This window comes from Limanda limanda, chromosome 11, assembly GCF_963576545.1.
Source record: "Limanda limanda chromosome 11, fLimLim1.1, whole genome shotgun sequence".
NCBI classification, from domain to species: Eukaryota; Metazoa; Chordata; class Actinopteri; order Pleuronectiformes; family Pleuronectidae; genus Limanda; species Limanda limanda.
The window spans coordinates 6219883-6279319 of NC_083646.1; the positions used below are offsets into that span (position 1 = coordinate 6219883).

Here is a 59437-nt window from a genome sequence, read left to right on the forward strand (position 1 = left end):
AGTTTGTTCTGGATATACTGGTGTTACAGTGTTTCATCGGTGACAACCCTTTTTTAATGAAGTAGCTCATCTAGAGTCTGGTGAATATTGGTACAGATAATACACATTGACTGTTTTATTTAAACATTTCCAGAGATCAGTTCAAAAGACTGAGAAATCATTCAAAAAAAAACATTGTTTATCTCCAATATTCAGCAGGAAACTTTAAATTTGAAGAATCCTAAACAGGATTTGGTGGATTTGTTACAGCAGCGGCTTCTCCTGGTTCAGGAAGCAGAGGATCATGGGTAATATCCACCGTTCCGTTGTGTTTCGGTTCAATGAGTGGGACAACACAGTCAGAGATTAATGACTTTGCTTTATCTCTACATGAAAACCACTTAATTTCACGGACACAGAGCCCAACATAATTAATCACTACATGTGGCTGCAGGGGTTGCTGTTGCTCAGTAAAAGCGGCCACTTACAGAGCAGTTTTATGCTACTTTAGCAGTAGGAATTATAAAAATAAAAATAGTGTGCGTGTATTCATGGGACCCAGAGGATTAATTCTGATAGCTTTAGTGATACCTTGAGTTTTCATCTGTCATAAACCATGATTTGGACATTTCTGGGTTTGATATTGAGCTGAAATGTAATATAATGCACTTGGAGGGAGGAAATGCTTAAAGCAAAGAGTTTCTGTTCAGTTTTAAAGATATGTTTCATTCAGTATTTAAAACACAGTCACAGAATATACCACATGATGAAAAAAGTACATGCACTGGTTTGTTGGTTCCTCAAGAAGATAAGTCAACACATTTCCCTTTTTGTAAAGTGTCACATTTTATTAAGTTATTCAGAGATACCGGTGGAAATTGGGTAAGTATGTAAAAGCCTGTCTATGCGGAAAGGAAAAACGTTTCTCGGCAGATACTTCCTTAAACTGTTGAGTTTCCTAATTTGGGGTGGAGACAGAAAAGCAACGAGAGCAGAAGTCACTTCAGAGCAGAAACAGAGAGAGAGCGAGACAGAAAGGTAAAACACAACATTTAACTAATGCTTGACTTATATATATGATATATGATTTGAACTGTAAAGATTTATGTAACCGTCTTTTCCACATTCCTGGCTTTGCTGGTGAAGTGAAGGTGTGAGACTGTGCTGGAGAAAGAGTGAGGATGTAGTGTTAAATATAAACTGTACAGATAATGGTTCATAGTTGGACAGGGGTCGTGAAACATGGCAAAAAAGTTGAGAGATTTACAAATGTAAATCGATTCAGAGCTGCTGCTTGTTCTCGTAAAAGACCGACTCAATCTCGCAACCAAGGAAAATCCAAACGTGTAACATCCTTTTTTAAGATGATTATTTCCATGGTAGACTTTCCTCTGGTATTTTCTGTGTCAGGTTCGTTGGAGGAAGAAGAAGAAGAAGAGAAGAACTTTCATCAAATCAGGATGCTTGTTCTCATCTGGGCGATTCTGCTTTTCTCTGTGACAGGTATTCACTTTTTATTTTACTCAAGTGCCAACTTTAGTGATGAAGAAAATAGGTGGAAATAGTTTGCCATTAAAAATGATTTGCTACTGACAAGGTTTTCATTTGGGATTAAGATTTCAACTATACATTTGTTCTCCAAAGTATTTTACGTTGAATATTGGAATTCCACTGTGTTGTGTTTGTTGACATAATTTTATATATATTTAAAACTGTGTAAAACTGACAGATTCACATGTTCTATTTTTTTCGAAGTAGCCTTTCTCCTTATTTTGGTATACTTTAAAAGTTTAAATAATCTCTCTCCCTGTTTTTCTCTTAATGTTTACATTAACAGGTTCTTCAGTGTGGGGGAAAACAAGTTGTTGGAAGGATTACTGTAACACTCTAGTTGAAGGAGAAATATCAGCGGAGGCCGGACTCTGTGTCGTGATACCATGCTCCTTCACTGTTCCTCGTGGTGTCCAAATCTCACATATAGTTTGGTTTAAATGTGAATCGACTAAAGAGAGATGTGATGATGGAGACATGATTTTCAACAGTGACACCTCCAGCGATCAGGTTCAGTTGGAGTTTAAAGGACGAGTGTCACTGCTGGAGTCTGATGTGAAACAGAAAAACTGCAGCATCATCGTCAATGACCTGAAGAAGTCGGACTCTGGAAGATATCAACACAGAGTTATCGCTCTAGAGAGTAAAGCTTCATTAACATTCTCTCAAACAGCAACTGTCTCTGTTAAAGGTATGAACCATTCTGCTGTATGACGTGTTTGGTGTATTTGGGCCATAGGCTGCAAATAAACATGAACAACACTTCTCCCTTTCCTTCCGTTGTACAAAATACGTGTGATGCCACGTTGCGCTTTTGGTGTCAAAGTTTGCCCAGTAGAGATGTTGTGATGTAGAGTGGTGTCAAAGTCCCGTCAGTACATGGGCTCAACCGATTGTAAGACCAATTAAGATGTTTCATCCCATTACAGAGGCTAACATCAAAAAACTTATTAAAACCAAACTTTCTGAAGAATTTGCACTTTGACAAACATCAGTGTGATAAGAACTCCTTGAAATGACAAAAACAATTGTTGTGAAAAGTTCATTTGAGGTGAAGTTTGAGTTCTTGATCCATGTCCCATTTACTAACATGGAGGTGGCAGGGTTAATGGCCTGTACTGCAGCCAATCACCAGAGGGCGATCAAGAGAATTTTTCTTCACTTTAGTGGAGCTGTCATGTCGTCCATCTTTATTCACAGTCTATGTGTGGGACCTAAAGTAATTTTGGCCGTTGTTTAGCTGATGCAGATTCCTATTGTTGCCCCATTTTAAAAAAAAGTGAATGAAGTGAATGACGACGTTCTCATCTGACTCCATTCATGAACTGGTCTCCCATCAGGTCTGAGTCAGAGGCCCACAGTGATGATTCCCACTCTGAAAGAAGGACAGCAGACCACACTGACCTGCACTGCTCCTGGTCTCTGCTCTGGATCTGAACCTACATTCACCTGGAGATGGCGAGGAAGAGGAGAGAGCGACGCCTACCTCACAGGAAACATCACGGCCATCGAAACTGAGAACGTGGCTGCGTTCGCCAAGAGAAGCAGCTCGACTCTGTTCTTTTCCCCTTCAGCTGAACATCACGGAACCAACATCACCTGCACGGTCCTCTTCCAAGGAAACGTGGACACAGAGAAGACGGCGACTCTGAGTGTGACCTGTGAGTAGAAACTGCTTCATTTCTGAAGGGCTGTTTTTACAAATGGAAACTTTGTGCTTTAACCACATGACAGTGCAACATGTGTTTTTATATCGTAGATGTGAAGGAAGTCCGAATAACCCAGAATGCAAGTGTTAGTGAGGGCGAGACGCTGAATCTGACGTGTGAGGTTGACAGTTTCCCTCCATCGCTGATCACGTGGACTAAAGTTTCTGATCAAAGCAGCAGAAATGGAACAGGAACAACTCTGCAGAAAAACACCTTCAGTGACTCAGCTCAGCTCACAGAAGAAAGAGGAACTGCCACTCTCTCTCTCTTTAATGTCACAGCAGGGGATGCTGGACAGTACGTTTGCACAGTGACACACATGGACAGAACCTGGAAGAAAAATGTCAACGTAGCAGTAATATGTAAGTACAACAATAACAGAATATAATAATAATATTAATAATAACCGTATCAATAAAGCACCTTTCAAAACAGCCGTTACAATGTTATTAATGCAAAAACATCCGAGACAAGAAGCAAATCAAAACATTGCCGTTTGAAATCAAAGACAACGAATGAAATAATTAAAAATCTACAATTTATTAACAGCAGATACAATTTTAGAAAATTATTAAAATTGCAGTGTGTAGAATGCAGTGACATCTAATGGTGAAGTTGCATGTTGCAGCTGAACACCCCTCACCTCATCCTCTCCCTTTCAAACATGAAAGAGAACCTGTGTTAACCTTCTGTTTTCTTTTAACTTTCACTTCACTTTATCAGTATAAAATTTGGCATAGATAATGATCAGATATATTCTGAGCTAGTAACATTTATACTGATGCTAACACCCCTGAAATCAGAAATCTCTTTATATAGATACTAAGAATATTCATATAGAACCTGTAGTTTCAGAGATATACTTTATCCATTTAGGGCATGTACTCTTTGAGCAGGTGCTTGGGCAAAGAGATAGAGGGATGAAAGAAACATAAGAAAGAAAACTGAGTAAAATAAAGTGTTTTTTAAGTTTGTTAGATAATAAAGTAATAAGTTTAGTGCAGAGAACATTTTTTAATACGTTGACAAATCCCCCCTGAATAACTTCCACTGCTTTATGAAATTCCTCAGGCACTAGCATCCCCCAGTGGTAGTATTTAAAAGTACACTGAGTCAAACTACATGCATTCTCTCTCTCTCTCTCTCTCTCTCTCTCTCTCTCTCTCTCTCTCTCTCTCTCTCTCTCTCTCTCTCTCTCTCTCTCTCTCTCTCTCTCTCTCTCTCCTCTCTCCCTCTCTCTCTCTCTCTCCTTTACTCTTCACCAACTCCTCCCCTCTCTTCCTCTCTCACCATCTCCTCCCTCCCTCCATTCCTTTCTCTCTCTCTCTCTCTCTCTCTCTCTCTCTCTCTCTCTCTCTCTCTCTCTCTCTCTCTCTCTCTCTCTCTCTCTCTCTCTCTCTCTCTCTCTCGTATCTAATGTATCTACCGTATCTGTCTGTCTGTCTATCCATATTTTATTTTGCATATTTCCAAATCTGTGTTCTGCCTCTTTTTCTCATCTTTATTTAAATTGTTAAAACAAAATTTGAAATTTTCCTCACAGACATGAGAGATCCAGTGATCACTGGAGACTTGGTAGTAAAGGAGGGAGATTTTCTGAATCTGACCTGCATGGCCAACAGTTTCCCTCCATCTCATGTAGCGTGGACTCAAGTTTTTGTCCAAAGCAGCAGAAATGGAACAGGAACAACTCTGCAGAAAAACACATTCAGTGACTCAGCTCAGCTCACAGAAGAAAGAGGAACTGCCACTCTCTCTCTCTTTAATGTCAAAGCAGAGGATTCTGGACAATACGTTTGCACAGTGACACACATGAACAGCACCTGGAAGCAAAATGTCAACGTAACAGTAATCTGTAAGTACAACAACATATAATAATAATATTAATAATCACCGTATCAAAATAGCACCTTTCGAAACAACTGTTACGAGGTCAATAATGCGAAAACATCCAAGACAAGAAGCAAATTAAAACAATGGAAAATCTACAATTAAATAACAGCAGATACAATTTTACAAAATTATATAAATTGCAGTGTGTAGAATGCAGTGATAACTAGTGGCGAAGTTGCATGTTTCAGCTGAACACCCCTTACCTCATCCCCCCTTTCAAACATGAAAGAGAACCTGTGTGTGGTAACCTTCGGTTGTCATAAAAACTCAAAGAGTGTATTTTTTTAACACGCTGACAAATTCCCCCTGAATAACCCCCACAGCTTTATGAAATTCCCCAGACGCTAGCATATCTCTCTCTCTCTCTCTCTCTCTCTCTCTCTCTCTCTCTCTCTCTCTCTCTCTCTCTCTCTCTCTCTCTCTCTCTCTCTCTCTTTCTCTCTCTGTCTCTCGTATCTACTGTATCTGTCTGTCTGTCTGTCTATCCATATTTTGTTTTGTCATATTTCCGTATCTGTGTTCTGCCTCTTTTTCTCATCATTATTTAAATTGTTTATTTTCCTTACAGACATGGGAGATCCAGTGATCACTGGAGACTTGGTAGTAAAGGAGGGAGCTGATCTGAATCTGACTTGCAGGGGCAACAGTTTCCCTCCATCTCATGTAGCGTGGACTGAATTTGACTCCAGCACAAACCCGCCCAAAGGAACCGACCTGAAGAACGACTCTGGCTCGTCCACACTCATCATCCCTAATGTGACTGCAGAACATTCAGGACATTACATCTGCACAGCAAAACATGGAGACAGGACCGCGACTAGAACTGCTGACGTAGTGGTGACTTGTAAGTAGGCTGCCCTGGTGTTTCTGACGATGAAGATAAGGTTCATCAGTGTTTTGTTCTCACGTTGCTTGTGTGCTCACAGGGGGTCCCAAGATCTTAACCAGCTCTGAATGTGTGGTCCAGTCGGGGGTCCTGACCTGTGTGTGCATCAGTGACGGGTTTCCTCTACCCGCCATCAGATGGCCGCTGCTGGAGGACCAGACTGTGTACTCAGTCATTACCACCGTGTCAAACTACACTGTGAACAGTACCGTCATCGTGAAAGGCCAAAATGACAGCTCTGTCCAGTGTGTCAGCGACAACACAAATGGGAAAGCAAGAGAGAACATCAACACCCGAATAAAGTCATCTGTGCCATCACATGGCGGTAAATTCTGCTTCTGCTGCTTTAGACCGCTGCCTGAGCACACAACTTCTGTTCAAACTATTTACTATCGTTCAGAAACACATCAACATGTTTTTCTTTGTTTCCTTCTGATTGCAGATCTACCCACAGAATTAGTTGAAAGATGGGCGCAAACCATCGGTGCCTTTTTGATCGGTGTTCTTCTCTCAGCCGTCGTTTTCTGTTTGGCAAAAAGATGCAACCGGTATTCATCCCATTCATTTATTTACACATTTTGTTTGTGGATAATATTCATACATACACATCTAAATTTGTAAAACTTTTCTCTTCCAGAAAGAAACAGAAGAGCCCTGGGAATCGGCATGAGACAATTGACATGACTAATCATGAGGATCCACTGGTATTTATATTCTTTTATCTAATCTAGTATAAAAGGTACATTCATTTAACATGAGTTTCCTTCAGAAGTGTTCCAGGCAGAGGCGGATCTAGGATTTCTCTGAATTAGGGACCATGAAGGGGCCACAATTTACACAGAGGGGCCAATTATATGTCCAACATACGTGCACAAATACACGACATGTGATAGATAATAGCATGTTCCAGATCTTGCTTCAAGACTCGCAAGTGCTCTCATGAACACAAATTTAATCTTACTAGATCCAGATTTTTATTTGTATCTGCACCAAACTGCAGACACTCAGATGTGAATCCTGAATAAATAAAAATAAAAAGCCTTATCTCTGTGACTATGTTAGAGAAAGTGAAAAAAGGACTGGATCCGCCTCCTGATCCGTATCAAACCTTAATGCAGTTCTTCCCTAACCAAAGTTTTGTGGTAAACTGTGCAGTAGTTTTCGTCTAATCCACTGAACTGAAACCTCTTTGACGAAGGTAATGAAAGAACTCAAGTTGTAGCAAAGAAGAATAGAGGATGGTTGTGACCCAATGAAAATACTTTGCAGAAATGTAAATAACATAGAAATAGAAACTTCATGCAAGAGGAGACTTTGGATTCCTGCTGCCAAATAAGTCCTATAATTTACGTTGTACCTGACAGGTACATAACGGACAAGCAGCAAAAGATGCTCAGACCCGCGGCCGAAAGAGAGCTGAGGCTGGATCTGTGGCAGCAGGGGCAAGAGTCCGTGAACTCGGCAGTGGGCCACAAGACGGGGAGTACGCCAGCATCGATTTCTCACTGCTGAAAAGCAAGCGCCCCAGGGATGCAGCAAATAAGCCAGAAACCACTGAGACGGAATATGCTGAAATCCAAAAACAAGTAAAAGAGGAAAGAGAAGATGGTGGTTCTGAGGAAGGTGAGGTGTTGGAGGAGGCCGGGAGAGAGAAGGAGGAGGAGGAGGAGGAGGAGGAGGAGGAGGAGGAGGAGGAGGAGGAGGAGGAAGAGGAGGAGGAGGAGGAGGACGAGACGAATCATTTTGTCCCAGAGGAGGAGGAAGCGGAGGCCATGGAATTGTACTCCAACGTAAAGGATTTAAGGGCTGAGATGTAAGGATTTTAATTTTTTGAAGGTGCTTGAGGATAAAATGCTCTGATCGGATGTCAGGAAGGATGGATACGAGATTCAGCCTGTGATAAACAGACAAGACATAGAACACCTCTTTACTTAAGGGGCATCTGCATCTGTTCAACTAAAGGTCTACTGGAAGTTGGGCAGAATATACTTATTCAAGTGTTATTATGCTTTAGTGTCTTTGCTTTGTAGAAACATGTAGCTGCTAAATGTGCATTATGCAAATGTGGGACTTTGTGACGTGTCAGGTGACAACACGGTTAAGTGGAAGTATCAGCCGGTCTACTGACGAGACGTTTCAGGTGTTGGTTGTCATGACTACAACTGAGCAGGAGGCCTCTCAGTAAAAGTGGCGACCCGCGCTCGGAGAGGTCACCAATCACAAAGGAGTGGACGTTATGGGAGGATGGCTTAGAGCTTTGGCTTTTGTGGACGGTCCAAGTATATTTATCTGTTGTTGATAATAAATATCTGTATTTTTAAAGATTTTCTTTGTAATTTTTTCATAATGTTCCCCTGTGGTGAATTATCTTTTTATTTTAGCATGTTGACATTTGATCTACAGCACACCACATTTCCAGAGCTGCTAGTTAATGTCTTGTTTCATTTTCGTTTTGAGTGTTTGCAGCAAAGAAACTCTAGAAATAAACGTCCGCAGTTATTTTCAAGTACACAGGTCATTTGAAAGTTAGATCCCTGTTTAAAGTAGTTTCGGTTTAAGTCGTCTATGGAGCTCAGTCTTTGTACAATATAATTGATGCACATCTTTCTCTTCTTACAGATCATTTATACATTTTAAATGTAACTGCTTTTCTGAAAGGGTCAGATTTATTGGGAAGATAAACAGCACACACAAAAACATCTAATTCTATACCAAAAAATAAGTGAATTTTCAGTTGCAGTAGTTTTCAAAATATTTTTTCACTTCTATTTTGTGGGTATTTTCAGATCACTGCAATGTCTTTTAATCAATATATTCTAACTGCTTTTCTGAAACAGTACAATTAAACTGGTAAATGGTGAACAAGCTGATAAAATGGCAGAGCTCTTAAATGTTGATGCTCTTTTTCTTCCTCTTCTACTTCCCCCTTTTAAAAAATGTGCTGCAGGAACTAGACTCAGAGTGAGAAGTGTTTTTTTTTATTTTAACAGAAAACACATTTGAATATGTCTGAGTCTAAACCTTTGAGTTGTCAAAAAGCCCTTAACTTATATGTTACAATATATTCAGGCGCTGTAAGAAGTCTTTAGTATGCCGTCATTTATTAACTGATAAGCACAGTCACAGTGCATCGCTAATGCAATAGTCACATCTTGTGTCTTGAAATGTGTGAAAAGGAAGAAAATACACTGATGTTACATTTGCATAATAAACCATTTAACTTCATGAACCTTTGTACTTCTACACTTATTAACTGGCACTGCAGATATCAAACTTTAATATTGACCGAGCACATCGCTCCATGTACGTGTTATGTCTGAATACACTACGATGGTAAGGCAGTAGAAGAGATGACATCTTGAAGTATCTTTAAGTATCTTAAAGCTTTTTAAATACTTATGGTTCTTCATTTCTTCAGTCTCATCCCTTTAAAGTCATCCACATTTCATGTTATAGGGTTTGAAGCTGCACATGTGGGTAAAATAAACAATGTTAAACTCTCGGACGAACGACAGAGGAAGTGATGGCAGCAGAGCAGAGAGAAACTTCCTGGAAACTTGTTGTAGTGTGAAGAGGGGAGAAGTAAGAGAGGAAGAGAGAGTCAGAGCTCAGATCACCGAAAACAGAAGAGACACAAAGAGGTAACGCTCCACATTTACCTTTCTTTTAAAGAATTCTATCAAATTGTTAACCAAGGCTTTCTCTCTGTTCTATAGTTAATGTAATCACATGATTTTTGTGCTATTATTATGTCTATACAATCGTTTCGGGAGGTTTAGGACTGAGGGAAGTTTTATTTCAAAGCAGCGAAAGTAAAATACATTTTCAAGTACTAAATAAGTATTTCATCAGAAAATTATTAAAATAAAATAGAAATTTCCAGGAGACTCAGGGCTCTGAAGAAGATGTCAAATTGGGAGCTGTTGGGTTTCTCTATAAATATAGGTCTCAACCTTAAAATGTGATGATTTGGTGCTTAAAAGTGAATTAAAAGCTTCAATACCTTTTATTTTAGTTCATTCATTTTTTTTGCCATGGATTTTGTGAAGCACTTTGTCACCTTGTTTAAATAAGTGCTATACAAATAAAGTTATTATTATTATTATTATAAATATCACATTTAAAGATGCACCTGCTACCCATGCAACATCCTGTATTCAAATCAATGCAGCTAAATCTAGTTTCTAATCCTTTTTCATCATGTGAACTTTTCATGTATTTGCTGTGAGCTGCTGTAGCGTTAATCCTCTGGAGAGACCGACCACCTCGAGCTCTGAATCAGGATGTTACTTCTCATCTTGACGTCTCTGTTCTTGTCTGTGAGCATCAGCACTACAGGTAAAGATTGTAACTTCCAACATTTATCTTCTGAAGAGTATAATGTAAATATTTTCCAAAACAAATAGGATATATTTTTGTTTATTTTGATAGTTAAAATGAGAATGATCGTATTTTCATCATTAGGAGGAGGTTGTGTTTCTAAGAATTGTTTAAATTGTGTGTACCTGATGTGAAATTTCTTTTCTTACATATAAGACTATCATCATAATCCTTTTTATAAAAATCTGTTAACCTCTAAAACTTGCTGAGACATTTTAAAGGTTCTCAGCCTCTAACTGGATGAAGGCAGGGTTTATGAACTATACTAAAACCAGCCACCAGGGGGCAATTGAGATGCTTTGCCTTCACTTTTTGGAAGCTGTCATGTCATCCATCTTTGCATACAGTCTATATTAATCACTGGAATCACAAGTGTTTTGATGATATGTGACCTGATCTGAGTGTTGAAGGTTTCTGTCCATAATTTGCTCAAAACACTGACCACACATGAACTCACAACAACCAGGAGCTGACAAATGTCCGCAAACAAAAAACGTATTTACCTTCCAGGAAGTTAACACAGCTCCTTCTCCAGACTGCCCGATGGTCCAAAAATGGTTCGTGGGAGCTTCAGCTGATGTGCAGGCATTTCTCATCTTCTTGGTTTCCTATACCCACTGTCACATGGCCACTGTTGAAAAACTACATTGTGCACTCAGGCACAGTCAACCGCACCACCACGCAGACTGAAGGAGACCAGAATACCACTGTGACCATTCTGGCCATCAACAGCAGCAGCAACGTTTCCACGAAGCGGACCACCACAGTCAGCAGCCCAACCACGCCGACTGTAGAAAACTGCTTTGAGAAAGCAAATCTCACCCACTTACAGTGTGAGTGCTTGCCGACACTTTTAAAATCTAAATGTGTGGATTTTGTGTTTTCACGAAGAGATTACACATGTTAATTTTCTCCTTTTTTTCATTCCAGATCTACTCAAAGGATTGTGGTGCACTGTTCAGCAGCCACAAGTCATCATTGCATTTGTGACTGGATTTTTGACTGGCGTTCTTCTTTCAGCAATCATCTGGTGTTTGACTAGAACATGCCACAGGTTCAACTTGGAACTTCCTTATACTTCATTTACAGTTTTTTTGTTTTTTGACATTCATGCATTTATTTCCTCCATTTTCAAAAAGAATTTCAGACGACTTTTAATCTTCTATATCAAAATAAAGCAGAGTTAGACCATAAAGGATAGTTTTATTATTTAAGCATGTTTAAGCATATCTACTGCACGTCATAAATACTTAAATGTTCGAATTCGATGTGTTCCATCCATTTACTTTTAAATACATGTAGCAAACATGATCAGCTTTCAGAGACTAGAGACAAAATCATGTCTGCTATTGGCTTTTTTATTTTTATACCTTTGTTCATCAAACATAGATTTTAAACCCAATCTGAACCTGCCAATGCATTGTATTGTGTCTTTGCGTGCTTTAAGCCACTGTAAAGGACTGTTGTGATGAAAACACCTGATTCAAATATAGGTTATATTGTAGTTTACTCGTATTTCGATCTGAACCATTCACAATCCTACGTTTAATCCTTTTAGACTTGTTATTTGTTTACATTTTTCCCTGTTTGATTACATTTTTCTCCAGAAAAAAGAGGAGATCTGAAAATTTGGTTGAGAACGTGGAGATGGTGACCACTGAAACAGGTGCACTGGTATGTGTATGATTCATTAGTAACCCAGCGTTTTAAGATACATTAGTAAAATGATATTCAATCATATTGAGGCTCATGCTTTTAATTTGAGCTATTGTGTGAAAAGGTTGAGATGCTCTAATGTTAAGGAAACACATAACTCTCCTCATTTTGTCCATTGCTGCTGCTCCCCTATTCAGCCTCTGTTTGGAACACTTTTAGCTCCTGTCTCTTTAAGACTCTCCTCTCTGATTGGCCGCCTGGCACATGCTGTTGTGATTGGTCAACTGCTTCCAGTCCCTTATATGTCGGCCTCAACTCTTGCTTTATCAGGCTTTTGGGCAATTTACTATATATAATGTTTGACAATGAGACAGCTCGTTGAACGCCCCCTGGTGGCTGGCTGCAGTATGTGTGATATATAGCGAATTGCTTATTCATTAATACATCATATATGACAGATCGATGTTGGCCAAGCAGTGGAATTCGACGACGGTACTCGTGACCAGTCTGCTGAGGCTGCTGGGACATCAGCGGCTGATGGAGACCAGGAATTCAAAGAGGTGGAGTACTCCGACATCATGTTCTGCGCGTCACAGTGCAGTCTCACAGAGGCCAGGGACGCTCAAGACCCCACAGAGACAGAGTACGCTGAAATTAAGAAAGGCGCACTGGAGGAGATACAAGATGATGGAGGTGAAGGAGGTGAATTGTTGGAGGACAACAAAGAGTGGGAGGAGGAGATGGTAGAGGTCGAGTTGGAGACGGGAATGAGTGTGTCAGCAGGGGAGGAAGGTGAGGAGGGGGAGGTGGTTTCTAAAGTCACTTAAAGTAGAGAACGAGAGGAATCCGGGTGCAGTACAGAAGTACATGTTCAGATATAATGTGTTGTGTTACGATAAGGGCTGATTGTGCGTGCTTGTGTGTTTATGAGTTTGATGACACATCTTTTTGGAAAAATAACACAAGTAAAATGGCAAAGACCGATTTATCGAAAGGCCAATAGAAAACAGCCAAAATAGGATTTTCACAGTCATTTTGTTTATTTACAGCTATTTATACCAAAGTTCAGGGTTAAACTGTAAAATATCAAACCTCAATGACATTTCTCTTTCATAAGGGTTTGATAAGGAACATTTTAGGTTTTTAAGGCATACATTTGATTGTTATTACTTCTATGTATACTGAAATTGAATGTGTAGTTACCATGAAGACACTGATGTAGCTTATTCACCTGGATTTTTTTTTGTTCATATGTTTTTGTTGTAAAGCCGTGTTCATGGGAAAGTTGACTGTGTCTGAAACATACTGTAAATATCTGCTGATGCCCAGTGCGCTTCATGCTTCATGTCAGTATGTGAATTCAATGCAAACTGAAATTCATTGAATAACTAGAGTTTTCACCGTTTGAGCCTTTTCCCTTCTCTATGCTCCTTAGAAGTAGATGAATTTGTTCATGACATTTCTTCTCTAATAAAAAGATCTTCATAAATTCAGTTGAATGATTTTAAAATGTGGAACTTTCTTGTCTTTTATTGGTAATACTCATACTAATATATCTGTGCCCCAGAGTTTACCTGTCTCTCCATTAAAAGGACATTTATCCTTTGTTCTCAGTCGTACTCTGGTCACACCGCTTCAGTGCACTTTAAATTAAAGATGTTGCAATTGTGGTCCAGTACAGTAGGAAATTGTGAGAACAGGAAGTTTCCCACCATACAAGTATTTACCAACTTTGCTGACAACTGTTCCTTCAGACAAGTGAAATATGCAACTGCAGATGTGGTTTGTAAGAGGTGCTGCAAAAAAACACACACGATAAAAGCAGTTACTTTGCAATTTTTTGTGTATTTAAAGCATTTTTGAAACACTTAAATAAACTTATTTTCTTTTACCATCATAACTTAACCTGCAGATTTTGGATTAGACCGTCTATAGATCACTGATTGTTGGGTTCGTCCCGTCTTGCAGAGTTTCTGGAGAATTGCAAAAACTTATAGAGACGAGCATCTGCACATAGAAGATACACTGGCTGTGTGTTTCTTTGTGCAACTGACACAAACTTCCCCTTTTCTAAATGATTATGTCATTTCATATTCACTAAAGTGGTACACAGAAACAATAGAAATATTTTCCTGTGCCCTAATTTGTCAGTGTTGAACGTATGAGTTCCCAGAAGGACATACAGTATAGATCCGTGGTCACCAACCTTTTCGAGCCCAAAATCCCTTTTTAATTCCAAACGTAAGCCGAGATCTACCACCGTGATATCTTCCAAAAACCCACTTAGGAGTGCCATATTTATTATTTTTTGTAATATCTGTTAAAGGCTGAATGTACCAGAAATAAAAATACACAAAGAGAGGCAGCTGTGCAACTTTTTCTATTCAAAGCACATTATTCAAATTAATATCAATTCATATTTACAATGCACAATATGTAGCTTCTCAGTTCCACATCATGTTCTGCAGAGGAGCTGCTACTGCAGCACAATGTTTTTACTTATAGGCTTTGATTTTAATATGGCCATAAATATGATTATTGCCTCGTATGAAAGAAGTCCCTTGTACTCAAATAAATACCAGTACTACACAGTATGAAGACGTGCATCTTCTGCTCCTACAAATATTTCACAATAAAACCCCCTTTTTTTAAACAAGGGAATGGATTCCATCAACAGAAACGCTGGAATGCTTTTATTTTTGAAAAGGCATACAGAAAGTGTTGCAACCACTTGTTTGTAACATGAATTCATCAGAAAAACATTAAAACCCAGGTAAGATCATTTTCTCTGATTATTCTGCTGTGAACCACAATGTTGATCTGTTTATGACAAAAATGTATTTACAACACACTCCGAGCACGTTTCAAAGTAAAAGCACTCCAGTGTTTCACTTTCTGAATCCACTCTTTTGTTCCAACGGGGCCTTTGGTTGTTATCGACAGACCGAAAGCTGCACCTCTTCATACCTTAGAGTCCTGACACTAACTTTAGCGATCGACGGGTGGACGACCAGTGAGACCAGTTAATAACTATCTGACGAGAGGAGCAACAGAGCTCAGAGTGAAATGTCTCTGCTTGAAAAGAAGAGGAGCCTGATGTTCAGAAGTTCTCCGGGACCCTAAATAGGTCCCCGGGGAACAGTGGTGGTCAAATCTAGTCACAAATCTTTAATAGGTGAACATGGAAGCTCTGTGTTTGATCAACCAAACTTCCTTTGCATCTTTCTTTCTTTCTCTCTGCTGAAGTTTGCCCTTCACATATGAACAATCAAGCTGGAGATTCTTTGGTCAGGCGCATTTACAAAAACACAATCCTCCATTGAGTTTCCTGGAAAATCTGCAGAGTGAAGCGTATGTCAGAAAGAAGCTGTGGATGGAGGCAGGGCTTATGACGCATTTACTGCAGCCAGCCACCAGAGGGCAATGTTTCAAGTTTCAAGAGTTTATTGTCATATACAGAGTGATTATATTAAGCAGTCGCTTGCAATGAAATGCTTGGGTCACAGGCTCTCTTATGGCAATGCTCAGAATATTACAACTTTACAATGACAACAAGGAATCACTGCATCCTGATGTGACAGTTATTTACAGTGTTGATTTTCTGCGTTCAATACAAACATTTATCATGAGTGAACCAGAGTGAATAAAAAAAAATTCCTCGTATCTTTTTTTTGAAATTAGCTTTTAGTCTAGAATTTTTTAAAATTCACTTCACGGTCTTCTGCTGTGTGAGAAGAGGTGACGATTAATGTAACTGGAACACAGGTGTCAGGTGGTTTGTGGGTCACAGAGAGTAAAACCACTTTCCTTAACTGCGTTAATATTACTCTGTTCCTCTTTATTCTACCTTTTGAAAATATCTGCAGGGAAACTAAAAATTCACAACTACTTTCATAGTAAATGAAAATAAAACTTTCATATTGCTGATTGTGGTATCGAGGTGTGGTTTTACTGAGACAACAACCATTCTTATAGTCTTATTTTAATTAATTCAAAAATAAATGTTGCTTTAACACAAACAATGCTTCATTAAAAAACTAAATGTATAATTCTAATTTGTATTTAGGTGCCTGTTATTTTGTTTGCATTCTTGAAGGCTTGTACATGCAAGCCAGTAGCTTTACATTCACACAGAGCATGGATGTGCTCAAGGTGATTGTTGGATTAAGGAGCTGAAAGGATTATCATGTTCCACTGGCTGGACGAACACCTTAAATAGATCAATCCCACGCCGTCAGTGCTGCGAAGCTGCAGAAGAATCAGCATCAGCCGACCGGGAACACAGATTTCACCCAGAGGGTTTCTTCTACCTCACACTGTGTAGGTGAGTGTGTGCAGTGTTGTCTTGAATTGAAATACTGACTGACAGCTCTGCATATTCACAGTTTCAGTTTAGGATGAATCAAATGGACATTATCTTGTGATGCATTTCTTTTAATGGACCGTTTAAAGTTTAGATTTACGTGAGTTAAATAATAAATAAAATAAACTGAAGTATGTGATGATGTAAAAATCCCATTACTATATCCTGAATTTAAATTCTGCAGTGGTACATTCTGTGACATTAGGATAATATTAGATACGTTATTATGGTGATTTAGTGGATATGGAGCTAATCAATTTACTTCAGATGAAGGAATTTGTCTGGTTCATGTCTCCTGAGACATGTGTAGGGTCATAAGTTGTAGAGAAGACGTATAATTCAAAACAAGTATATTTGCATGTTTACTTTCCACCCCTAACCGTACTGCTTTAGAATATAATATTAATATATTATTATTATTTAACTTTTTGCAGAAGTTCAGGTTTCCTCTAAATTAATGCTTAATCATTACTACTGCAAAGACACCTGTTGTATCTATTGTTACTGAGCCAGTTGTAAACGTGCCTGTTTGATTTGCCACGGCAACTAAAGGTCGACTGTGGGACTCAGTCCACAGAACCGCTGATGGGTCCCAGTCGCCTCTGCTGCAGAGCACTGGTCACCTGTTTATTCAAAGCTTCTCAGCTTATTATTGAACATATTGCGTGTCCAAATATCGACAAGTTCCACACTGCACTTCCTTGGGCACTTAACAATGCACATGTAACATGTGAAGCCAATAAGATGAATGCTTCTCGAGATATGAAAGTCACAGAACAACAGACTAAATAGATAGAGAGAGATAAGTGGAATTAGTCGATAGATGATAGATAGTAGCCATCATATCTGTTCTTTATAAAAGGACCTGTTGAGACTCTTATAATAATTCACTCTGTGTCTTTCTGCAGAAATGGCTGATGTTTTCAAAAGCCTGAGCTTCCTTGAGACCCTGAAAGAATCCATAGACAGCAATAAGTTATCAGATGTCAGGGACGCGGTGGAAGATCTCCTGATCAGTAGGATAAACTTGGCTGTGGTGGGAAACCGCGGTGATGGAAAAGACTCCTTCATCAACTCCCTCCGTGGCCTCGGACCAGGGGATGAGGGGGCGGCTCCTGCTTCGACCCCCGTGGCCTCAGAGGGCGTGGCAGGCTACCCTGACCCTAAACACCCGGACTTCCGCCTGTGGGACCTGCCGCCTGTGCCCGACACCTCCCCATTCGAACCTGAGGGATACATGGATAGAGTTAAATTCCTCCGCTACAACGCTGTCTTCATGGCATTCACAAATACGCCCCATCCCAACAGTGTGCAGGTGTTCTTGGAAGCCCGCTCACTTCAGACACAAACGGTGTACTGGGTTCTGTTAGCCTCAGTGGGAGATCCAGAGAAGAGCCTGGAAGAGAAGAGGAAAGTCAGTCTGGAAACACTGAGGTCACTGGGTGTGACGCAGCCTAAAGTCTACGTGGTCAGACCCTCCACCCTGGAGAAGTCTGACTTCCCTGCTCTGTTGGACGACTTGGGCAAAGACCTTCCAGAGATCCGAGCCCAAGCCCTTCTCTTGGCTCTCCCAACGCTCACCTCAGCCCTGGTCACACAGAAAAAGGAGGCCTTCAAAGCTCTGGTATGGGCCGCTGCGTCGCTATCTGGTGGGATGTCTGCCATTCCCGTCCCCCTGGTGGCTTCTATGGTGGACTCGAGTGTAGCGGTGCGGATCCTGACAAAAGCACAGTTATCTCTGTGCCTGGATGATGAATCAGTCGAGCGACTGGCCCGGCAGCGCGGCGTGGAACCCCCGAGACTTAAAGGGCTGCGTACTTGTGCTCTGTCAGGGGAGGTTACCAAAGGGGAAGTGAAGAGGCGACTGGCGGCGGCAGAACAGGACTTGGCCACGGTGTCGTCAAAGCTGGTGGAGATGGCCATGCCCAGACACGCCCGTTATGCCAGCCGCTCCTTCACCGCCATGCTGCAAGCTCTGAACGGCGCCATTGATGAAATGGCGGCTGATGCCGTGAATATCGTGGCTGCAGCTCTCGGGGAGAGGGAGTGATATGCTTTTCTCTGTGTGCGATGTTTCCTGTTTACAAGTTGTTCACCTGCACTTTTATGTTTATTCAACTCTCCACAAACCCTTTTGATATACTTTCACATTGTTAGATGAACTTTTAAATAGAGACACTGTGAATAGAATGTGAGCACAAATTCTCCAAATAAATATGTAGTACTGAAAACTGCTCTGTTCCTGTGAACAAGACTTCACTACAACAAAAACAAAAAGAGGAAGTGTGAGGAAATGCATCTGCGCCGCAGATACTGTGAAATGCTGCGAACACTATCACTGTAATCGGAACACCTACAAGAAGCTGTTTTCTAGCTTGCGTTATAAGTGATGCAATTTTTTTCTTTGCATCCCCTTTCAAAGTGTGAACACTTCCTTTTTCTGTAAAGTCTCATTCTCGGAATGAGACTTTGTGTGACAGACTGATACAAGTAGGCTCTCTGAGGATCAGGAGAGACCCGATTCCCAATTTAAAAATTTTTTATTTTGACAAACGCACAGAAGTAATGTGAATGTTTACAGTCTTTGGCATTTTAGACCCCTGTGAGATGTCATCAGGATTAGAAGGGGGTGGAGCAGAGCATCGAACAGGAATATTACCCGGGGTCTAGACTTTATGAGCATTGTCCTATTGGACTTCGCTAAGTGTGACATCCTCTTCAAGAGTAAGGACAAACTACAAAAACTTTTTGACAGGGAAAAACGTAGAAACCTCAGGAAGAGCCGCATGCGAGGGATCTCTCTTCCCGGATGGACAGAAGTGCAATGGATGCCACAAGTAACAGTGTATATTAACAGTGTATATTGTCAGGCAGTCTTGTTGATTTTTTAGTTGGCGTTCAGCTGCCACCATGATCGGGTGCCGCCATAACAATCCATTGTCATGATCCACCGATACTGTTGGGATCCATCATCATGGTCCATGATCGCTGCCAACACAATGTGGGATTATATAGAACATACGATCAGTTGAGATCGGGATCCGGAAGAGGTGGTTAGTATTCTTCTCAAGACTGGAGGAGATTGAGTTAGGAGGAGGAGTTATGCGAGTCACTGAATGACAGCTGACTGCGGAAGAGAGGAGAAGGGATTTTTAAAGTTTGACAGCTGCTGAATGACTGGCTGAAAGAGACCAGGCCAGGCCTGATTGGATATTTAGGAACGCCCACAGTCAGCTGATCAGTATGCAGGTTAAGTCTTCCTGACTGAAAAATATAGTGCTTCAGAAGTTGTATTCACAATATACACTGATTACAAATTGTATTTTTTGTGGACTAAACAAGATGATTTTTTTCTGAATAAAATTAATAATAATTTCAAACCCTTTGTCTTCCATTCAGTTGAAATATCTTTTTACAAATGAAAACTCTAATATCAGTTTCAGATGTCGTAGTTCCCTGAAGACTGAGATGAACCCAAAGAGACAGATATGACTTTTTAAACAGCATATTTCAGAATAAAAGGTTCACAAATTTAATGGAAGAAACTGAACTCTGGGATTAACAAAAACATTTTAAAAGAATTACATTTATTTCTTTTAATAAATGACAAATTCTGCGTAGAGGTGAGCTGACTTTTGTGTTTTCAAACCACAAGTTCACAACCATCTTGAAAAGAGGAACAAAACTAAAAAAAACCTCTAATTGTCAGTAAAATAAATGAAAAGATGAAAAAGGAAATTCTGAGACAAGATGAAAAATAATGTGATCACACATTTTACAGTAAAAGAGAAAGTTCTGTGATCTTTTATGTTTTTATCCACTTTTTAGTTTTTATGTGTTTCAGAAATCCAGTTGTGGTCCCACATGAGATGGAGGCTCAGACAGTCACGTGGTTGGTTTTTCTGGCCCTAATAAAACGTAAGAATTTTATTTGTCCACTTTGAAAACAAGGTTTTCTTTTTTTTAATTAAAGATTATTTGACTTCTCCACTTTGTGTTTTCACCAACAGATGTTTCTACAAGTGACCCTGGAAGTCCAGTCGAAGGTATTTACAATAAAAATCTGACTATTAAAATACATGTCAGACTAGGTCCACGTTGTAGCACTGGCGGGCCCGAGCACCCGGATGTTGAAGCCTGTTGCGGTCGGTGGAGAGAGCGATCGATTACCAAGCGCACTTCTCTGCATTGCATGCGATTTGCGCTCTGCGGCAAGGATAAACGCTTCACTTCCTGTGTCTGTCACGCGATGTAGATTCTTGCCTACATTAAATTAGGATCAGTGGTTAAATCTGACAGTTTTCTATATTTTGGGTTACTGCAGACAGTCCCAAACATGTGACAGTTCAAGCCAATCCTGGTCTTGATGTGACGGAAAATGTGTTGTTGACACTGAGCTGTTCTGCCGAGTCCAACCCACCAGTGAGCTCTGTCACCTGGAGGAAGACGACTGATGGGAGAGAGGAAATCATCCAACAGACTCAGACTCAGACCTTCAGGGTGAATTCAGCCAGTCCCTCTGACAGTGGACTGTACAGCTGTGAAGCCACCAATGACATTGGAAGTGGAAAGTCACAGCCAGCTGAGGTTAAAGTCAGATGTGAGTAGAATGATGCACTTGTGATGGTGAATGGATAAACAAGGAGGATATATTCTACATCACTGTTTATAAAGTAAATACTGATCAGACGTGCTGGTTCCAAAAGAAGAAAACATTACTCCACAATGTGATGTCATTCAAAATAACGTTTATCAAACCTGATCAAAAAAAATTGAAGTTAAAAAAGGAACAATAACCTTACATCAGTGGCTGTAGTTTGTTTCAAGATAAAAACATTGAACGTTTCACCAGGTGAATCTGAAGCCAGTCTGTTTTATCTTTTATTGTTTTAATGCCCATTAACTGGTGCGAAAAACAAGTGAAAACGTCTATTTCAACTTGACTAAAGTGGCCTGTTGTCATAACTTGATTTATTCAAATAGCACTTCTCAAAACAACGCTACAAAGTGCCTCCCAAATAACTAAATGTAAAAACACATCCAAATATAAATATAAATTAAAACAAAAATTACAAATCATAAAAGAATAAATAAAAGAATTAAAACTAGACCTACGTAAAATCTGTGAATGAAGTAAGAGGAAAGTATGTGTTCAGCTCCTGACTCAGTCTGCTGTATGTCCTCATTCAGGCTGTTTCAGAGCCTCAGGGCTCTTGTTTCAAAAGCTTTGTCCCCCAACGTTGTCTTCATGTATTAATTTAATCTGAATTCTGAACTGAAATCTTCTGCATAGTATTCACAATATTACATTCTTAGTGGACGTCACTCACATAGCAAGTGTCTTGGTCCAGATTTGTCCGCAGGAGAAGACCAGAAGTGATGGATCATTGCCTGAAGTGGCCCACATCCGTGTGCTATCTGGGTTGTGAATTAACCTTAAAGAATCTTCTGTTTCAGATTCACCTGTTGTTGAGATAAAGGTCATTTCACTTGGGTCCTTTTTCCAGATAAGCCGAGGAAGACGAGCATTTCTGTCAGTGGCTCTTCTGATAACCAAGTGAAAGTTGGTGGTTCTCTCACGTTAACCTGTGACACCGATGCCAATCCTGACCCGACGACTTACTCCTGGTACCGCAGCAAAAATCAACAAACTGACTCTTGGTGGAAGACCACAAACAGACAAGAACTGAGTTTAACAATACAAAGAGCAGATGAAGCTTGTTACAGATGCAGAGCCTCAAACCTCGTTGGTGGAGGGGATGAGAGTCAACCAGTGTGCATACAAGTACTGTGTAAGTACTATGATGTTTCCAGTGATTTTTACATGAATTCAAATACTTTTGTCATCTGCTTCCAGCTTGTGTGTGAAATGTCAGCCTCTGCTCTTGCTTTAAATTACTTTCATTAGGGGGCGTGCCCGATCAGCCACTAGGTGAGCATGATGTAGTTATGGGGTATTTTTTGTACTACAAGTATCAGCTGGACTGCTGATGAGGAGTTTAGGAGCTTAAGGAGAGGAGCTCTGTTTTGCACTGATTGTTGGATTTTTTGCTCTGCAGAACTTTTACATTTACAAAAAAAGCTATTTAACACAGACTAGAAGAGGGAAGAAAAACAATAAAATCATAATGTGCCTTCTTTAAAGAGAATTCTGCTTCCTCTCTACAGACCCGCCCACTGAACCTATACTGTCTATGAGGTCTGAGGTCACAGAAGGTCAGACCATCACCGTCAGCTGCACTGTTGAAAGTTTCCCACAGTCAACTCTCACCTTGATGAGGACCAACACATATCAGGCTTTTTTAATCGCTGAAAATAATCTTTATTCACGACCCATCAACACTCTCTCCCACACGTTTACTGTGACTTCAGCCGACGCTGGCTGGTACGTCTGTCGTGCCCAGAACACTGAGGGCTCAAAGGACAGCAAGCAGAAGGAATTGGTGGTGAAATGTGAGTGTTTCAGCTGCGGCTGTTTTTTTCAAGCAATCAGATCAAACCAAAACTTTAATTTAAAAAAAAGTAGCTTTTCTCGTGTATTTTTCTATAAACTATTACTTCTGACAGTTGAAACAAAAGCACCTGAGAAATGAATGACCTAAAGTAAATGTGTCTGTTTGATTAAGTACTGTAGGGTTTAGAAAATATCAATAAACTACCAGACACTATATAAAGTAACTTAATCTATAAATTATCATTGTAATGATCCAGTAATGTTACATGGTGCCACTCTGCCACTTAATGAAGACTCCTGATAAACTACTGTGCTGCTTATTTAAATGATGAATTCAGGGCCTTAACTTGTAATGGAGTTTTTTTCGAACTGCGATATTTCTTCTTTTACTTAAATCTCTGTAATTCTTCAAAGAGAGTAAAATATAATTCCGTTGATATTGAAGCCTTGTAACTTCAAGCAGCTATTCGTTTTCTTATAGTAGTAAGTTGTGTTGTAATTGTGTAATGCAATGAATTGTTTTTACAGGTTTGCATGTTGTTGTGCTCCCTAGTCCACTGTCTCCAAACTTACCTTGATTTACACCCTGATGAAATAAAAAACATAAATTATGCTGGTCATTCTATATTATAAAGACCATTATATTGGACAGTGGTTAAATCTGACAGTTCTCTGTTTTCTATATTTTGGGTTACTGCAGACAGTCCCAAACATGTGACAGTTCAAGCCAATCCTGGTCTTGATGTGAATGAAAATGTGTTGTTGACACTGAGCTGTTCTGCCGAGTCCAACCCACCAGTGAGCTCTGTCACCTGGAGGAAGACGACTGATGGGAGAGAGGAAATCATCCAACAGACTCAGACTCAGACCTTCAGGGTGAATTCAGCCAGTCCCTCTGACAGTGGACTGTACAGCTGTGAAGCCACCAATGACATTGGAAGTGGAAAGTCACAGCCAGCTGAGGTTAAAGTCAGATGTGAGTAGAATGATGCACTTGTGATGGTGAATGGATAAACAAGGAGGATATATTCTACATTACTGAGTATAAAGTAAATACTGATCAGACATGCGGGTTCCAAAAAGAAGAAAACATTACTCCACAATGTGAAGTCATTCAAAATAATGTTTATCAAACCTAATCAAAAATATTGAAGTTAAAAAAGGAACAGTAACTTAACATCAGTGGCTGTAGTTTGTTTCAAGAGAAATTGATGAGAAAAACATTGAAAGTTTCACCAGATGAATCTAAAGCCAGTCTGTTTTATCTCTAATTGTTTTAATGTCCATTAACTGGTGCGAAAAACAATTGTCACATTCTTCTCAGTCTGGCTTTAAAGAGCAGCAATAATGTCACTTCATTTGTTTTGTTATTCATGTTTGATCTTTGATGATGTTCAGAAAATGACGTTGTCTTTTCTCCTGAATTTCCCGGCTAGTTTCTCCAAAACACACACACATCATGGAGTCGGCAGAGAAGCAGGAGCTTGACGGGAGGAGCTCCGTGATGCTGAGCTGCTTCAGTCACAGCTTTCCCCCAGTCCAACACTACTCATGGTACAGGAAGAGTCAGGGCAAGGAAAAGGATGAAATTGTGTCCAAGCATCAAAACCACACAGTGTACTCAAACCAGCCAGGAGTCTACTACTGCATCGCAGAAAATGAAGTAGATCAACGTTCGTCTGATCCCGTCCATCTGTTTGAACGTGAGTGAATTTCAAGGCTCAGGAGACATGTGGGAGGTTTTTATATGAGATCTTGTTTTCTGGTTGTCCGTCTATATGTCCTATGTCCTACGTCCTTCGCACAAATACACAATTAGAGTCAAGGAGCAACTGATTTGATTTCGGTAGCCAAGGGTCAAAGGTCAAGCTCTATATGATCCTCTCTCTCTTTTAGCCACAGGAAACTCTCTGCACATCCTGAAGTTCATCGTTCCTGCTCTATTTGTCCTGATGATTGTCATTATATTCGTCGTAGTTTTAAGGTGAATGAATAAGAAGCCTGTTTGATTAAATAAATACATTTCAGAGATGGTCTGGCATGTGTAACCACATCATGTCCCTCTATGTTTTCAGATTCAGAAAGAAGAAATCTATTCAACAAGGAACAACTAACAGAACATTCTTATTTTGTTTTTTTGGTGATGAAACATTTGTTTAAGACATTCTACTTCTTTATTGAAAACCTCTGGACAGAAGTGACTCATCTTGTATGTGTGTGTGTGTGTGTGTGTGTGTGTGCGTGTGTGTGTGTGTGTGTGTGTGTGTGTGTGTGTGTGTTTGTGTGTTTACTTGAGGAAAAGTTAAGTTAAAATAATCATATATGGAGACTTTAGTAAAACTCAAGATGACTTATATTAAAAAGAGTTTAATTCACAGTGTCTGGTCATGGTAGCCTGTTGTCAGAACCTTGTTTTAGCACAATAGATTTGTAAATTATTGAACTAACAGTTGTTGAAACTTCAGAATCTATTTCTAATTGGCTGTTTTTATATTGGAAAATGTAGCAAACAGTGATTAAGGAGAGTATAGGTATAAGATTCAGGATATTTAAGCCTCTCCTTCATCACTTCTGACCTGTTACAGCTGTAAATTCTTCTAAATACTCCAAATTATGTCATAATTTCAATAATATGTAATCAAATGTGTTTTAATAGTGATATTACAAAGCCTCCAAAGTCCCACAATGTGTTATTTGTTCATTTTGACGTCAAACGATGCGAGGATCTGAAACTTGTGCACATTCAATTTAAAAATTGTAAATAAAATAATCTATCAGGATATTTACATCCACTCAAATTGACCATGTAGAGCTACTGCCTTCCATCTTCTATCATCAGTATTAATCAGGCTCTATAGGCAGATTTGTCTTTTACTGTTCAAGCTGTTGCTTTTCCCTCCTTGTTCTTCCATATCCTGCCCTCACTGTTTGCCCTGTCAGTAGCTGTCTATCAGTACACTTATATCTCAGTATACTGGGGCCATTAATTAAAAGACAACCAGTACAGCATCCATTTTAGAGCATGAATGAAGCGATTCAGTTGCTGCTTGATAATCACTGATATTTTCTGTCTGCATCTGCTCAGGCTGCCTCTACACAAAACCCCACAAGACAGAAAGCTGGAAACACCGAGGATGATTCTGTCCACTACCCTCCTCTGGACTTTAAGAATAAGATAAAGTGAGAATTTAATCTTTGTGTTACAATACCAGAAAAACAAAGGTGTTTATGAACAGCACACAATATGTTGATATTTGTTATTCAAGGAACAAGCAAACAAAGGTGGAAGAAGACTCTGTGTATTCGAAGGTGTCCAACCCAACGCAAGTTTAAAAGGTCGGAACCGTGACCTCTCATTACGTTATATCAGTCTCTATGTTTTGCTATTAGTTGAATTCATTCCAGAAATTCTCACACAAATAATCTATAAACTTCCTCCGCTCTCATCCTAGAATGAACCAGAGAGCCTGCAGGACTATGAAAACACTAGTAATGCAACTGCACATGCACCAACATCTCCAAATCTACTTGACGACCACACCAGTGAAGGTGAAGTGGAGCTGAACTTTCCACAGGTGAGATTCACAACGACGCCCCGACGTCAGACGACCAACAGAGACTCCAGCAGCTCACACGAAGATGAGAGTTAATACTCTGACGTCAGGATTTGACCTGAGATGTTCTCGTCCTGCTTTTTACAGCTACCTCGGGCCTGAGGAAGTTTATATTCACAATAAATCATCACAGAGAGTCTGAAGAGTTCATGTGTCAAGCAAAATAGGTCGTAGCCGTAAATCTACAGTAATGTAATCTGGTCAACAAATCTTATGCAACGACATCAAAAGCGTGTGTCTTACCATAAGTATTTTAAAACTAGTTAGCAAGAAGGCACAGAAGTTACATTACTGAGCAAAAATGGATAAATATTAAAAACTGTTAATTAAAGGTTTTGGGGAAAATAGTGAACATAGCAAAGTGTGAGGGATAAATGGTTTAAATCCTTTTTTTGCAACTTAAGATGTAAATCATGTGAGTGTAAAATGATTGTATTAGTAACTTTTTATATAATCTATATATATAAATGACATGCAGTTAGATAAGAAATGCTGAGAATCACTGCTGAATGGTTTTTTTTGTGCTTTCCAGTTTTGTGAACTTAATCCAAACCCACACACCTGAAATGTTAATACCCTGTAGCTCAAAATAAAATGAAATATGTTGGAAAAAATGATGAACTATACTGACATTTTTGTGGGATTTGTGAACATGTCACAGCACAAAAGTGGTCCCAGAAGAATGCATGTACACACAAAACGCATTGCGTCATTTTATGGACATTATCTTGTGATGCATTTCTATTAACGGTCGGGGGAGGTTACCAAAGGGGAAGTGAAGCGGCGGCAAAGCAGGACTTGGCCACGGTGTCGTCAAAGCTGGTGGAGATGGCCATGCCCAGACACGCCCCTTATGCCAGCCGCTCCTTCACTGCCATGCTGCAAGCTCTTAACGGCGCAATTGATGAAATGTCGGCCGAATCCGTGAAGATCTTGGCTGCAGCTCTCGAGGAGGGGGAGCGAAATGCTTTTCTCTGTGTGAGATGTTTCCTGTTTGCGTGTTGTTCACCTGCACTTTTATGTTTATTCAACTCTTCACAAACCCTTTTGATACTTTTTCATATTGTTTGATGAAGTTTTAAATAGAGACACTGAGAATACTATGTGTGTATAAATTCTCCAAATAAATGTGTAGAACTGAAAACTGCTCTGTGCATGTGAACATGACTTCACCACAAACAACAACAAAAAGGAAGTGGGGGGAGGTGCATCTGAGTTCAGATACTGTGAGAAGCTGCGAACGCTATCACTGTAATCATCACACCTACTAGAAGCTGTTTTCTGGCTTGCATGACAGGGGATGATAAACATTTTTTTGCACCCCCCTTTCAAAGTTTGAACACTTCCTTTTTCTGTAAAGTCTCATTCTCGGAGTGAAGCTGTGTGTGACAGACTGATACAAGTGGGTCCTCTGAGGTAAGAACAAGCTTCTATGGTTATTTATCTCCTCATGATGTTAATCTACTAGAGTAAAATATAGTGTTTCAGAAGTTTTATTTACAGTATAGACACTGATTACAAACAATATGATTTCTTTCTTAATAAAATTCATAATAATTTAAAACACTTTTTCTTCCATTCAGTTGAAATACTTTTTTCCAAATGAAAACTCAAACATCAGTTTCAGACGTCGTAGTTCCCTGAAGACTGAGATGAACCGAAAGAGCCAGATATGACTTTTTAAACAGTAAGTTTCAGTCTTAAAGGTTCACAAATTACAATGTATAAAGACACTGTTGTGTTTCCAGTCAACATATTTTAAATGTGTTCTGACGTTTCTTTGAATTAAAGTGATTTGAACAGGTAGGTAATGTCAAATCAAGTAAAATATAAAACAGAAAACAAACTATATTTTAGTCAGTGAAGGAAAAGAGAAACTGAACTCTGGGCTTAACAAAAACATGTGGCACAAATATTCCTTTTCTAGAATTATTACATTCAATTCCTTTAATAAAATAGAATTTCTGCGTAGAGATGAGGTGACTTTTGTGTTTTCAAACCACAACTTCACAACCATCTTGAAATGAGGAACAAAACAAAGACAACTCTGTCAGTACAAGAAATGAAAAGAGGAAGATGGAAATTCTGAGACAAGCTGAAAAAGAACTTTGATCACACGTTTTACAGTAAAGAGAAAAAGTTCTGTAATCTTATGATGTTTTTATCCACTTTTCAGTTTTTATTTGATTCAGGAATCCAGTTGTAGTCCCACATGAGATGGAGGCTCAGACAGTCAAGTGGTTGGTTTTTCTGGCCCTAATTAAACGTAAGGATTTTATTTCTACACTTTGAAAACAAGGTTTATATTTTTTCGAACATTTGAATTAAAGACTAAACTGACTTCTCCACTTGTGTTTTCACCGACAGATGTTTCTACAAATGACCCTGGAAGTCCTGTCGAAGGTATGTACAATAAAAATCGGACTATTAAAATTCATATCAGAATATACATAAAATTACAATTAGTGGAAAAATGTGTCCTTCCTGCCCCGAGCAACCAAGGCTCCTCTGGCTGAATATAATGAAAAACCAAACGTACATGAAAAATGAACATTTGAACATAAAACAGTGATAGAAACTACAGAATCAATCTTTGAGATCATTTTAGTTGATGTGTATTTTGACTTTTTAGTTGGGTCCATGTCCCATTGATAACAATTCAGAAGATGAGATTTGATTTATACCGCAGTCAGGCACCAGGTGGCGATCTAGACACTTTTAATTCACTTTTAGTCGATGGTTTGAACTCTTCTAGATCAGTTATGACTCTAGAGCAGTCCCAGTGAAGTCGGCTAAAAAATGTGTCATAAAATAATTAATAAATGAACAAAAACTAGACCTACGTTAAATCAGTGAATGAAGTAAGATAAAAGTGTGTTGTAAGCTCCTGACTCAGTCTGCTGTATGTCCTCGTTCAGGCTGTTTCAGAGCTTCAGGGCTCTTGTTTCAAAAGCTTTGTCCCCCAACTTTGTCTCAGTGAAATAAATCGTATCAGCTAGACTGATGAAGAGGAGTTTAGGAGCTTCAGGAGAGGAGCTCTGTTTACCATAGATTGTTGGATTGCAGAACTTTTACATTTACAAGAAACCTATGTAGCACTGTTGAAAGTTTCCCACAGTCAACTCTCACCTTGATGAGGACCAACACATATAGGGTTGCAAATTCCGGGAATTTTCAAAGTTGGAAACTTTCCATGGGAATTAACGGGAATTAACGGGAATAAACGGGAATATACGGGAATTAACAGGAATTAACAGGAATAAACTGGAAATGTTGTGGGTAATTTATACTAACTGTATTTACCTTGTCATATACAGACATAAATACAAACATTTTGTTGTGTCATAGGCTGATTTGAGCCCTTTGGAAACTTTGGGCACTTGACTATATGCTTCTGCATCGTTGTGTGATTCTTAACATAGGTCTTTGCACAGTATTTGCAATTGTACACAGCCTTTCCTTCTACATTGGATAGGGTGAAATGTCTCCACACATGAGATAGTGCACGTGGCATTGTTCTGTAGAAAAATATGAGAAAAAAGTTTGTAAAAAAACACTAATGCAATGCCAGAGATAGAAATTGTTAGCCAAACAATTGGAATCGTCTGTAAACATATTTTACAATTGATGGATAAATGAATGGAAATAGGCTAGATGAACAGATGAACAATCCTCAATCAGCATCCTAATATATTTTCCCCAGTAATATCATCGAAACTTACCTGACTAGTCCTGCACACTACAGCAGGCCTCAATAGCCCTGCTGTAGAGTGAAGGATGCTGGGAGTTATCTGTGCATGTGATCGAAGAATACACAGTGGAGGGTTGAAATTCAACATGCAGCTTGTGCTGAATTCCATACATCTTTAAAATAGAGTTTTGAATGATGTTTTTATTGCTCAGCCTTTAATTTGCATAGTTTTGTTTTTTTTCAAAATTCCCAAAATTCCCGAGCTTAATATTCCCGTGGAAAGTTTCCGGAAAGTTTCCGGAAATTTACCGGAAACTTTCCGCCCCTTTGCAACCCTAAACACATATCAGGCTTTTTTAATCGCTGAACGCTGAGGGCTCAAAGGACAGCAAGCAGAAGTCGGTGGTGGAATGTGACTGTCTAAGCTGCGGCTTTATTTTCCAACCAACAGATCAAACAAAAACTTCCTTTAAAAAATGTATCTATGAAAAAGTAGCTTTTCTCATTTATTTTTAAATTTAACTATTACTTCTTACAGTTGAAACAATAGCACCTGAGAAATGAATGACCTAAAGTAAATAGATAGAAAGATAGATAGATAGATAGAGTACTTTATTCATCCCCGAAGGGAAATTAAGTTGTCATAGCAGCCGGTATATTTGAATACAATAAAATACAATACAATACAATACAATAAAATTAAAAATATTGAGGTAGAAAGAATAAAGAAACAGAAGCACAAGATAAAATACAATAAAATAGGTAGATAAGGTGCATTGGCAAGATGATGGTAAAAGTACTGATGATATGATGGTAATGGTATTGTTAGACAGTATATAAGAATAGTACAGTATATATAGTATATAATATAACATTATATTTAATATATGATAGTAATTATACCAATATAAAAGCAGTATATGGTAATAATGGCAGCAACAGTATATATAATAATAATAGTAATGGTGATATAATAATAGTAATTATAACATGTACACATGTATAAAAATGTGTATATAGACTTATGTAAACAAGAATATACAGAGAGTATGATATGATATATAGTAGAGGTATGAATATGAATATTAGTATTTGACTATACAATAGGTAATATAATATACTATGAGTCTAAGAATATGTAGATAGAGTGTGCAAAAGACAATATTATTGTATAAAATGATATATAATATCAATATGGTGTATATTAACACATATCACATATGATGTGAAGTAAGTGTATATGGAGCGGAGTGTTGTACAGGGTACACAGTGCAAGGAGACAGGTGTATTTAGTGCAGTTCTGTGATGGTGGCTCTGACAGAGGTGAATGAGTTGTACAGTCTTATTGCGGTTGGGAGGAACGATTTCCTGTATCGTTCCTTAGAGCAGCGGGGTTGAATGAGTCTGTGGCTGAAGCTGCTCCTTAGCTTGTCCAGTGTTTTGTGGAGGGGGTGAGAGGGATTGTCCATGATTGCCAGCAGTTTTGCCAGCATTCTGTCCTCCACCACCTCCTCCAGGGTGACAAGCTTAGAGCCAACCACAGACTCTGCCTTCCTGATGAGTTTTTTCAGTCTGTTGGCGTCCTTTGCCTTGATGCCCGCACCCCAGGACACCACAGCAAAGAAGATGGTGCTCGCCACAACAGACTGATAGAACATCTGCAGCATCTTGTTGCAGACATGGAAGGACCTGAGCCTCCTCAGGAAGTAAAGCCGGCTCAGGCCCTTCTTGTAGACGGCCTGTGTGTTGGTGGACCAGTCCAGTTTATTGTCCAGTGTGACACCCAGGTACTTGTATGCCGACACCACCTCCACATCCGTCCCACCGATGCAGACAGGAGAGGGCAGGGGCTTGTTCCTCCTGAAGTCCACCACCATCTCCCTCGTCTTCGCCACGTTGAGCTGCATGCAGTTCTCCCCACACCACTTCACAAAGCGGTCAACCAGGTCCCTGTACTCAGCCTATCCCCCGCCCTCAACACACCCCACAATGGCCGTGTCATCAGAGAACCTCTGCAGATGACACGACTCAGTGCAGTGCTGAAAGTCAGCAGTGTATGTGGTGAAGAGGAAGGGGGACAGTACAGTTCCCTGGGGGGCCCCGATGTTACTGATCAGATGATCAGACACACAGTTCTGTAATCTCACAAACTGCGGTCTGCCCGTCAGATAGTCATTGACCCAAGTGATGAGGGGAGCACTCACCTGCGTGCCCTCCAGTTTGGCCTTCAGCAGTCTGGGCTGGATGGTGTTGAAGGCGCTGGAGAAGTCGAAGAACATGATCCGGACTGAGGTGTTGGGTCTGTCCAGGGAGGAATAAGCCTTCTGGAGCAGGTAGATGATTGCATCATCAACCCCAACATGGGGCTGATATGCAAACTGCAGGGGGTCTTTAGTCTTAGTCTTAGTCTTTTGACGAAAATGCATATTAGTTTTAGTCACATTTAGTCATTTTTATCCTTCTTAGTTTTAGTCTAGTTTTAGTCGACAAAAACAAATTACATTTTAGTCAAGTTTTAGTCAACGAAAACAAATTCGGTTTTGGTCTAGTTTTAGTCACATTTAATAGCCACATTAAACTCCTTATCTTCCCTTCTCAGGTCCAGAGACCCCCTGTGTTGTGTCTACAACTGCGTACTAGTCTAGCTTGCAGTACTTAGGTTGTCCATTAGATATCCCTCCTATAGGTCTATAGCAGGGGTCGGCAACCTTTACTATCAAAAGAACCATTTTGCCCCCTCTTCCACCAAATAAAATTTGTCTGGAGCTGCAAAACATATTTGATAACAAAGCTGATAAAATTTTATATAAAGTTATACTATACTAATCTGTAGATTATTGTAGAACAACAATAAAGAAAACTGTTGACATTTTATTTATTGTTACCTGTTACAACAAAGGGAAACACCAAATGCTTATGAAGAGGAGAAGAAAATACACAGGCAAGTGTAGGCCTACTTTGAAATAAATTAAACGCAGAACTATGTAGGGTTATTTGAGTCATCCCCATATTTGTGGGAAATGTATGAAATAAGAAGTACCCTATTTTGAAATAAATAAAAACATATAGCTGCAGCCTATATATTTTAGTTGGCGTTGGCGAAATGTGAAAACAAAAAGTGAAAGCAGATCAGACCGGAGGAGGAAACTGCAGCTCGGTAGAAACCAGCTGCAGCCTCTGCTCTGATCCAGAAGCTGCGGCGCTGATCTCAGCGCAGTTGAGACCAGAGAAACTCTGTGTTTTCACCGTTTCCATAGTTAAGAAGCAGATGGTGAGTCAGTGACCGGCCTGCTTCTGATCTCACTGTCTCTCTGAGCGAGTGCGCGGGGGCGGAGCCTCGGGACCGGTGCGCTGTCTGGGAGCACACACACACACACGCGCACACACACAGACACACACGCTCGCCGCTCCGGGTACTTCATGATGGCCTGATACGAATATGTTTTTAAAAATTGTTGTGACTTAGTCAACCGCCAACATTTTCGTTTCGTCTCGTCTCGTTCACGAAAATTAAAATAGATTTCGTCATAGTTTTTATTTTCAAAGATTCATTTCGTTACGTCTTCGTCTCGTCTTAGTCATGGGAAAAGGGGCGTTAACGAATATTTTTCGTTATCGTTATCGTCAACGAAATTAGCACTGGTCTTGTGATGGGAACATCAGCGGCCTGAGGTGTGCCAGGACCGGTCTTTCCATGACCTTCATGATGTGAGAGGTCAGTGCCACCGGCCTGTAGTCCTCCAGTGCAGCAGGACGTCCTTTTTTGGGCACTGGGACCAGGCAGGATGTTTTCCAGAGCACTGGCACTCTCTGAAGGTGTAGGCTCAGGTTGAAGAGGTGCTGGAGAACTCCACAGAGCTGGCTGGAGCATCCCTTCAGCACCCGAGGGCTGATGCGGTCAGGTCCTGCAGATTTCCTCTGTTTGAGCCTCTCCAGCTCTCTCCTCACCTGGCTGGCTGTGAAGTGGAGTCCAGACTGGGGGGTGGGGGATGTCAGTGGTGGGTTTGAGGGTGGAGGGGATGAGGGTGGTGCAGAGAGGTGTGTGTTGTAGGAGGTGGTGGGGGGCTGTGGGTGATGTGAGGATGTCCTGGGGGTGGGAGGTGTGGGAAGGTCTGTGGTGAAGGCCAGCGGGGGGGTGGGGGGAGGTGGTGACGGGGATGGTGGGGGGCAGGGGGAGGTGGGGGGTTGTTGTTCGGAGAAGCAGAGGAGGCAGTGGAGGGTCCGCTGGGGGTGGGGGGGTTGGAGTTGAACCTATTGAAGAAAGTGTTCAGCTCGTTCGCACGTCGTTCATTCCCAGCTGCTCCCCCACCTCTCCTCAAGGTGTCCTTGCTCTCTGAATTTTGAATGCTGCGTTTGAGCTCCCTTTGTATGTGTCTATTTGCGTAAAATAAATTGGAAAGTCGTTAAATCTGACAGTTCTCTGTTTTCTATATTTTTGGTTACTGCAGACAGTCCCAAACATGTGAAAGTTCAAGCCAATCCTGGTCTTGATGTGAAGGAAAATGTGTCGTTGACACTGAGCTGTTCTGCAGAGTCCAACCCACCAGTGAGCTCTGTCACCTGGAGGAAGACGACTGATGGGAGAGAGGAAATCGTCCAACAGAATCAGACTCAGACCTTCAGGGTGAATTCAGCCAGTCCCTCTGACAGTGGACTGTACAGCTGTGAAGCCACCAATGACATTGGAAGAGAAAAGTCACAGCCAGCTGAGGTTGAAGTCAGATGTGAGTAGAATGATGCACTTGTGATGGTGAATGGATAAACAAGGAAGATATATTCTACATTACTGCGTATAAAGTAAATACTGATCAGACGTGCAGGTTCTAAAAAGAAGAAAACATTACTGGGTTCTTTAACTATGGTGTAAATTAATTAATTAATTAAACTTATCCAACATTTCTTTGAACTGAAAACGTCTATTTCAACATGACTGAAGTGGCCTGTTCTCATAACTTGATTTATTTAAATAGCACTTCTCACAACAACATTACAAAGTGCTTCCCAAATAACCAAAAAAGTTAAGACACATCAAAATATGAATATAAATTAAAAAACAAATAAAGATATCTGGCAAAAAAGAATAAATAAAAGAATAAAAACTAGACCTACGTAAAATCAGTGAATGAAGTAAGATAAAAGTATGTGTTCAGCTCCTGACTCAGTCTGCTATATGTCCTCGTTCAGGCTGTTTCAGAGCCTCAGGGCTCTTGTTTCAAAAGCTTTTTCCCCCAACTTTTTCTTAGTACAATAAATCATATCAGCTGGACTGATGAAGAGGAGTTTAGGAGCTTCAGGAGAGGAGATTGCAGAACTTTGACATTTACAAGAAACCTATGTATCACAGACTAGAGGGAAGAAAAACCATAAAATCATAATGTGCCTTCTTTAAAGAAGATTCTGCTTCCTCTCTACAGACCCGCCCACTGAACCTAAACTGTCTATGAGTTCTGAGGTCACAGAAGGTCAGAACATCACCATCAACTGCACTGTTGAAAGTTTCCCACAATCAACTCTCACCTTGATGAAGACCAACACAAATCATCAGTCTTTAAAAATCACTGAAAATAATCTGTATTCACGACACATCAACTCTCTCTCCAACACGTTTACTGTGACTTCAGCCAACGCTGGCTGGTACTTCTGCCGTGCCGAGAACACTGAGGGTTACAAGGACAGCGAGCAGAAGGAGTTGGTGGTGAAATGTGAGTGTTTCAGCTGCGGCTTTATTTTCAACCAAACAGATCGAACCAAATCTTCCTTTTAAGAAACTATCGATGCAGAAGTAGCGTTTCTTATGTTCTTTTCTATTAACTAATACTTCTGACAGTTGAAACAAAAGCACCTGAGAAATGAATGACCTAAAGTAATTGTGTCTGTTTGATTAAGTTCTGTAGAGCTTAGAAAATATCAATAAACTACCAGACCCTATATAAAATCATTTAATCTATAAATTATCAACAATAATGATCCAGTAATGTTACGTGGTGCCACTCTGCCACTTAATGAATACTCCTGATAAACTTCTGTGCTGCTTATTTAAATTATGAATTCAGGGCCTATACTTGTAATGGATTATTTTTGTAATGCAACATTTCTACTTTTACCTAAATCTCTTTAGTTCTTCAACCAGAGTAAAGTATAGTCCTGTTAAATTGAAGCCTTGTGACTTTAAGCAGTTATAGGTTTTCTTATAGTATAATTTGTGGTGTAATTGTGTAATGCAATGTATTGTTTTAACATGTTTGCATGTTATTGTGCTCTCGAGTCGCTATCTACAAACTTACCTTCATTTCCACCCTGATGAAATGAAAAAACATATATCATGCAGGTCATTCTATATTATGAAGACTATTATATTGGACAGTGATTAAATCTGACAGTTCTCTGTTTTCTATATCTTTGGTTACTGCAGACAGTCCCAAACATGTGACAGTTCAAGCCAATCCTGGTCTTGATGTGAAAGAAAATGTGTCGTTGACACTGAGCTGTTCTGCCGAGTCCAACCCACCAGTGAGCTCTGTCACCTGGAGGAAGACGACTGATGGGAGAGAGGAAATCATCCAACAGACTCAGACTCAGACCTTCAGGGTGAATTCAGCCAGTCCCTCTGACAGTGGACTGTACAGCTGTGAAGCCACCAATGACATTGGAAGTGGAAAGTCACAGCCAGCTGAGGTTAAAGTCATATGTGAGTAGAATGATGCACTTGTGATGGTGAATGGATAAACAAGGAGGATATATTCTACATTACTGAGTATAAAGTAAATACTGATCAGACGTGCTGGTTCTAAAAAGAAGAAAAAATTACTCACACTGTCAAAAATGCCACAGGGTTCTTTTAACTGTGGTGTAAATTAATTAATTCATTAAACTTTTTCAACATTTCTTTGAACTGAAAACGTCTATTTCAACAAGACTAAAGTGGCCTGTTGTCATAATTTGAATTATTTTAATAGCACTTCTCAAAACAACTTTACAAAGTGCTTCCCAAATAACAAAAGTTAAATACAGATCAATATATGAATATAAATTTAAAAACAAATACAAAATCTGTCATAAAAGACTATATAAAAGAATAAAAACTTTATCTACGTAAAATCAGTGAATGACGTAAGATTTCAGTTCCTGACTCAGTCTGCTGTATGTCCTCGTTCAGGCTGTTTCAGAGCCTCAGGGCTCTTGTTTCAAAAGCTTTGTCCCTCAACTTTGTCTTCATGTATTGATTTAATTTGAATTCTGAACTAAAATCTTCTGCATAGTATTCACAATACGACATTCTTAGTGGAGCGTCACTTACATAGCAAGTTTCTTTGTCCAGATTTGTCCTGGGCCACAAGAAGACCAGAAGTGCTGGATCATTGCCTGAAGTGGCCCACATCCGTGTGCTGTCTGGGTTGTGAATTAACCTTAAAAGAATCTTCTGTTTCAGATTCACCTGTTGTTGAGATAAAGGTAATTTCACTTGGGTCCTTTTTCCAGATAAGCCGAGGAAGACAACCATTTCTGTCAGTGGCTCTTCTGATAACCAAGTGAAAGTTGGTCGTTCTCTCACGTTAACATGTGTCACCGATGCCAATCCTGCCCCGACGACTTACTCCTGGTACCGCAGCAAAACTCAACAAACTGACTCTTGGTGGAAGAACACAAACAGCCGAGAGCTGAGTTTAACAATACAAAGAGCAGATGAAGCTTGTTACAGCTGCAGCGCCTCAAACCTCGTTAGTGGAGGGGATGAGAGTCAACCAGTGTGCATACAAGTACTGTGTAAGTACTATGATGTTTCCAGTGATTTTATGTGAATTCAAATACTTCGATCCTCTGCCTTCAGCTTGTGTGTGAAATGTCAGCCTCTGCTCTCGCTTTAAATTACTTTCATTAGGGGGCGTGCCCGATTAGCCACTAGGTCAGCATGATGCAGTTATTGGGTATCTTTGACGCTCAGGGAGAATCTGCTAGAGAGGATTTTAGGAGCTTCAGGAGAGGAGCTCCCTTTACCAAAGATTTTTAAATTTTTTGTTCTGCAGAACTTTTACATTTACAAAAAAACATATGTAACACAGACTAGAGGGGAGAAAAACAATGTATTGTTTTCACAGGTTTGATTGTTATTGTGCTCCCTTATATCTACAAACGTACCTTCAATTCCACCCTGATGAAATCAAAAACATCTATAATGCAGGGTCTTTCTATATTATAAGGACCATTATATATGACAGTTATTAAATCTGACAGTTCTTTGTTTTCTATATTTTTGGTTTCTGCAGACAGTCCCAACAATGTGAAAGTTCGAGCCAATCCTGGTCTTGATGTGAAGGAAAAGGTGTCGTTGACACTGAGTTGTTCTGCCGAGTCCTACCCACCAGTGAGCTCTGTCACCTGGATGAAGACGACTGATGGGAGAGAGGAAATCATCCAACAAACTTGGAGGAAGACCTTCAGGGTGAATTCAGCCAGTCCCTCTGACAGTGGACTGTACAGCTGTGAAGCCACCAATGACATTGGAAGTGAAAAGTCACAGACAGCTGAGGTTAAAGTCAGATGTGAGTAGAATGATGCACTTGTGATGGTGAATGGATAAACAAGGAGGATATATTCTACATTACTGAGTATAAAGTAAATACTGATCAGACGCGCTGGTTCTAAAAAGAAGAAACAATTACTCACACTGTCAAAAATGCCACAGGGTTCTTTTAACTATGGTGTAAATTAATTAATTCATTAAACTTTTTCAACATTTCTTTGAACTGAAAACGTCTATTTCAACAAGACTAAAGTGGCCTGTTGTCATAATTTGAATTATTTTAATAGCACTTCTCAAAACAACTTTACATAGTGCTTCCCAAATAACAAAAGTTAAATACAGATCAATATATGAATATAAATTTAAAAACAAATACAAAATCTGTCATAAAAGACTAAATAAAAGAATAAAAACTTTATCTACGTAAAATCAGTGAATGACGTAAGATTTCAGCTCCTGACTCAGTCTGCTGTATGTCCTCGTTCAGGCTGTTTCAGAGCCTCAGGGCTCTTGTTTCTAAAGCTTTGTCCCCCAACTTTGTCTTCATGTATTGATTTAATTTGAATTCTGAACTAAAATCTTCTGCATAGCATTCACAATACGACATTCTTAGTGGAGCGTCTCTCACATAGCAAGTTTCTTTGTCCAGATTTGTCATGGGCCACGAGAAGACCAGAAGTGCTGGATCATTGCCTGAAGTGGCCCACATCCATGTGCTATCTGGGTTGTGAATTAACCTTAAAAGAATCTTCTGTTTCAGATTCACCTGTTGTTGAGATAAAGGTAATTTCACTTGGGTCCTTTTTCCAGATAAGCCGAGGAAGACGACCATTTCTGTCAGTGGCTCTTCTGATAACCAAGTGAAAGTTGGTCGTTATCTCACGTTAACATGTGACACCGATGCCAATCCTGCCCCGACGACTTACTCCTGGTATCGCAGCAAAAATCAACAAACTGACTCTTGGTGGAAGACCACAAACAGCCGAGAGCTGAGTTTAACAATACAAAGAGCAGATGAAGCTTGTTACAGATGCAGCGCCTCAAACCTCGTTGGTGAAGGGGATGAGAGTCAACCAGTGTGCATAAAAGTACTGTGTAAGTACTATGATGTTTCCAGTGATTTTATGTGAATTCAAATACTTCGATCCTCTGCCTTCAGCTTGTATGTGAAATGTCAGCCTCTGCTCTCGCTTTAAATTACTTTCATTAGGGGGCGTGCCCGATTAGCCACTAGGTGAGCCTGATGCAGTTATAGGGTATTTTTGAAATTCAGGAAGTATCTGCTGACGAGGAGTTAAGGAGCTTCAGGAGAGGAGCTCCCCTTACCACTGATTTATTTTTATTTTTTGCACTGTAGATCTTTTAAATTTACAATGAGCCTATGTAACACAGACCAGAGGGAAGAAAAACAATAAAATCATAATGTGCCTTCTCATGAGAAAATTCTGCTTCCTCTCTACAGACCCGCCCACTGAACCTATACTGTCTATGAGGTCTGAGGTCACAGAAGATGAAACCATCACCATCAGCTGCACTGTTGAAAGTTTCCCAGAGTCAACTCTCACCTTGATGAGGACCAACACATATCATCAGACTTTAAAAATCAATGAAAATAATCTGTATTCACGAGCCATCAACACTCTCTCCCACACGTTTACTGTGACTTCAGACGACACCGGCTGGTACGTCTGCCGTGCCCAGAACACTGAGGGCTCAAAGGACAGCAAGAAGAAGGAGTTGGTGGTGAAATGTGAGTGTTTCAGCTGCGGTTTTTTTTTCAACCAAACAGATCAAACCAAATCTTTCTTTAAAAAATCTGTCTATGCAAAAGTTGCTTTCTCATGTATTTTTCCATTAACTATTACTTCTGACAGTTGAAACAATAGCACCTGGGAAATTAATCACCTAAAGTAAATGTGTCTATTTGATTAAGAACTTTAGAGTTTAGAAAATATGAATAAACTACCAGACCCTATATAAAATCATTTAATCTATAGATCATCAATAATAATGATCCAGTAATGTTACGTGGTGCCACTCTAACACTTAATACTCCTGCTAAACTACTGTGCTGCTTATTTAAATTTTGAATTCAGAGCCTAGTCTTGTAATGGAGTATTTTTGTACTGCGATATTTCTACTTTTACTTAAATCTCTGTAATTCTTCAACCGGAAAAGTATAATTCTGTAGATATGAAGCCTTGTGACTTTGAGTTGTAAGTGTTCTTGTGATATAATTCAAGACCACAATCGCATAATTTGTGTTGATTTGTAATTTATTGTTTTCACAGGTTTGCATGTTATTGTGCTCCCTTATATAAATAAGTCCACCATCTACAAAGTTACCTTGAATTCCGTTATGATGAAATAAAAAAACATAGATTCATCAGGGTCATTCTGTATTATAAAGACAATTATATTGGACAGTGGTTACATCTGACAGGTCTCTGTTTTCTATATTTTTGGTTACTGCAGACAGTCCCAACAATGTGAAAGTTCAAGCCAATCCTGGTCTGGATCAGTTATGACTCTAGAGCAGTTTGGCTATAGACTCACTCTACATAGTTTCTCAGTCAAGTTGGATACATAAAATAGTATATTAAAGTCAATGTTAAATGTAAGTTGATGAATTCATTGTATTAATGTTGTATCTTTTAGATAATAGACCCTGCTGATATGTTAATGATTATGATTATTATTATTTTTATTATTCTAAGAAGGCTTCTGGTTCGGAATCCCAACTTTGCTGTGATCTTTCTGTTAAGTTTGTATGTTCTCCCAGTCTACATGAGTTCTCTCCCAGTACTCCAGCTTCGCCCCACAGTCCAAAGACATGCAGATTGGGATGAAGTTCATTGGAAACTCTAAATTGTGTGATTGGATATTTGTCTCTGGATGTCGGCCCTGTGATACGCTGGCCACCTCTCAGAGCCAGAGTCAGCTGGAGATTGGCTCCATCGTCCCACAACCCTCAAATGTCCACCAGTGTCACCAGGCTGCTCTGTATCAATCCACATCAACCTGTGGCGTGTCTGTGATTTACAGTCATTTGACCTCTTTCACATTCATGTATTGATTTATTTTGAATTCTGAACTAAAATCTTCTGCATAGTATTCACAATATTACATTCTTAGTGGACTGTCACTCACATAGCAAGTGTCTTGGTCCAGATTTGTCCTGGGCCACGAGAAGACCAGAAGTGATGGATCATTGCCTGAAGTGGCCCACATCCGTGTGCTATCTGGGTTGTGAATTAACCTGAAAGAATCTTCTGTTTCAGATTCACCTGTTGTTGAGATAAAGGTCTTTTCACTTGGGTCTTTTTTCCAGATAAGCCGAGGAAGACGAGCATTTCTGTCATTGGCTCTTCTAACAACCAAGTGAAAGTTGGTCGTTATCTCACGTTAACCTGTGACACCGATGCCAATCCTGCCCCGACGACTTACTCCTGGTACCGCAGCAAAAATCAACAAACCGACTCACGGTGGAATCCCACAAACAGACAAGAGCTGAGTTTAACAATACAAAGAGAAGATGAAGCTTGTTACAGCTGCAGCGCCTCAAACCTCATTGGTAGAGGGTATAAGAGTCAACCAGTGTGCATACAAGTACTGTGTAAGTACTATGATGTTTCCAGTGATTTTTACATGAATTAAAATACTTTGGGCGAGTGCTTCCAGCTTGTGTGTGAAATGTCAGCCTCTGCTCTCGCTTTAAATTACTTGCATTAGGGGGCGTGCCCGATTAGCCACTAGGTGAGCATGATGCAGTTACAATGTATTTTTGATGCTCCGGTAGTATCTGCTGACGAGGAGTTTACGAGCTTCAGGAGACAAGCTCCCTTTACCACTGATTTATTAGATCTTTTGCTCTGCAGAACTTTTACATTTACTATAAACCTTTTTATTACAGACTAGAGGGAAGAAAGATAAAATAAAATGATAATGTGCCTTCTTTAAAGAAGATTCTGCTTCCTCTCTACAGACCAGCCCACTGAACCTATACTGTCTATGAGGTCTGAGGTCACAGAAGGTCAAACCATCACCGTCAGCTGCACTGTTGAAAGTTTCCCACAGTCAACTCTCACCTTGATGAGGATCAACACAAATCAGGCTTTTGTAATCACAGAAAATAATCTTAATTCACGACCCATCAACACTCTCTCCCACACGTTTACTGTGACTTCAGCCAACGCTGGCTGGTACTTCTGCCGTGCCCAGAACACTGAGGGCTCAAAGGACAGCAAGTGGAAGGAGTTGGTGGTGAAATGTGAGTGTTTCAGCTGCGTTTTTTTTTTCAACCAAACAGATCAAACCAAATCTTTCTTTAAAAAATCTGTCTATGCAAAAGTTGCTTTCTCATGTATTTTCCATTAACTATTACTTCTGACAGTTGAAACAATAGCACCTGGGAAATGAATGACCAAAAGTAAATGTGTCTATTTGATTAAGTTCTTAAGAGCACAGAAAATATCAATAACCTACCAGACCCTATATAAAGTCATTTAATCTATGAATTATCAATAATAATGATCCAGTAATGTTAAGTGGTGCCACTCTGCCACTTAATGAATACTCCTGCTAAACTATAGTGCTGCTTATTTAAATTACGAATTCAGGGCCTATACTTGTAATGGAGTATTTGTGTACTGCGATATTTCTACTTTTACTTAAATCTCTGTAATTTTTCAAAAAGAGTAAAATATAATTCTGTTGATGTGAAGCCTTGTGACTTTAAGCAGTTATACGTTTTTCTGATAGTATAATTTGTGGTGTCATGCAATGAATTGTTTTCACAGATTTGCACGTTATTTTGCTCCCTAGTCCACTGTCTCCAAACTTACCTTGATTTACAGCCTGATGAAATAAAAAAACATATATTATTCAGGGTCACTTTATATTATAAAGACCATTATATTAGGAACAGTGGTTAAATCTGAGAGTTCTTTGTTTTCTATATGTTTGGTTACTGCAGACAGTCCCAACAATGTGACAGTTCAAGTCAATCCTGGTCTTGATGTGAAGGAAAATGTGTTGTTGACACTGAGGGAAGAAAAACAATAAAATCATAATTTGCCTTCTTTAAAGAAGATTCTGCTTCCTCTCTACAGACCCGCCCACTGAACCCATACTGTATATTAGGTCTGAGGTCAGAGAAGGTCAGACCATCACCATCAGCTGCTTTGTTAAAAGTTTCCCACAGTCAACTCTCACCTTGATGAAGACCTACGCAAATAATCTGTATTCACGAACCAGCAACTACCTCTACCACACATTTACTGTGACTTCAGCCGATGCTGGCTGGTACTTCTGCCGTGCGCAGAACACTGAGGGCTTAACTGACAGCAAGAGAAAGGAGTTGGTGGTGAAATGTGAGTGTTTCAGCTGCGGCTTTATTTTAAACAAACAAATCAAACAAAATCTTCGATAAAAAACTCTGTCGTTGCAGAAGAAAATTTTTCTCATATATTTTTTCATTGGCCCAGTTTAATCATTAATTTTTACTTCTGAAGTTGAAACAATAGCACCTGAAAAATGAATGACCTAAAGTAGTTAAATCTCTGTAATTCTTCCACCACAGTAAATAAAGTATAATTCCATTAAATTGAAGCCTTGTGACTTTAAGCAGTTTTAAGTTATAAACTTATAAACTTATAGTATAATTTGTGGTGTAATTGTGTAATGCAATGTATTGTTTTCACAGGTTTGCATGTTATTGTGCTCCCTAGTCCACTTTCACCAAACTTACCTTGATTTACAGCCTGATTTAATCAAAAACATATATTATGCATGTCATACTATATTATAAAGATCATTATATTAGGAACAGTGGTTAAATCTGACAGTTCTCTGTTTTCTATATTTTTGGTTACTGCAGACAGTCCCAAACATGTGACAGTTCAAGCCAATCCTGGTCTTGATGTGAAGGAAAATGTGTTGTTGACACTGAGCTGTTCTGCCGACTCCAACCCACCAGTGAGCTCTGTCACCTGGAGGAAGACGACTGATGGAAGAGAGGAAATCATCCAACAGACTCAGACTCAGACCTTCAGGGTGAATTCAGCCAGTCCCTCTGACAGTGGACTGTACAGCTGTGAAGCCACCAATGACATTGGAAGTGGAAAGTCACAGCCAGCTGAGGTTAAAGTCAGATGTGAGTAGAAGGATGCACTTGTGATGGTGAATGGATAAACAAGGAGGATATTTTCTACATTACTGTGTATAAGGTAAATACTGATCAGACGTGCTGGTTCCAAAAAGAAGAAAACATTACTCCACAACGTCAAAAACACCACAGGGTTCTTTTAACTATGGTGTAAAATAATTAATTCATAAAACGTATGCAACATTTCTTTGAACTTAAAACGTCTATTTTTTAACATGAATAAAGTGGCCTGTTGTCATAACTTGATTTATTTAAATATCATTTCTCAAAACAACGTTACAAAGTGCTTGCCAAATAACCAAAAAAGTCAAAATACATCAAAATATGAATCTAAATTTAAAAACAAATTCAAAATCTGTCTAAAAAGAAAAAATAAAAGAATAAAAACTAGACCTACGTAAAATCAGTGAATGAAGAAAGATAAAAGTATGTTTTCAGCTCCTGACTCAGTCTGCTGTATGTCCTCGTTCAGGCTGTTTCAGAGACTCAGGGCTCTTGTTTCAAAAGCTTTGTCCCCCAACTTTGTCCTCATGTAATTGATTGAATTGAATTCTGAACTAAACTTTTCTGCATAGTATTCACAATATTACATTCTTAGTGGAGCGTCACTGATATATCAAGTGTCTTGGTCCAGATTTGTCCTCGGCCACAAGAAGACCAGAAGTGATGGATCATTGCCTGAAGTGGCCCACATCCGTGTGCTATCTGGGTTGTGAATTAACCTGAAAGAGTCTCCTGTTTCAGATTCCCCTATTGTTGAGATAAAGGTCATTTCACTTGGGTCCTTTTTTCCAGATAAGCTGAGGAAGACGAGCATTTCTGTCAGTGGCTCTTCTGATAACCAAGTGAAAGTTGTTGGTTCTCTCACGTTAACCTGTGACACCGACTGCCACTTTATTTTCAACCAAACAGATCAAACCAAAACTTTTCTTTAAAAAAACTATCATTGCAAAAGTAAATTGTTCTCATGTATTTTTTCAGTGGTCCAGTTTTTTAAAATTAATTATTCCTTCTGAAAGTTGAAACAATAGCACCTGAGAAATGAATGACCTAAAGTACTTCACCAGTAGTAAAGTATAATTCTATTAAATTGAAGCCTTGTGACTTTAAGCAGTTATACGTTTTCTTATAGTATAATTTGTGGTGTAATTGTGTAATGCAATTTATTGTTTTCACAGGTTTGCATATTGTTGTGCTCCCTAGTCCCCTATCTCCAAACTTACCTTGATTTACACCCTGATGAAATAAAAAAACATATATCATGCAGTGTCATTCTGTATTATGAAGACCATTATGTCAGGAACAGTGGTTAAATCTGACAGTTCTCTGTTTTCTATATTTTTGGTTACTGCAGACAGTCCCAAAAATGTGAAAGTTCAAGCCAATCCTGGTTTTGATGTGAAGGAAAATGTGTTGTTGACACTGAGCTGTTCTGCCGAGTCCAACCCACCAGTGAGCTCTGTCACCTGGAGGAAGACGACTGATGGGAGAGAGGAAATCATCCAACAGACTCAGACTCAGACCTTCAGGGTGAATTCAGCCAGTCCCTCTGACAGTGGACTGTACAGCTGTGAAGCCACCAATGACATTGGAAGTGGAAAGTCACAGTCAGCTGAGGTTAAAGTCAGATGTGAGTAGAATGATGCACTTGTGATGGTGAATGGATAAACAAGGAGGATATATTCTACATTACTCACTTGTCATTTCTCCTGAATTTCCCGGCTAGTTGCTCCAAAACACACAAACATCACGGAGTCGGCAGAGAAGCAGGAGCTTGATGGGAGGAGCTCCGTGATGCTGAGCTGCTTCAGTCACAGCTTTCCCACAGTCCAACACTACTCATGGTACAGGAAGAGTCAGGGGGAGGAAAAGGATGAAATTGTGTCTAAGCATCAAAACCACACAGTGTACTCAAACCAGTCAGGAGTCTACTACTGCATCGCAGAAAATGAAATAGATCAACGTTCGTCTGATCCCGTCCATCTGTTTGAACGTGAGTGGATTTCAAGGCCTTATAACTGTGTGTTTTATTGCTCAGGAGACATGTGGGAGGTTTATATCAGATCATGTTTTCTGGTTGTCTGTCCGTACGTCCTTTGTCCTACGTCCTTCGGACAAAGACACAAGTAGAATCAAGGAGTAACTGATTTCATTTCGGTAGCCACGGGTCAAAGGTCAAGCTCTATATGATGCTCTCTCTCTTTTAGCCACAGGAAACTCTCTGGACATCCTGATGTTCATCGTTCCTGCTTTATTTGTCCTGATGATTATCATTTTAATCATCGTAGTTTTAAGGTGAATTAATAAGAAGTGCATTTGATTAAATAATACAATTCAGAGATGGTCTGTCATGTGTTACCACATCATGTCCCTCTATGTTTTCAGATACAGGAGGAAAAAATCTATTCAACAAGGAACAACAAACACTGAATCCCCTACTGGTTTTTCGGTAATGACACATTTGTTTAAGCCATTCTACTTCTCTATTGAAAACTTCCGGACAGAGGTGACATATCCTGTGTGTGTGTGTGTGTGTGTGTGTGTGTGTGTTTTTGTGCATCATTAAAGGGTCGGTGTAATGGTCCCAGAAGGAGGAGTCTGACGTATGAGAATGTCTCTGTGGAGCCTTTCAGGAGCAGAGACGACCTCTTTTCAGAGCAGTTGAGGCGTCCAGAGGCCCCTGCACTCCAGCCTCTTCCAGACAGCACGTAAGACCACACCCACTCAACACACTGTCCCCACCCAGGACAAGGAACACTGTGTGGGACACATTCAGACATGGACTGCTGCTCATACTGGAGTCAAAGCATCCATTTATTTTCTAGATTCTCCAACATGGATGGCACAATGAATGTCTGCCGTTATTTATAATATTCAGTCACTCTGTTTGAAAGTGTTTATTCTTATTTATTTTTTATATTCCACAGGCCTCCGACCGACATCAACGCTGTTTACAGCATTTTGAGTCTGCCCCAGGTGAGTCCCGGGTTGAGACAACACTTTAAACTAGAAAACAATAAATTTAAACAATCATACATGGAGACTTTAGTAAAAATCAAGAAGATTTATATTAAAAAGAGTTTAATTCAAAGTGTCTGGTCATGGTGGCCTGTTGTCAGAACCTTGTCTTAGCACAATAGTTTTTTTATATAATTAAACTACCAGTTGTTAAAACTTCTAAATCTATTTCTAATTGGCTATTTGTATATTGAAATCGTAAGAAACAGTGATTATGGAGAGTACAGGTACTATTCAGGATATTTAAGCCTCTGTTTCATCACTTCTAACCTGTTACAGCTGTAAAACTACAAATTCTTCTAAATACTCCAAATTATGTCATAATTTCAATAATATGTTATCAAATATGTTTAAATGATGATATTACAAAGCCACCGAAGTCCCAGAATGTTTCATTTGTTTTATTTTGAGTTCACACGATGTTAGGATCTGAAACAAGACAACAACATCAGATTTCTGTCTGCTCAGGCTGCCTCCGCACAAAACCCCACAAGACAGAAAGCTGGAAACACCAAGGACGATTCTGCCAACTACGCTTCTGTGGACTTTAAGAATAAGCTAAAGTGAGAATTTAATTTTGTGTTACAATACCAGAACAACAAAGGTGTTATTGATCAGCTCACGTCATGTTGATATTTGTTTTTCAAGGAAGAAGCAAAGAAAGGTGGAAGAAGACCCTGTGTATGCGAAGGTTTCCAAGCCAACAAGAGTTAAAAAGGTCAGGAACCGTGACCTCTCATTTCGTGATATCAGTCTGTATATTTAGCTGTAAATTGAATTTAATCCAGAAATTGTTCCATAAATAATCTATAAACTACCTTCACTCTCATCCTAGAATGAACCAGAGAGCCTGCAGGACTATGAAAACATTAGTAATGCAACTGCACGTGCACCAAAATATCCAAATCTATTTGACAACCACACCAGTGAAGGTGAAGTGGAGCTGAACTATTCACAGGTGAGATTCACAGCGAAGCCTCGACGTCAGACGACCAACAGAGACTCCAGCAGCTCAGAGGAAGATGAGAGTCTTTACTCTAACGTCAGGATTTGACCCGAGATGTTCTCGTCCTGCTTTTTACAGCTACCTCGGGCCTGAGGAACTTTATAGAGAGTCTGAAGAGTTCATGTGTTAAGCAAAATATGTCGTAATCATAAATCTACAGTAATGTAAGCTGGTCAACAAACCTTATGCAGCTCCAACAAAACCGTGTGTGTTGCCATTAGGAGTATTTTAAAACTAGTTAGCAAGAAGGCACAGAAGTTACATTACCTAGATAAAAAGGATAAATATTTAAAACTGTTAATTAAAAGTTTTGGGGAAAATAGTGAACTCAGCAAAATGTGAGGAATAAACAGTTGAAATTCTTATTTTGCAACTTAAAATGCAAATAATGTGAGTGTAAAATGATTGTATTAATAACTTTTGATATAATCTATATATATATAAATGACATGCAGTTAGACAAGACATGCTGAGAATCACTGCTGCATGTTTTTTTGTGTGCTTTCCAGTGTTGTTAACTTAAGCCAAACCCACACACCTGAAATGTAAATATCCTGTAGCTCAAAATAAAATGAAATATGTTGGAACAAATGATGAACTTTCTTTCTTTGTATTCAACAGCACAGCGATATAATACTGATTCTGTCCTGGATGGGAACAGTGGGAACACTGGTCCTTCTCTCTCATCATCACCACCTTTCTGTCTTTCTCTCTTGGGCTTGACTTCAGCCTCTTGTTCCTACACAGGAAAGTGTGTCTGAAGAAATCTCTTAATTTGAGTCTCAGTGAAATAACACAATTGGCCTTGTGTTAAAAGAGTAGAGCGGCTCCTTTAAGAAAGTGCTTCCGTGTGTTTGAGAGAGTGAGTGGTGAAGAGATTGAGAGAGAGAGAGAGAGAGAGAGAGAGAGAGAGAGAGAGAGAGAGAGAGAGAGAGAGAGAGAGAGAGAGAGAGAGAGAGAGAGTGAGAGAGATAGGAGAAAGATGGACAGAGTGTTGGAAAGCTATTTTGTAATTGAAAAGTAACTTTCTGAATACCTGTTTGAGACTTTTATGAGCTGAACTGTTTGTGACCTGAAACCTACATGACCTTTCTATTACTTATTGACTGTCCAAGAACCTAATTTCTGTCTGATTTAGCTTCAAAGGAAACATATGCAAATCAGTTTCCTCTGTCTTAATTCTGTCTCAAACTGAGAGCCAGTCTGAATTGGCTCAGACAAACAGCCTTAGTTCTTCTATATAAGATCCTTGCATTTGACTGTTCTCTATCTTCTCTGATATCCCTGTGAGTCTCTTTGTTGATCATATCTGCAGAAAGCCCCTATAAAATACACAAAGACAAATATGGTGTTCCAGCCTCTTACACATCACAGTATGTAAAAGCCTGTAGATGTGGACAGGATAAAAAAAATGTCAGCACTGACTTCCTTAAAGTGTTGAGTGTGATAATTGGGGTGGAGACAGAAAAGCAGCAAGAGCAGTAGTCACTTCAGAGCAGAAAAAGAGAGAGAGGGAGATACAAAGGTAAAACACAACATTTAACTAATGCTTGACATATATAATGTTCTGAACTGTAAATGTTTATGAAACCGTCTTTTCCACATTCCTGGCTTTGATGGTGAAGTGAAGGTGTGAGACTGTGCTGGAGAAAGAGTGAGGATGTAGTGTTAAATATAAACTGTACAGATAATGGTTCACAGTTGGACAGGGGTCCTGAAACATGGCAAAAAGACATTGACATTACAGATGTAAATCGATTCAGAGCTGCTGCTTGTTCTCGTAAAAGAGCGACTCAATCTCGCAACCAAGGAAAATCCAAACGTGTAACATCCTTTTTTAAGATGATGATTTCGATGGTAGACTTTCCTCTGGTTCGGTTACTGTATTTTCTGTGTCAGGTTCTTTGGAGGAAGAAGAAGAAGAGACAAACTTTCATCAAATCAGGATGTTTGTTCTCATCTGGGCGACGCTGCTTTTCTCTGTGAGAGTCAGCGATGCTGAGACAGGTATTCACTTTTTATTTTACTCATATGCCAACTTTATAGTTATGAAGAAAATAGGTGGAAAGAGTTTGCCATTAAAAAAATGTGCTACTGACAAGGTTATAATTTGGGATTAGGATTTCAACTATACATTTGTATTATACGTTGAATATTGGAATTCCACTGTGTTGTGTTTGCTGATATATATATATATATATATATATATAAAACTGTGTCAAACAGACAGATTCACATGTTCTATTTTTTTCTTATTATTTTGGTATATTTTAAAAGTTTAAATAATCTCTCTCCCTGTTTTTCTCTTAATGTTTGCATTAACAGGTTCTTCAGTGTGGGGGAAAAGAAGATGTCCGGTGGAGGGTTACTGTAACACTCTAGTTGAAGGAGAAATATCAGCGGAGGCCGGACTCTGTGTCGTGATACCATGCTCCTTCACTGTTCCTAAGAATATCAATGTCTTATATATAGTTTGGTTTAAATGTGACCTGGCTGAAGAGAGATGTGGTGATGGAGACATGATTTTCCACAGTAAAACTTCCAGCGATCATGTTCAGACGGAGTTTAAAGGACGAGTGTCACTGCTGGAGTCTGATGTGAAACAGAAAAACTGCAGCATCATCGTCAATGACCTGAAGAAGTCGGACTCTGGAAGATATCAACACAGAGTTATCGCTCTAGAGAGTAAAGCTTCATTAACATTCTCCCAAACAGCAACTGTCGCTGTTAAAGGTACGAACCATTCTGCTGTATGACATGTTTGGTGTATTTGGGCCATAGGCTGCAAATAAACATGAACGACACTTCTCCCTTTCCTTCCGTTGTACAAAATACGTGTGATGCCACGTTGCGCTTTTGGTGTCAAAGTTTGCCCAGTAGAGATGTTGTGATGTAGAGTGGTGTCAAAGTCCCGTCAGTACATGGGCTCAACCGATTGTAAGACCAATTAAGATGTTTCATCCCATTACAGAGGCTAACATCAAAAAACTTATTAAAACCAAACTTTCTGAAGAATTTGCACTTTGACAAACATCAGTGTGATAAGAACTCCTTGAAATGACAAAAACAATTGTTGTGAAAAGTTAATTTGAGGTGAAGTTTGAGTTTTTGATCCATGTCCCATTTACTAACATGGAGGTGGCAGGGTTAATGACCTGTACTGCAACCAACCACCAGAGGGTGATCTAGGGAATTTGGCTTCACTTTAGAGGAGCTGTCATGTCGTCGATCTTTATTCACAGTCTATGGGTGGGACCTAAAGTAATTTATGCCGTTGTTTAGCTGATGCAGATTCCTATCGTTGCCCCATTTAAAAAAAGTGAATGAAGTGAATGACGACGTTCTCATCTGACTCCATTCATGAACTGGTCTCCCATCAGGTCTGAGTCAGAGGCCCACAGTGATGATTCCCCCTCTGACAGAAGGACAGCAGACCACACTGACCTGCACTGCTCCTGGTCTCTGCTCTGGCTCTGAACCTACATTCACCTGGAGGTGGCGAGGAAGAGGAGAGAGCGACGCCTACCTCACAGGAAACATCACGGCCATCGAAACTGAGAATGTGACTGAGTTTGCCAAGAGAAGCAGCTCGACTCTGTCCTTCTCCCCTTCAGCTGAACATCACGGCACCAACATCACCTGCATGGTCCTCTTCAAAGGAAACGTGAGATCAGAGGAGACGGCGACTCTGAGTGTGACCTGTGAGTAGAAACTGCTTAATTTCTGGGGCTGAATTTTACAAATGGAAACTTTATGCTTTAACCACATTATATGACTCTGCAACATGTGTTTTTGTATCGTAGATGTGAAGGAAGTCAGAATAACCCAGAATGCAAGTGTTAGTGAGGGCGAGACTCTGAATCTGACGTGTGAGGTTGACAGTTTCCCTCCATCGCTGATCACGTGGACTAAAGTTTCTGATCAAAGCAGCAGAAATGGAACAGGAACAACTCTGCAGAACAACACATTCAGTGTCTCAGCTCAGCTCACAGAAGAAAGAGGAACTGCCACTCTCTCTCTCTTTAATGTCACAGCAGGGGATGCTGGACAGTACGTTTGCACAGTGACACACATGAACAGAACCTGGAAGGAAAATGTCAACGTAACAGTAATCTGTAAGTACAACAATAACACAATATTTCAAAACAGCCGTTACGAGGTAAATAATGCGAAAACATCCAAGACAAGAAGCAAATTTTAAAAATGCCGTTTGAAATCAAAGACAAGGAATGAAATAATACAACATCTACAGTTGAAGTTTTTTTATATTGTCAAGTCTGGGCTACTACAAGAAACATGGCGGCCTCCATAGAGAGGACACCCCACACACACACACACACCCTCCTGATGTAAATATAAAGTACTTCAAAATAAAGGTCCCTTTCTAGGTTAAATAAAACTACAATTTGTATAATTTAGATGAAACTTTCTGTCAATAGATCCCTTTCACCTTAATCTTACACACTGGACCTTTAATACATAGAGCGTCATCTAAGTAAAAATAAATTATATTTATAAACCTTTTGGAGATTACACATCTCTGCTGAAACCTTTCGAACTTTGCTCTGCTTCACTTTGTCAGTATAAAATTTGGCACAGATAATGATCAGACATATTCTGAGCTAATAACATTCATGCTGATGCTTACACCTCTGAAATCAGAAATCTTTTTATATAGATACCAAGAATATTCATATAGACCCTGTAGTTTCAGAGATATATTTTATTCATTTAGGACATGTACTCTTTGAGCAGGTGCTTGGGCAAAAGAGATAGAAGGATGAAAGAAACATAAGAAAGATCAAAAAACTGAGTGAATTAACGTTTTTTTAAAGTTTGTAAGATAATGAAGTAATACGTTTAGTGTAGAGAACATTTTTTAATACGTTGACAAATTCCCCCTGAATAACTTCCACAGCTTTATCAAATTTCTCAGGCGCTAGCATCCCCCAGTGGTAGCATTTAAAAGTACACTGAGGCAATCTACAAGCATTCTCTCTCTCTCTCTCTCTCTCTCTCTCTCTCTCTCTCTCTCTCTCTCTCTCTCTCTCTCTCTCTCTCTCTCTCTCTCTCTCTCTCTCTCTCTCTCTCTCTCTCTCTCTCTCTCTCTCTCGTATCTACTGTATCTGTCTGACTGTCTATCCATATTTTATTTGTCAGATTTCCGTATCTATGTAATGCCTCTTTTTCTCATCTTTATTTAAATTGTTAAATAAAACTTTGAAATTTTCCTTACAGACATGGGAGATCCAGTGATCACTGGAGTCTTGGTAGTAAAGGTGGGAGATGTTCTGAATCTGACTTGCAGGGGCAACAGTTTCCCTCCATCTCATGTAGCGTGGACTGAATTTGACTCCAGCACAAACCCGCCCAAAGGAACCGACCTGAAGAACGACTCTGGCTCGTCCACACTCATCATCCCTAATGTGACTGCAGAACATTCAGGACATTACATCTGCACAGCAAAACATGGAGACAGGACCGCGACTAGAACTGCTGACGTAGTGGTGACTTGTAAGTAGGCTGCCCTGGTGTTTCTGACGAGGAAGATAAGGTTCTTCAGCGTTTTGTTCTCACGTTGCTTGTGTGCTCACAGGGGGTCCCAAGATCTTAACCAGCTCTGAATGTGTGGTCCAGTCGGGGGTCCTGACCTGTGTGTGCATCAGTGAGGGGTTTCCTCTACCCGCTATCAGATGGCCGCTGCTGGAGGACCAGACTGTGGACTCAGTCATTACCACCGTGTCAAACTACACTGTGAACAGTACCGTCATCGTGAAAGGTCGAAATGACAGCTCTGTCCAGTGTGTCAGCGGCAACACAAATGGGGAAGCAAGAGAGAGTATCACCACCCAAAGAAAGTCATCTGAACATGGCGGTAAATTCTGCTTCTGCTACTTTAGATTGTTGCCTGGGCACACAACTTCTGTTTACTATCGTCCAGAAACACACCAGCATGTTTGTCTTTGTTTCCTTCTGATGCAGATCTACCAACAGAATTATTTGAAAGTTGTATTTCCGTATATGTGTTCTGCCTCTTTTTCTCATTTTTATTCAAATTGTTAAATAAAAATGTTAAATTTCCTCACAGACATGAGAGATCCATTGATCACTGGAAACTTGAGAGTAAAGGAGGGAGCTATTCTGAATCTGACCTGCAGGGGCAACAGTTTCCCTCCATCTCATGTAGTGTGGACTAAAGTTTTTGACCAAAGCAGCAGAAATGGAACAGGAACAACTCTGCAGAAAAAACACATTCGGTGACCTTCTCTATTACAAAGAAGAAAGAGGAACTGCCACTCTCTCTATCTTTAATGTTCAGTTAGATTCAGTGTTGAAATGATAAGAATTTGGAGGTCAAAGGGCAAAGTTGTGTCGTCACAAAGCTGTGAACTCACAAAACATATTTTTGCCTTGTAAAAGCGATATCCACGTAACACCTTGAGGGAATCCTTTCACATTTGGCACAAACACACAATTCGACTCAAGGAGTAACTGATTTGACTTGTTGGCCAAAGGTCAAAGGTCAAGGTCACAGTGTTCTAACAAAATGATTTTTTTGCCCCTTGAAAGTCATATTACAAAACGTCCTTTAGAGAAATTCCTCAACTTTCGATGAGACCTTAAATCTTTGTGAAGTGATTGGATATCAAATGTCAAAGGTCACATTGGCCTCAACAGAATCTTGGTTGGCCGAGGCAAACAACTGCAGAACAGTATTTCTAGTTCATTCTGATATAAATCTCTGCACATCGAATAAAGTTGAAACTAATTCTACATGTTCACAACTCAGTGTCTATATGATGCTCTCTCTCTTCTAGCCACAGGAGACTATCTGAAGAACCTGAGGTTCCTCGTTGTTGCTCTACTTCTACTGATGATTATCAGTGTAATTGTCGTACATTTAAGGTGAATGAATAAGAAGTGCATTTGATCAAATTCATAAATACATTTCAGAGATGGTCTGGCTTGTTTTACCACATCATGTCCCTCTATGTTTTCAGATACTGGAGGAAATCTGTTCAACAAGGAACAACAAACAACAAATCCCCTTCTGGTTTATTGGTAATGACACATTGTTTAAGCCATTCTACTTCTTTTTTGAAAACATCTGGAGAGAAATAATTCATCTTACGTGTGTGTGTGTGTGTGTGTGCGTGTGTGTGTGTGTGTGTGTGTGTGTGTGTGTGTGTGTGTGTGTTTGTGTTTCGGTGTTAACTGCACTAGAATCTGCCCCAGGTGAGTCCCAGGTTGACAAAACAATTTAAACAAGAAAACAATAAGTTAAAACAATCATTTATGGAGACTTAAGTAAAACTCAAGAAGATTTATATTTAAAAGAGTTTAATTCAAAGTCTCTGGTCATGGTGGCTAGTTGTTAGAACCTTGTCTTAGCACAATAGATTTTTTGTACTTGAAACTTCAAAATATATTTCAAATTGGCTATTTGTATATTGGAAATCATAGGAAACAGTTATTAAGGTATTAGATTCACGATATTTTAGCATCTGATTACTTCTGACCTGTTACAGCTGTAAAACTCATAGCTCATAACTCAGAGCTACTGCCTTCCGTCTTCTATCATCAGTATTAATCTGGCTCTACAGGCAGATTTAGTCTTTTACTGTTCAAGCTGTTGCTTTTCCTTCCTTGTTCTTCCATATCCTGCCCTCACTGTTTGCCCTGTCAGTAGCTGTCTATCAGTTCACTTATATCTCAATATACTGGGGGAATTAATTAAAAGACAACCAGTACAGCATCCATTTTAGAGCATGAATGAAGCGATTCAGTTGCTGCTTGATAATCATGTGGTTAGAGGAAACAAAAATCGTCAGGAGATGAAACCTCCCCTTCACCCGTTTATTCTGTGCAACACACAACACAATTAAATCAAGGAAAATGTCTGCAAGTACTAAAAGAATCTGATTTATTGTCCATAAAATCCAGAGATTGTCACACAAATAATCTATAAACTATCTCCGCTCTCATCCTAGAATGAACCAGAGAGCCTGCAGGACTATGAAAACACTAGTAATGCAACTGCACGTGCACCAACATCTCCAAATCTATTGGACGACCACACCAGTGAAGGTGAAGTGGAGCTGAACTTTCCACAGGTGAGATTCACAGCGACGCCCCGACGTCAGACGACCAACAGAGACTCCAGCAGCTCACACCAAGATGAGAGTCTTTACTCTAACGTCAGGATTTGACCCAAGATGTTCTCGTCCTGCTTTTTACAGCTACCTCAGGCCTGAGGAAGTTTATATTCACAATCAGTCATCACAGAGATTCTGAAGAATTCATGTGTTAAGCAAAATAGCTCGTAGCCGTAAATCTACAGTAATGTAAGCTGGTCAACAAACCTTATGCAGCTACAACAAAGTCATGCGTGTTGCCATTAGGAGTATTTTAAAACTAATTATCAAGAAGGTACAAAAGTTACATTACTGAGCAAAAAATGATAAATATTTGAATATTTCTTAATTAAAGGTTTTGGGGAAAAAAGTGAACATAGCATAGTGAGGGATAAACTGTTAAAATCCTTATTTTGCAACTTAAATGTAAATAATGTGAGTGTAAAATGATTGTATTAGTAACTTTTATATAATCCATATAAATGACATGCAGTTAGACAAGAAATGCTGAGAATCTTAATTTTTTTGTGCTTTCTAGTGTTGTTTACTTAATCCAAACCCACACTCCTGAAATGTAAATATCCTTTATGTCAAAATAAAATGAAATATGTTGGGACAAATGATGAACTTGAAAGTTTATTGACATTATTGTGGGATTTGTGAACATGTCACAGCACGAAAGGGTTTCTGAAGAATGCATGTACACACAAAATGCATTGCATCATGAAATGGACATTATCTTGTGATGCATTTCTATTGACAGACCATGTAAACCTTAGATTTACTTGAGTTAATGAATAAGTAAAATAAAATCAAGTACATGACTATATCCTGAACTTAACTGTTAAGTATCCAAAGTAAAAGTACAAATTCTGAAACATTAGGAGATTATTAGATACGTTATTACATTTTCATACAGGTGTATCGATGAGTAAGTGTTTTAGTTGCCATGGAGCCAGGCCCGTAGCCGGAGGGCGATATCCCCCGATCTAAATATGCATTAAGATGTATGGAGAGAAGCGATTGGTTAACAGTAGCTTCAAAACCATGTCAGTGGACAATAGCATACTTGATTTACCATTGTGTTTGAGTTTGCATCATTTTGTATTTAAGCAATCAAAACGTGTCTCAAACAGTGCATCCACATAAGCAAAATGTGTTTAACAGTAAATACCATATTATTTTGCTATCTACGCTGGGTGTGTATTAACCTTGACCCTGTAAGTTCCATTATAATTGCCAAAGAATATCTGATTATTACCTTGTTGAACAGGATCCGAACAGTCTTTGTAACAGCACAGCAATATAATACTGATTCTGTCCTTGGTAGGAACAGTGGGAACACTGGTCCTTCTCTCTCATCATCACCACCTTTCTGTCTTTCTTTCTTGGGCTTGACTTCAGCCTCTTGTTCCTTCCCAAAGGAAAGTGTGTCTGAAGAAATCTCTCCATTTGAGTCTCAGTGAAGAAACACAACCCAGCTCATATATTTACATTGTAACAGTGCAGAGTAGATTCTTCACTGATTTGCCTCGTGTTGTAAGAGTAAAGTGGCTCCTTTAAGAAAGTGCTTTTGTGTGTTTCAGAGAGTGAGTGGTGAAGAGAGAGAGAGAGAGAGAGAGAGAGAGAGAGAGAGAGAGAGAGAGAGAGAGAGAGAGAGAGAGAGAGAGAGAGAGAGAGACGAGGAAGTATAAAGATGAACGGTGTAAGTTACAGCGTGTTGGAAAATGAATACAACAGCTTCACCAGTCAAGAAGAAGTGTATTGAAGTGTGTTATTTCTCTCCTGCTGCAGAAAGTGAAGGGTGTGAACCTGAAGTGAGAAGCGGCTTCAGCCCGGGAGGAGAACAGACATCTCCCCTGTACGTCACCGACTCCGGTCTGGAGGTCGAGCAGGAGATGTTAACACTACGTTACCTTGTATATTTACGAGAAGATGATCCACTCCACCTCCTACTCACTCACCCACCGCTCACATACACACATTTTTAAATAATACAGAAGTCTGGACCTGCATGGAGCTGATTAAGTCACTTCAGATGAAGGTATTTGTCTGGGTCATGCTCTCCTGAACAACTAAGGACATGAGAAGGGTCATAAGTTGAAGGGAAGAAGTGTTATTAAAAAAAAACAAGAAATGCACAGTTCTGGAGAATATTTACATGTTAATTTCCTCCACTAACAGTACTGCTTAAGAATATAACATCAATATATTATTATTTTTAACCTTTTAGTTCAGGTTTCCTCTAAGTTAATGCTTTATCATTTCTACTGCAAAGACACCTGTTTTATCTATTGTTACCAGAGCCAGTTGTAAACGTGCCTGTTGGATTTGCCACAGCAACTAAAGGCCGACTGTGGGACTCAGTCCACAGAACCGTTGATGGTCCCAGTCGCCTCTGCTGCAGAGCGCTGG

The 59437-nt window shown here is 39.6% G+C and overlaps 5 protein-coding genes across 5 annotated transcripts; all 5 read left to right on the plus strand.

Moving 5' to 3' along the window:
• Positions 1–283: 283 nt before the first annotated feature.
• LOC133013890 (sialic acid-binding Ig-like lectin 5) lies at positions 284–8340 on the plus strand. Its single transcript, XM_061080977.1, has 12 exons — positions 284–287; positions 1390–1482; positions 1817–2221; positions 2871–3191; positions 3290–3470; positions 4952–5094; positions 5701–5976; positions 6059–6343; positions 6461–6566; positions 6656–6722; positions 7383–7658; positions 7716–8340. Exons 1-12 carry the CDS (start codon positions 284–286, stop codon positions 7833–7835), a joined length of 2277 nt encoding a protein of 758 aa, XP_060936960.1. The 3' UTR covers positions 7836–8340.
• A 1284-nt stretch (positions 8341–9624) lies between these two features.
• LOC133013651 (uncharacterized) lies at positions 9625–13506 on the plus strand. Its single transcript, XM_061080658.1, has 6 exons — positions 9625–9659; positions 10257–10356; positions 11058–11231; positions 11329–11452; positions 12006–12072; positions 12513–13506. The coding sequence occupies exons 2-6, from the start codon at positions 10302–10304 to the stop codon at positions 12879–12881; spliced, it is 789 nt and encodes a 262-aa protein (XP_060936641.1). The 5' UTR covers positions 9625–9659; positions 10257–10301; the 3' UTR covers positions 12882–13506.
• Positions 13507–17327: 3821 nt separating this feature from the next.
• Positions 17328–18467, plus strand: irgq2 (immunity-related GTPase family, q2). The gene has a single exon (XM_061080657.1). It carries the CDS (start codon positions 17328–17330, stop codon positions 18465–18467), a length of 1140 nt encoding a protein of 379 aa, XP_060936640.1.
• A 625-nt stretch (positions 18468–19092) lies between these two features.
• On the plus strand, positions 19093–26521 carry LOC133013891 (B-cell receptor CD22-like). Its single transcript, XM_061080978.1, has 11 exons — positions 19093–19141; positions 20742–21017; positions 21925–22209; positions 22586–22870; positions 23572–23847; positions 24308–24574; positions 24774–24855; positions 24947–25025; positions 25957–26051; positions 26138–26198; positions 26324–26521. The coding sequence occupies exons 1-11, from the start codon at positions 19093–19095 to the stop codon at positions 26519–26521; spliced, it is 1953 nt and encodes a 650-aa protein (XP_060936961.1).
• Positions 26522–34165: 7644 nt separating this feature from the next.
• Positions 34166–49479, plus strand: LOC133013893 (B-cell receptor CD22-like). Its single transcript, XM_061080981.1, has 16 exons — positions 34166–34214; positions 34625–34900; positions 35591–35878; positions 36589–36864; positions 38441–38716; positions 39508–39792; positions 40160–40447; positions 44576–44851; positions 46590–46856; positions 47077–47158; positions 47249–47312; positions 47432–47571; positions 47791–47839; positions 48350–48444; positions 48542–48599; positions 48717–49479. Exons 1-16 carry the CDS (start codon positions 34166–34168, stop codon positions 48933–48935), a joined length of 2988 nt encoding a protein of 995 aa, XP_060936964.1. The 3' UTR covers positions 48936–49479.
• The last annotated feature ends 9958 nt before the right edge of the window (positions 49480–59437 follow it).

What these genes read in the sequence shown, in the direction of transcription:
- LOC133013651 (XM_061080658.1), top strand. Translation starts at nt 10,302, where the DNA reads ATGTTACTTCTCATCTTGACGTCTCTGTTCTTGTCTGTGAGCATCAGC. An exon ending in AAATCTCACCCACTTACAGT is followed by an intron (nt 11,232 to 11,328) that starts GTGAGTGCTTGC and finishes TTTTCATTCCAG; the next exon opens with ATCTACTCAAAGGATTGTGG. An exon ending in CCACTGAAACAGGTGCACTG is followed by an intron (nt 12,073 to 12,512) that starts GTATGTGTATGA and finishes CATATATGACAG; the next exon opens with ATCGATGTTGGCCAAGCAGT.
- irgq2 (XM_061080657.1), top strand. Translation starts at nt 17,328, where the DNA reads ATGGCTGATGTTTTCAAAAGCCTGAGCTTCCTTGAGACCCTGAAAGAA.
- LOC133013891 (XM_061080978.1), top strand. Translation starts at nt 19,093, where the DNA reads ATGAGCATTGTCCTATTGGACTTCGCTAAGTGTGACATCCTCTTCAAG. An exon ending in TCCCGTCCATCTGTTTGAAC is followed by an intron (nt 24,575 to 24,773) that starts GTGAGTGAATTT and finishes TTTTAGCCACAG; the next exon opens with GAAACTCTCTGCACATCCTG. An exon ending in GACTTTAAGAATAAGATAAA is followed by an intron (nt 26,052 to 26,137) that starts GTGAGAATTTAA and finishes TTGTTATTCAAG; the next exon opens with GAACAAGCAAACAAAGGTGG.
- LOC133013890 (XM_061080977.1), top strand. An exon ending in ACCTTCAGTGACTCAGCTCA is followed by an intron (nt 3,471 to 4,951) that starts GCTCACAGAAGA and finishes AAACACATTCAG; the next exon opens with TGACTCAGCTCAGCTCACAG. An exon ending in AAGGTGAGGTGTTGGAGGAG is followed by an intron (nt 7,659 to 7,715) that starts GCCGGGAGAGAG and finishes GAGGAGGAGGAG; the next exon opens with GAGGAGGAGGAAGAGGAGGA.
- LOC133013893 (XM_061080981.1), top strand. Translation starts at nt 34,166, where the DNA reads ATGTCAGTGGTGGGTTTGAGGGTGGAGGGGATGAGGGTGGTGCAGAGA. An exon ending in AGCTGAGGTTAAAGTCATAT is followed by an intron (nt 36,865 to 38,440) that starts GTGAGTAGAATG and finishes TGGTTTCTGCAG; the next exon opens with ACAGTCCCAACAATGTGAAA. An exon ending in AATCCCCTACTGGTTTTTCG is followed by an intron (nt 47,313 to 47,431) that starts GTAATGACACAT and finishes GCATCATTAAAG; the next exon opens with GGTCGGTGTAATGGTCCCAG.